Source organism: Nomascus leucogenys, chromosome 4 (assembly GCF_006542625.1).
Source record: "Nomascus leucogenys isolate Asia chromosome 4, Asia_NLE_v1, whole genome shotgun sequence".
NCBI lineage: Eukaryota > Metazoa > Chordata > Mammalia > Primates > Hylobatidae > Nomascus > Nomascus leucogenys.
The window spans coordinates 48,290,470-48,342,809 of NC_044384.1; the positions used below are offsets into that span (position 1 = coordinate 48,290,470).

Sequence of the window (52,340 nt, forward strand, 5' to 3'; positions counted from 1 at the left end):
TGGTTCCTGGTGCCAAAAGCATTGGGGACTGCTGTTTTATAATCATATTTCTTAATAACTATTAATATAGCAAGTAGTTCAGCTTTTATTTATAAATTTATTGCTGGTTTTATTATAACAACATTACACCGTTTATGGTTTAATACATATGGTTCAAAATGTATAATACATCAAGTAGTACAGTTTTAAAATTTTCTGCTTAAAACAAGTTTTGTGTAAAAAATGCAGATACATTTTACATGGCAAATCAATTTTTAAGTCATCCTAAAGATTGATTTTTTTTGAAATTTAAAAACACATTTAATTTTAATTTCTCTCTTATATAACGTTTATTACTATAGCATGGTTTCCTCTACAGTTTAACAATGCAGCAAAATTCCCATTTCATGGTAAATTGGGTTTTAAGCAGCAAGGTTAAAATGCTTTGAAGATCCTGAATACACCTTTGAACTTTGAATGAGGGCTATGGTTGTTAATTTAACTCTCATGCATAAGCAGAGGCACAAGTTAGCTGCACGTGCTCTAGACCCCAGAGCGAGCCACTGTTGAGAAGCAAAGGACAGCAGCAGGAAGAGCAATGGAACCTCCTCAGGACTTATGAAGCTGCTGCGCAGGATCTAGCTTCTCCCACCTAAGATGGGCACATTGAAAGCCTTGTTGCAGCAGCACCCCCGTATGTGGAAGCACACAGCTGCCTGCACTTTTCCAGCTGCTCTAGCACCTGCCTTCCTGGTAGTCAGGGTGCCAGGGAGAGGGAGGAGCACCAGGGTGGGGGATATGTAGGGGACCTCTTTCCTTCAGGACCACACCTTTCTAGGTGAAAGCATAAACACTTGATTACTTTGCATTCCATCTGCAAAAACAAATTTAGGTTTTGAATATGGCAAAAAAAGAAGAAAGGAAAATATAAAACTCTGTTTATATATACAATAAGGAATAATGGAGGTTGATAATGATCTTGTGATCAGCTAAGACAATGTCAGTAAGCAGGCGAGGTAGGGTGCTTTCTATGGGCAAAAGGGCGAATATCTTGAATGACCAGAAATGACTCGAAGAGCTGCATTACTATCATGGTAGCATGCATGAAATAATACATCTAAACCTTTGCTAACCTAACATTATTACTCTCAAGCTTTATTACCCTCAAGCCTTAAATGGCTGTAGCTGTTTAATTTTAAAGTAAGGCTTAAAAAAATAGTGGTTACTCATAATTCCCTTTCCATATCCCTTTTTGACTTGAAAATTATTTCACGAACTACTTTTCTGGAATGCTGCTTATAATACATATTCACAGATTGCCCCATGTGTTATTCTAGTCATTGGCCCGTTTTGCTTATAAAAAAGGCCATGTTTTGTATTCTACAAAATCTGCAGACATTGTTAACATAATACACGTCATTATACATCATATGTATGCTACATCTACTCACTGACATTTAAAAAATGAGCTATTTTCAAAGACTAACACAGGATCTGTTACTGAGACGTGTGTAGGAAGGAGCTCAGTGTAAAATATTTTCTTTGGATAGATCCTTTCAAAGTGATTAAAACACACGAAATATTATTTATACTAAACTTTCTTAAATGTTCTATGATATTTCTATTTTAGAATTCTCTTATTGCGAGAATATGTGAAATATAGATGCAGCAAATTTAACACATAAGCTTATACCCCTTAGCTTGAGCAAAAGACGCATGTATGGCCTCCCAGCACCAAGAAGATGGAAGAAACGCTACAGCAACTACTTCCCTTTTACCAAGCAGCTCAAAATGCTTTAGCAAATACCTTGTGATTCTTACATCATTATCAATGATATAAGAAAAGGCAACGGAGACAAGAACCAGCGCTCCTGCTTAATCCACTAAACCACATTGCATTTTAAAATGATAAACACCTTCCTCTGGCAGTGGAAAAATAGAAGCTTATGAATGTTTAGGAACATTTCCTGGCGAATATGATCTTAAGGATTTTGAAAAACTTTAAGATTTACTACCATTTGAATAGTACTTAAGAATTAGGAGTGACAACATATCACTTTTGGGGTATGAACCCAAACACTTAATTTATAATCGTGATCAGTTTATGAGAGAAGCTAATGAGTGCCAAATTATTAGCCCAATACAGTGAGCTTTGCTATGCCATTTTGAGTATTTTAGTCCAAAGATCCAGATTTGGTCAGTGTGCTATTCCAGCTCATTCTGGTCATATTAGACGGGAGCAAGGATCCTCTGTACAGAGCATAGTGTGTGACCCTCGTAGCTGCGTTGGGCCAGCTAGGTTGCCAGGAACACTGGAAATGGGACAGATCACCCTTTCTGTCACTATCACATTTTGTGTGAGAAGTGGATCAAAGCCTGCAGTGGAAGGTTGCAGGACGGAACCAGAAGCCGAGTAAGTCTCCGTTACCAAATAGTTACCGTGCTGCAGAGGGTCAGGGATGGAAACAGCTGGCTGGACAGACCCAGAGGCGGAAAAAGCAGAAGCTCCTTGACTTCCTGACAAAGTCTGGCACTTAACAAATCCTGGCTGCTGGACTTCTGTGAGACGGCCGCAGGATTCAATCCCATAACCGCTGTCTTTAGAGGGTGGCTGAACTTGTTTGCCTTCACCATCAACACCAAGGCTTATCTCTGCAAGTTTTTTAAATTTGGGGCCAAGTGAATCCAAGAAGCTGTCATCCAGGTCATCAGCAATAAAACTGCAACAACCCACGGAGCCCACAGGAGAACCAGTGGCATCTGCGCCTTCATTATCATAGATCAACAAGCAGTCATTTGCCTCCTGGCCATCGTCTTCCTCCGCACAGGCAAATGCTTTCTAAGATGGAGAAAAAGTGGGAAAAAATGAATTTTAAGAAAGAGTCAATTGAACAATATAATACTGTTTGTAGAACTCATTTGGATTATGAATGCCCAAGCTAGGTATTCCATAGAAGTAAAGGGCACTGTCTATTAACAATCTTGTTCAAAAAATTATCTGGTGTTTGGACAACAGTATGGTTAACATTACCTCAAAATTGAGCTAGAACCTTTGTCTAGATTCTACGAATCTTGTGGGAGCCTGACCTGTGACTGTAACACACATCCCACCTAGAAATATCCCAAGAGTCCTCATCTCAAACAACCCCTCCCTTTCTCCCCTGCCCTGCAGTCTTTCTTCAAACACAATATCACTCTTTGTTTGCTTGGATAGTAGGTCAGACCTTGGCACTTACCAGTATCGATAACAAAACTCAGTGTGAGATCCATTCTAACCATGCCTCTCTGTCCACTAATCTTTGGTTATCAAATGAGAGGCAAGCATCCTACTTTTCAAAGTCTTCTTTGTTTTCGTACCCATGTTCCTTTTCTGTTCTATGCTTCCTGACATGTCATTCCTCCCATCACTGATCTTCCCTCCTATTCTTTTTGCCTCCCCTTTTTTGGGGGTCATTAATTCAGTGGTTCTTCAACTTTTTTAGACAGAGACTCCTTTGATAATGTGAATACTATACCCCTCTCTCAGGAAAATATACACACATGTATTTGGATATCCTTTATGATATAGGAAATACAAAATGAACTGCTTTGTATTCTTAAAGAAGATGCTAGAAATTCTCACATAAAACAGATTTGCCCTCAATTGTTTGTTCAGTTGGAGGAATGAGATGCTACTTGCTATATGGTCTCATGTTGTGGTTATCCACTCATTCTTCTTTTATTATTAATTTGTTTATTTTAGAGACGAGGTCTCACTCTGTCACCCAGGCTGGAGTGCAGTGGTGCCATCATAGCTCACTGCAGCTTCTACCTCCTCGGTGCAAGCAATCCTCCCACCTCAGCCTCCCGAGTAGCTGGGACTGCAGGCATGTACCACTATGCCCGGCTCCCATTCTTCTTTTGATCAGTGACCCAATTTTGACAGCTACCTTAGGTTATCTGTATTATTTTGGCAAAAAACAAACAAACCATTTTTTTCTTGCATTTTAACAAGCTGTAAATGAAAAGAACTGCAAAACTAAAGTATATAATCAAATAAAAAGATCTCTAAGGTAAATAAGATAACCAAGCCACAAAGTTTTTCACCAAATTACCTGAGAAAAGTAGGAGTCCAGAAAATTCATGCTTATTGCCCCATCAGCGTAGTCCTTATTGGTTCCTCCAGTGGAATGCCTTGTTCTCATGGTTCCAGACTGCCCTGAGGAACAGATGCCAACTCCAGTGGCTGCTCCGAATCCCGAAGCAGCTCCTGACACTGTCCCTGTCGCAAAGCCTGCAGCACCTCCGGATTCAGTAGCTGCTCCAAGCTTAGTGGTCATTTCCATTCCTGAAGTGCCTTCCACCGCTGTCCCTCTGGCATACGTATTTGTACAAACTTCTAAAAACAAGGGGGAACATTCTGTAGTATCTTACGCTGTTATTTGTTGCATTTTATAAAACGGGTCTTGAGTGTCTATAAGCAGTCACCATGTAAAGCAAGTAAGTGGGAGAGAATACAATTATATGACCAGAGGTGATAATATCCCACAGTGTGTTATGTGAGAGTCATAAAGGAGGGCATATAAACGGGTGAAAAAGCTCTAAAAATATACTAATTTTAAAAGTGTACAAAGAAATAAGATTTTCAGTGACAACAGCCAGAAATAGAAAAGACAGGATATTTAGTACACAGCTATGGGAAGCTTCTAATGCAATGCTTGTTTGTTTTCATGAAAAAACATTATAATTAAGCGGTCATATGAGCTCAGTATGGAAACCAAAGAGGAAACATACATAATGTAATCATGCAAATTAGCATGTCTTGGTACCTAAAGAGAATTTAACAAATCACGACTATTCAGCCTGTTACCTTTACATTAGGCTTTCATGGAAATTTACTTTTTTCTAGATAATTCTTTACATAGCTCTTGCTATGTAATTCTAATGAGAAAAGCAGGTGAGGATTGGAGCATCTGATAAAGGAAGACAGTTACATATTTGGGGAAATCTCACGCGGATTGTGCAGGATGGACACTTGAAAACAATCTATGGAATTAAGCAAAACTTTAATATCAGGCATTAAGTATTATTGTTCTTTTAGTTCACTGAGTAGTTGTGGCACTCAGAAAATATTAATGAAATAGCCACTTGGTAAAACCAAAGAAATAAACAAATTCACCTGTATGACCTGTACGACAACATAAGTGATCATGTCCTATTATGTCTGAATCCAGGAATTAGTAATTGAACTGAAATCAGGATGCTGTTAGTTCTGGGGAAGAAAGAAGGGGAACAGGATCGAGGATGTGCACAAGAGAGTTTAACTGAAAATATGACCAATGTTTGGAACAGACAAAGTTGGGTGGTGGATACATAGATGTTTGTTATATTTTCCCTTACATTTTTCTATATGTGTGAGGTCTTTCCTAATTAAAAAATTAGTAATTGATTGCCTGAGAACTACACATCACTGAAGTTTGGAAAAAGTATAACAAATCTTTAGATATTGACAATGGTGGCATCAATGGATAAATTAACTTATTGAAGCCAGACGTGTCAGGGAATTGAATAATATAAAAATACTAAAACAGCTTTTCTCCATTTCAGTGGTAACAGCTCCTGACATGTGCACACAGATGCAAATTATTAAGAAGATAATTTAAACACTTCTTATTTTTTAATATTTCCCACTGAATTCACCATTGCTTTCAAACATTTTATGTCCACTTACCCGAACTTTCCATGAAATCAGCTCCATTGGCTGTTACAGGAGGCACACAAATATTTGTGATTTCCTGCAAACCATGTGAAAAATAAATTCATTTAAAAGTGAACCAGATTTCACAGCAATATAGTGACATGTGGCTCTTTGCAAATTTGCAAATGATAACATTACAAGAAGTGCAAATTCTTGCAGGGATAACCATTTCTATGATTTGACATCTGAAGAGCTAAAATCCTAAAAGCCTCCATCTATTCAGCACTGACTCTCAAACTGAAGGTCAAGAAATCTCTTTTTAATGTCCCTTTGCCTCTTTTCCTATCTCAATGTAAATCAAACATTTTCTCTATGTAATTGAAATACATGATTTATGAACTGGATGCTTACCTTGTCTTCAGGATGGGCTCCTTCAATTCCCCACTGATGAATTGTTCCTTCTGAGCCATCAGGAACTGGGATAAAACCACCTGTCACTCCCCCAGTGGAACCTGCCCCACAGTCACAGGTCAACAGCAGAAGGGGGGCCACTAGTGAAAAACAAAACAAGACTTCAGAACACTTGACTAATTTAGGAACTGTTTAATGTGATAATTGTCAGAAACGTTACAAAGAAAATACAGTGTCTCAAATATTTGTAGACAATTCCTAATGAAAATCAAAATTAGTTTCTACAAATGAAACTTGGTACAGTAAGCACACTAAAATTTCATGTGATAATGAAATTGAAGGAGACAGATCAGATCATTTCTTGTTGGTCTTTTTGGTATATTGTCTTAAAATAGGCACTGATGTATGATGAAAGTAGCTGTTTGGTCCCTCAATCCTTTTCCTTAATATATTTTTATGATTATTGCATTTATTTGCACATGTTGGGGCTATGTATATTGTGTCAGGTGAATACACAGATAAATATATGACCAGAATGGTCCAGATTTTAGGTGGGCACGATGGTGTTTTGGTAATCTAGCCTCTAATTATCGCTCAGTAAACAGTAATTAACCAGAAGACTCCCTGAGTAACTAGGGTGATAGCCTAATAAATGGCTATCAATGCATTCTTCATTGTAATTTAAGAATTTCTTAGCTGTGGCTTGAGCTTGGAGGGCTCTTCTGGCAGTGTAAATATCTTTCTGTGCACATCCTTGGCAATAAAGGTTAATGTCATTTTCATGTTAACTGACCAAGAGTGAAATACTTATTCTTGAAAGCAGGTGTTTCCCACACTTTGTTGTCAGTGGCCCCACTGCCACCTCTGCCCTGCCAAGGCCACCTGAATCCTAATGTTTCAACTCTCTTCACTTAGAGGCAGCTTAGTGAGGGGTTTAAGCATGCAGCCTCTGAAGTCAGATTCTAGGGTTTAAATTTTGGCTGTACCACTTAACAGCTATGTAATGTTGGGCATGTGATATCAACCTTCTTTGCTCAGTTAACTCATCCATAAAATGGGGGAATAAATAGTATCTACATCATAGGTTGTTGTGAGGATTGAATTAATATAGGCAAAGGCACAACTCCTTAATACTATTTTATTAGGGTTTAAGTTTCAACATATGAATTTTTCTGGGGGGACACACACATTCAGACCATAACAATTCATCTCCCAATCCTCTCCAGGGGCCACTGTAATGCACTGCACACTTGTCCTTTCTTTTCCAGTCTCATGTCACAGCTCTAAATCTGAACTTCATCATCTCTCTTGAACTCTTACAATGACCTCTTAAGTGTTCTTTCCTTTCTAATTTACAGTACATACTGTGGCCAAGGGTGTCTTTCTAAAATACAAATATGATCATGTTAGTCTTTTATTTAAATGCTTTTAGCAGCTCCTCTTTCTCATAGGATAAAGTACAAACACCACAGCATGTCTATGTAGCCCTTTCAAATTAGTCCTAATGCATTCTCTGTTTCTCCTTCACTTTCCACAATTTCCCCACACTTTAGCCTTCCAAGGCTGTGTGATTCCTAAAACAGAAAATATTGAGTGTTTTCTGGCCTTGGCTGATGCTGTCAAGTTTTGGAAATGCCTTTTCCATTTTTTTATACTGAGTATATCCTAATCATTCTTCAAGGCTCAATTGAATGATTCCTCTATTTCGTGAAATCTTCTGTAATTACCCATTTGTAGTGATTTCTATTATAGCTTTATCATGGTATTTTTTCCCCTATAGTTAGACATGCATGAAAACCAAAATCAAATTTCCTTTTCAGCTAGAAGCTAGCATAGTGATTCACATAGAGGTACTTAAAAATTTTTGGTTCTTGAACTTGATTAATACGATATCGAAAAACCAAACCTCTGAGTGTCAATTTCAGCTCTTAAACTAAATGGTGTATAGTAACTTTAGAATAGTAAATGCTTTTGGAGAATAAGGAAGGGAAAAATATAGCATGTGTGGCAATTAGCTGTATCTATAGCAATTTATTTCTTTTTAAAAAAAAAGACCTGAAAAAATATTGCAAAACATTCATATCTGTTCAGTTGAAGTGATGGTTGTATGTGTAGTTGCCTACACATTTTCTCTACTTTTTGTGGTTTTAAAATTAATAATCATAAAATTAATTTTAACTCTAAAACTCTGTGATTTTTATAATAAATTAAGAAAGTGTGCATTTAGCAAGGATTTCTCTTGTTTATACAAGAATTAGTCAGGAAGTTCTTTTAAATAGAGACCTCTTACAATCAAAATACTATTTGATTTACAAGATTTTGATTCAAATACAACTTTTCAGAAACCTATTGATAAATTTTACCTTTATTGAAAAAGGATACTTATGCATAGTTTTCTAAATGTGTTTAATAAACTTAGTCATGTTAAATGTGAAGGTCTTAAAGGGGATGCATATTCAGATGGTAATCTATTTTGAGGAAATGCTAGATGAAGCAATAACTTCTCAGAACCTATGCTATCTTAATAGCATATGATATTAATATTAATATCATATGCTATTAATTAATATTAGTGAGGGGTTAATATAATATGCTATTAATTAATATTAGTGAGAGGTTAATTAATTAATTAATATAATAGCATATGATATCTTAATAGCCTATGATACCCTAGTTGTATTTCCCTAAGTTTATTTGACTAGTGTTCTCTTTTTATCTTAGAATCTCATGAGATGTCATCAATATAGAGAAAACATCTTAGAAAGCACCACACTCATGGATAAAGCCATAATTTTGACCACGAACATTACTAACAGTGTGTAGAAAGTCTTCATGATTTGCTTTTCTCTTGATTATGTTGTGCTGTCTTCTAAATGTCTGACATATATAACTTGTGTTGCTATATTAATATAGACTGTTAGCAAGTGACACGTTACACATTTCAGATTCTTTCTGAAAATGCCATTTCCCCCTAGCTTTACCTATAAAACATCAGAGAATATTCTTTCCCCATTGCACAGATGAGCAGGGCAGCATGGAGGCCTTTGCAAATGAGGACACCCAGTTCAACAGAGAATGAAACATTGGCTACTCACACAGCAGCAGCAGGAGACCAAGGAGCAGCAGGCCGATGGCGGCAGGCCCCAGCCTACCTGAGGGCAGCCTGCCATCCCTGGTCCCAGGGCCTGTGGTTGGGTAAGAAGTTCCACAGACATCCCTGTTGTCGCACTGGCAGACTTCCAGTGTCAAGCTGCCTGGAATCTCACACCGATTGTTCTGACTGTCTGTAAGTACCAGGGAGATGTGGTACACTCCAGGAGCTATCTGTTCCTGGGCTCTGAGGAGGGCCGAGGTAGCTGTAGAGAAAGAATCATGCAAATCAACAGCAGGATGAGGTGTCTTTTCAGTCTGTTTTGTGTTGCTATAACAGAATATCACAGACTGGATAATTCATAAAGAAAACACATTTATTTCTCACAGTTCTGAAGGTTGGGAAGCTCAATATCAAGGTGTCAGAATCTGACAAAGGCCTTTGGACTTCATCAGCCCATAGTGGAAGGTGGAAGGACAAGAGAGCATGAGAGCAAGTGGGGGCTGAACTCACCCTTATAACAACTCACTCTTACGGTAATGAACCCACTCCCACGGTAACGCCATTAATCCATGCATGAGGACAGAGCCCTCATGACCTCATTACCTCTTACAGGTCTCACCTCTCAACACTGTTGCAGTGGGGATTAAGTTTTCAACGCATGAGCTTTGGAAGACCTATTCCAATCATAGCAGTGTCTTACACTCTTACTACTTATTTTCATTAGCAGAGTTAGTTGCCACAAACAGTAGGGTCGATAACAGAGTGAGGTTTGAGCAGTGATGAGGGCTATAACGGGTTCAAGTGGGTAAATCTGTCTACACCTGCCTCCTTGTCCTCTCTGTTTCAGGTAGGCCCATTATTCTCTCCCAAGAAACTCGGTTCTACTCTGCTTTTCCCACTAAAGAAGATGGGCGACATCATTTAGAGTCAGGCACTCCTCTTCTGGGGCTTAACCACTCTCTTGTATGTCTGCACCAATCCTTGGACTTGTGTGGCCCTCTGAGTGTATGTGTTCCTGACTCTGTGTTCTTGTACTTATCAAGACTTTCAACTTTGGCTGCTACTACCTCAACTGCTCTTCCCAGTTCTCATCCCGTGAGCTGCAGGTCTATGATATGGGATTTCCTTGTGGTGATGGCCTATTGCCTATCTGAGTCCTGAGCATAGACTGTTTTCTTTCTCCCACTGCTATGTTGCCTTTTTTAAGCGGATCCCACAATAGTTCTTATAAGGTTCAGCATTGCATTTGTTGCATCTTTTTGATCCCACCATACCCTTTGACATTGTGCCTTGCCCACCTAGTCCAATCACTGTTGCCTTGCCCAGCCACACCTGGGCAGGTATGTCTTGTGACACATCCTGGCCCTCTCTGATCTTTCTTTGGCAGCCTCTTCGTTGGTCGCGTATCCAGTAAACTCATTTGGAGCAAAATGCTGCATGCACAGTTTGGAGATAGATCTTTATGCCGGAAGTGTGAGGGCCCAAGGGAAGATGACCATCGAGATCAAGATCCCTTTGGTAACTCTGGCAGTGGCTGCTACTTAGGACTGAAGGACATGCTTTAACAGCATGTACATTCATGAAAGGAAGCAAGGCTGGTTCAGAAAGGAGCTAGGGAAAAGTGAGTTTACTAAGGATTTGAAGTAGTCTCGTCATTATAAAATCCAGAAAGGACGGAGACTTTTAGGAAGTGTAGTCTATTTCTATGACACTTCTGGAAAGCACAGACAATGTACAATGAGTATGATAAAGGTTAGGAAAGAGAAAGGATGAATTAGCTCCTCCCTGTTGGATAATGGGTTTGCAAATTTCAGTCCACTATGCCCTCAAGGTTCCTGACTAGTGACAGTGTAAGCGGCACTCCCTGCGGCCTTGGGCAGACTGACTTCTTCATGCTACATGTCTGCTCATAGACTACTCCATCAGAACAAGTTTATGTATTTAGTATTTAGAAATCTAAACAGCTCTGTGATAAATAGATATCTGACTTTATTTTTTTAGACTGAGGTTTTACTCTTGTTGCCCAGGCTGGAGTGCAGTGGCACGATCTCGGCTCACTGCAACCTCTGCCTCCTGGGTTCAAGTGATTCTCCTGCCTCAGTCTCCTGAGTAGCTGGGATTATAGGCATGCGCCAGCACACCTAGCTACTTTTTGTATTTTTAGTAGAAATGGGGTTTCACTATGTTGGCCAGGCTGGTCTCGAACTCCTGACCTCAGATGATCCTCCTGCCCCGGCCTCCCAAAGTACTGGGATTACAGGCATGAGCCACCATGCCCCACCTAGATGACTGACTCTAATTTTTTTTGGGTGCACTATGGAAGTAGAAATAAACAGATTTAAAGTGTTAAAATATTGAATGAACCCTAAAAAGGATTCAAAATAAAATATTAAATGGTGCTAACAGTATATCATTCCTTTTCTCTTCTGAAAAGAGAAGTAATTCACAAGGCTACAACCACATCTTCATTGCAAAGAATTTTTCCAGTTACTTTTGGAAGGACCTGCTCTTAAATGATCTTCCTTATCCTTCTGGAAATATAAAGGAGCAGTTTGCATTTATAGAAGCAACTTTACTGTTACCATTGAGGGTTGTGATACTCCATACGGCAGGCAACTTTACAGGCTGATCTTCCAGTGCAAATGTATAGGGGCCAGTGTATCTATTATTCAGTGTTCTAGCGGAGACAACCACGGAAGGTGAAGAACTGCAAATTGCATCTTTTTCGAGGACAGCTGTTGGACAATTGTCATTGAAACTGGGTACTCTAACATATACCGTGCCCGTAGAAGTTTTACCCGTGTATTCTGTAAGAACAACGTTTTAGAGTTAAAGAAATGTATAGAATAAAGTTGTACAAAAAAGGAGAATCTTTTACATTTCTCTTTTCTGTAGCCAACTTAGTGTGTCTTCTCATGAAATACTATATTATCCTTAGAAGTAAAAATAGTCATCCTATTTCTGCATCTTGTAAAAAGCAAATTTAAATTTACCAAATAGGCTGATGTCTTTAATTATAATTAATTGAAAATTAATTTAATATGCTCAAACCCAAGACCGGTAAGATGATGAATTCACCAATTTCAACTGAAATCAGCACAAAAATAATAACTTTCTTAAATGTGTTGATTTCACTTGTAATCAACGTGTGAAAGGTTTTTGCTTCTAAAGCACACATTTTTTATTCAGAATAAAAAATTGTGTATTTTTATTACTCAAAACGTTAAAGTTTATTAAGGAAAAATTTTAAATGCTGAAAATAAAAAATAATGAAATAAAAATCTCTCTGTGGGGGCATTATGAGTCATTTCTGTTGTTACCCTTACTACTTTTTTTTGTTTGTTTTCCCAAATGGCAATCTTTTTGATACTTATTTTTTTGGGGGGGGGTTATGTTTTTTATTACCTTCAACATAAATTAATTTTATACTTGGGGAAACACATACCCTCAATGAATATTATTTTAAAACATTGCAGAAGAGGAAATTGCATTGTTCAATGATAAAAGTACATGAGGTCTCTATAGGTACCTCACAAAAGCACCTCACATTCAAGCTGAGCTTCCCTGGTGGGCTTTGTCTATGAATCCTTATCCGTTCCCTCAAACCCAGGGATTTCTGTCGGTCAAAAAATTTCTGCTTCAACCACAGCAAACTAGAGGGACCTAACACAGAATTCGCTGGTTCAAACTCCACTGAGAAGTTGGAACTCTTAGTTTTCTCTCCTGGATTCAGCTGCCTCAAACTTGAGGCCCAACATTCCTAAGATAATTCTCTCTCTCTAGTGGTAAAGATAATATGTTGAATAATCATAATAATCTATGCATAAAGAAACATCAATTACAATAACATTTCTCTAAAATGATTCAAATATTTTTCTTACCATCTATGGCCAGAACCTCAGCTGTGATTGTTTTGTTAACTATGAAAGTAGAATCTCGGTCCATATTTTTGGCAAATTTGATTTCAGCAGTTTTCGAATCAATCATTAGGTATCCACCATCGTTACGTCCCATGACATATCTGTTTCATAATATTAAAAAAAATAGTTTTCTTTCAAATGTGGAATGTTACATATTTAATGAAAATGACTCATCTTATATTTAGTATATTCATGTTTAATATATGTTGACATTGAAATATGCTTTTATAAAAAGCAACAGAAAATTAACACAGCATGGATGAGCCATATTTCATAATTCTTTTTTTTTTTTTTTTGAAATGGCGTTTCGCTCTTGTTACCCAGGCTGGAGTGCAATGGTGCCATCTCAGCTCACCACAACCTCTGCCTCCTGGGTTCAAGCGATTCTCCTGCCTCAGCCTCCCAAGTAGCTGGGATTACAGGTGTGCACCACCACCGCTAATTTTGTATTTTTAGTAGCGATGGGGTTTCTTCATGTTGGTCAGGCTGGTCTCGAACTCCCAACCTCAAGTGATCCGTCTGCCTCGGCCTCCCAAAGTGCTGGGATTACAGGTGTGAGCCACTGTGCCGGACAATATTTCATAATTCTTAAGCATATATTAGCTTAGTTTTCCAATTCTGCTGTGCACAATAAAATAAAATACCTGTGTTCTTGCTGTGTATAATATAGCAATTATTTTGTATGGTGCCATTATATTTTAGGCATATATGTCTTTGTATGTGCTGTTTTATATGATAAAAACATGTTCTCGTGGTGCACTTCTACTCCTTTGTAAGACTCAACTGTAAGTTTCCATGAGACATGTTCCCAATTTCTGTTGATAGGCTAAGGCATTCTTCCCTTGGTTTCCACTGTAACTTATGCTTATTATCTTTGCTTCTAGTATAGTTAGATGATCACCTAATGATTTAGCTAAATGTTACTTTTTGAGTTACCCAGTTTCTTGTTGTTATCAATGTCATATCTCTATTCTTGGCACATAATAGTTTATGTGTTATGTTGTGATAGCTTATAGATTAAAACCTCATCAAGAAATAGGATATAAATAAAAATAGTCTTACTTGACATTTGAGGCAGCTTTGTTAGTGTCCTCATCGATGGCTTGGTATGTTCCCAGGATATAACCCACCAATTTTTTGCTACTTATGCCTTTTTGCACAGTAAATATCTTGGAAGCAGGACGAAATGCAATTCCTTCTCTTACATTTATTACTTGAATTGTGACTGGGGTTGACTGAACTCGGTATCGAGAGATTACTGATTGGTGAAATTCAGCTTTGTTTTTGACAGCAATACTAAGTTTCACGCTTTGTAGTTGTTCATAATCTAGAGCCTGGAGAAAAAATAAAATTAGAAGGCAGTTTCACAAAAATATACTCCCGCAAACCCAGTAGATGATGACAGCACACTATGCAAGATGCTGTGAATGAATTCTTTTGTTTTTAAATAGCAAAACAGCTTCAGAAATTATTGTAATGTTGAGATACAGAAAGCTTTAGGATTCTTAACTCATGAGACCTCAGTTTGGTCCTAATAAAGGTACCTCTTTCAGACTAGCAAGACATCATCATAGTCTCTTTAGGCTATGAGGTGCAGTGGAAAAAACCCCAAGTTGGCTATGGTGACATGGTTTGAATCTTGGTTCTGCTGCTTAATAGCTGTGTGACTCAGGGAACAATGTCTGTTTTCTCTGATCCTCAGCTCTCCACTTCTGAAAAAAAAAGCCTTACCTCATCAGGGTGTAGTGAGGACTGAACAAATCAAGCCCCTAAATACGTTCTTATAACTGGCAGTTATGGTCATTTGCAGAATCTTCATTGGATTTACGTGCAATGGTATCTTTCCTGACTTAAAAAATTCCTAGGTGGGAAAGGCAAACTATCTTCACAATCTTGGTTGGCAAATAGGCCCCTGCAAAGCAGTGAGCGGGTGGCCCAGCAACTCTTTGTAGACTCATTTTCAGAAGGTCTTGCATGATAGCCATTTGTTTGATCCCGTTATTGAGGTGGCCCAAATCAAGGCCTGAGGAATCCCAGGATAACTTTTCTTCGTTCACTAGTAAATTTTTTTGAGTGATGAGATAAGAAAATGCTTATATTGGTTACAACTGTATATCACTAAAAATGATTCAAGTAAGAGATCTGGATTTAAGTTTTAACTTTGCAATGACTGGCTTTGTGTGCTCAAGCATTTTCCAGTGAAGTGGAGGAGAAAGATGTCTAAACAGGGAACTATAATACAAGGGGTAAGAGGCAAAAGAGATGATAGGGTCTGTGTGTGAAAGCAAAGGAATAATTCTACTTAGGAGAGCTATGAAGGGTTCTGAGAGGTATTCATCTAAGCTGAGTGTTGAACGATGCCGGGAAATTATCCAGGCATAGGTGAAAGCAGTTGCAGGCTGAATACAGATGGCAAATCGCCTTGTGAATTTCATCTTAAAGGGCTAGCAGCTAGCAACCCTGGCTGACTGTAGGAGTCACCTGAGGAGCCTTAAGGACCCACTGCTGCCTGGGTTTCTCCAATAGTTCCTACACGCTTACTGTCAAGGATAAGTTGCAGGTGACTTGAGTTGGTAATTAGGGTTGAGGGCCAACTTCACAGCCAGTGTAGAGCCAGGGATGGTTTTAAAGAGAAGAGTAAGGGATCCAAATTATTTTTAAGAAAAATATGGTGGTGCACTGGTAAGAATGAGGAGAACAAAGTCCATGGAGACAAGAGGTAGGGATATCTATTAGGAGGGACTGCGATCGTCTAACAGAAGAGAGGAAAAGCCAGGCCAGGGTACAGGCAGTAAGAAGGTAGAAGAGGGTCAGACTTCAGAGACAATTTCTAAGGCTCTATGTTGTGAGCAAATGTCACGATTCAGGGTAAGGCCCACATTTCTAGTTTGGGAGACTGAATGACACCAATACACAAGATAGAGAATAGCTCACTCCCAGGCATTGGTGGGAGTTTATAGCAAAACCCTTAAAAGTGGGGATGGCTGTAGCACTTGTCCTGAAGAGCACAGTTACAAAGGACTGCATGTACAGCTTTCAGCAGCCCCCTTGTTAAAGGATTATATGGTCTGTCACTCAACTGGATTTAAGGTTTAAATATGAATGCTTCCATGGAATCCAAAATGCTGTACCAAGGGCCAGATGCGATGGCTCATGCCTGTAATCCCAGTACTTTGGGAAGCCAAGGCGGGTGGATCACTTGAGGTCAGGAGTTCGAGACTAGCCTGGTCAATATGGTGAAACCTTATTTCTACTAAAACTATAAAAATTAGCCGGGCATGGCGTCACACAATGTGGACCCAGCTACTCAGGAGGCTGAGGTGGGAGGATCACTGGGGCCTGGGAGGTGAAGGCTGCAGTGAGCCAAAATCACACCACTGCACTCTTGCCTAGATGACAGAATGAGACTTTGTCTCAAAAAAAACCAACCAAACAAAAAACACCACAACCACAACCACAACAACAAAAACCAAAAACCAACCAACCAAACAAAAAACCAAAGTGCTGTACCAAGGAAGGGGCCCAGATCACACTCTCAGATAAGGAGTCTGTCATAGCCAAGCATATTAGAAGTTTACTCAATTATTTATCCTTTATTTTGCAGATTTTGTTCATAAATTCCCATTTAGTAGGAAGAGTTGCAATTTATTCTGTATTGACGGTAGCTAATCCATTTAAAACCGATTGACAAATGGGCAAGACATGATTCCATCTATTCTTATCTCGTCCTAACTTCAATCTGATTGTTGCGAATGAGATTAAGTCAAGAAATGTGTTTTGCTTTCTTGTGCTTAAAGTATGGACACCCATAATATATTACCATGTGCTTAAAGTATACATCATCACTCCCATAGCATGTTAGTGTGTTTGTGTTTACTATAGAAAGTTCAATAGCTTGGAACGAGTTCAAGATGTTAAGAGAGGTTGTCCTCAGGTAATGTGGCTCTATGGGGATTACAAACAATTCAATCTACTTTTATGTGTTTTCTGTAATAAAGTGCTATTAACAAATAAATACATTTTATCTGTAGAAATGATCATTTTGGTTAATACAGAATTTTTTTTACCAGTGAAGGGAAATCAGACCTTACCTTCACCACTTTCAGGATGCCTTCATTAGTTCTAGGATCAGTTTGTATTTCAAACCAATTTCCTTCATTCCCAGAGGTAAAGAAATATACTGCAAGCCAATTATCTGTGTACTCTTCATCCAAATCTGTTACTTGAAATCGAAGTAATTCAGAACTTAAAATATTTTCTTCAATACGTGCTGAATACTGAAAAGGTGAGAAGCAGAATTAAAGACCCAATGACAGGTTTTACATGGAGGGATTATGTTTCTTCTAAATGGTAATCCTTATTTCTCAAATTATGTATTTCCTTCTTCTGATTACTGAATTCTTATATATTTTTATTTATTTATTTATTTATTTATTTATTTTCCTTTTTTTATTAATTTTTTTAAAAAAGCATATTTCTTTAAAGATAAATGCATATTTCTTTAAAGATAAGTGCAGAGAACTTAAATAAAAGCCAACAAACAGGCAAGTCTTGAATTAGGATTTCAAAGTATTAAATATATATCTAAATGATTCTTTAAGGAACAATAGGTGTACCTGAGAGTCTCTAAACATTGGGAAGTTATCGTTGACATCTTTCACTTTAATATTACATTCACATTGAGTTGATAGTCCTTCTCCATCTTTGTCTGCACCACTCACAACCAGACGATAGCTGCTAGCTTGCTAATTTTGGATAAGAAATAAAGAAGAATAATTAATCTCAAAGAATTATAAATGGAAACTACTTGATTCCTATGGGTAAGGAGGTAGAAATATTCAAGTTTATGTAGAAGACATTTGTGGGGCTCTGGATGGTTGGGTGGAGGTCTTTAAGGGGCTAGGGCAGGTTTTCTGTTTTGTGAGCTTCTTATGGCAGGACTGTACTGTATCCTTAGAGCAAAAATGGGCAATCAGTAGGGTGGGAATAATAATCTCACTTATGGAGCTTCTCTGTTAGTCTATTGGGAAAGCCATTTGTACAAAAATAATATGGAGTCTGATAGGGTAGCCTGTGGTAATGGAGATAGAAAGTGGTGGTAGGTAATGAGGGGGATTGGAGAACGAGATTCTTTAGTGCTCTGGAAGCAGGGATAAAATTAAAAGAAGTCAGGAGAAAAAGTGTGATATAAAAGAAGGCTTTATTCCAGACAGAAATTTCTCCCTTCATCTAAGACACTTGCTTCTCCTCCATCAAATGAGGAGTTAGCTGCAGTTCAATCTTTGTCCATGTATGTCTATGTCAATGCCTTCTTTCATTGCCCCTATTTAACTTCCACTGGTATGTTCAGGGTACAATTGATTCTGCAGGTGCCCGGTACACATCTCGCCTCACCAGGATCACACTTAAAAATGCAAACAATTTCCCTAGATTAGCCAAGTTAAGTACTGAGAACCTCTTTTCTTTTTTTATTTTCGGGTAAAATGGAGTCACCTCTCTTGGTTTTCTTATAATCAAACCCTTTATTTTTGAATGTTCCGCCAAGTGCTTTGCTGTACCTCTCGGTCAAGAGAATTGGTCAAAGTACGGACTTCCCCAGTGTTTCTGCTTAGGAGGAACATGGGTGTGCCTGCTGGTTCCTGAGAGACAATTTTGAAGGCAATTTTAGAATTCAAGTGGTTTGGTTCATCTGCATCTGTGGCATTTAGTATCATCACCAGTGAGTCTAGGAATACAGGAAAATGTTTATTAAAGAATATGTAACAATTAACATTATGTTTATTTTAAATATTCCAAACAAGTTCACATTGATGCTAATTTTTAAATATCCTAAAATAATCTATACGTTCAAAAAATTGCATATCACTTGTGATACCTCTTTCTGTCTCTCCGAACCAGGTAGAACTGTGCTTCCTTCCATACAAACTCTTCAGTTCTCTCTAAGCCTTACCCTTGCTGAGATTGAGGCCATATTCTATCTCCATTTTCTCCCTTGATAGATTGTCATAATTCTCCCCTTTCCACAAATTATCCAAGTAATGTGAGTGTGTCTCTGTCTCTTCTAACCTAAAAGAGCCCAGCTGATGCATCCAGGCTACCGAAGGCTGCCTGTTTAGCTCTGTGACTGCCAAATGCTTATACAAATTGTATATACAGAATAAGATACTATTGACCCGATAACCAGACTATAACCTAGAAACACAATGATAGTAAATAATAGGCTCAAATACACATTTTAGAAAGGAAGACCCAGATTTATCTTAATGAATTTTACTTTTCAAAACAACGGATTTAACTAAGAGCATAAATTAGTTTATAAGAATGACATATTGTAGTGGGACTCATATTTGAAAGTAGATAAATTGAAAGTGGTAAGTACTGTAAAAGACTTACTTGAGGCACTATTTTCTTCAATTTCACCCATGAAAATTTGTTGTGAAAATACTGGAGGATTATCATTAATATCCAAAATTTTAACTGTTAGTATAAGTGGCTTCTCTACATCTAGTCCTTGGGCGTTTAGAGCCCGACATGTAATCTAGGAACAGAGGGAAAATGTGGATTATTACGCTGCAATCTTAGTTTTCATACTATTAAAACTTGTAGAAATAAGGCCTCTGTTGGCATGTACATAACTTTTGTGCAAAGAAGAAATGTTTCCCCAAAGGGTAGACAAAGTGGAAAAAGGTGCCTGCTCTGGACAGACCAATTGGGCAAGTTGCCCCTTCTGCCAGGCTAATGCTGTGTCATGGCAAACTGAAGCACTTGGCATGCTAGGTATCAGCCCTCACTCATGCACCCTCTGCTGTGTTCCCTCAGGCGAGGCTCTGTGGAGGGACTAATATTGTTATTTGCTGGTGGACTGATTCATGTACTGAACTCTCCTCTAAATTTACCAGTAGAAAAGTGTCACTTTCTAAAGTGATGGTATACAAGGAGAAGGGTAGCCTAATGTTGGGGACCCAAACTTACCAGGAAGCTTGGAGTTTCCTCTCGGTCAACTATAGCTGTTATGTTAATATCGCCAGTGTTTTTGTCAACAACAAAGATTCCAAAAGGCGGCTGATCAATTCCCACTCCAGAGATTCGGTAGGTAATTTTCTGGGTTGCTTGGTAATCTGAAGTAATCTACAGCCCCAAATACCCAAAATGTTGAGGTGACCATCACTCAAGGCTTTCCCTCTCCACCCCTACTTCCATAGTCTAAAGTCATCTGTTCATTCGATTCACTCTTTTTGACATTGTGCCATTTACTTTTTGCCTTGATAGATATTAGGAATATGAAATAAAGTCAAACTGTTGTTTTTGACAACCAGCCTGAACCAATGTGTGCTAATCATTTTGGTGTTAGAATATTTGCTCAGACTGTGGCCACATGATAGTGTTAAAATGTTAAAAGAAAGTCAAAGACATTTAATATTGACAAGGCTACTCCTGAAGGCTTCTTCTTTACCTGAAAACATTTAAAAACAAAAGATATTTATTTAGTTTAAATAGGGGGAAGTGGAGAGACAAAAAGGGAAAGAGATCATATGGTAGGGTTAAAATATGTATTAAAATAATTTACTTTTTATTATTGTAATTTTAAAGCTTTTTAACATGAAAAATGTGAAATATATACAAAGTTAGAATAGTATAACAGGCTGGGTGTGGTGGCTCACGCCTGTAACCCAAGCACTTTGGGAGGCTGAGGCGGGCAGATCATGAGATCAGAAGTTCGAGATCAGCCTGGCCAATACGGTGAAACCCTGTCTCTACTAAAAATACAAAAACAATTAGCTGGGCATGGTGGCGCACGCCTGTAATCCCAGCTACTCAGGAGGCTGAGGCAGGAGAATTGCTTGAACCTGGGAGGAAGAGGTTGCAGTGAGCCAAGATCATGCTGCCACTGCACTCCAGCCTAGGCGGCAGAGTGACTCCATCTCAGAAAAAGAAAGAAAGAAAAAAAGAATAGTATAATAAGCCTGATACATCCTATCACTGAGCTTCAACAATTATCAACACATGGCCAATCCAAATTTTGCTCCCAACCATTTCTCTGCCTTATACATGCATTATTTTTCCTATTTGTTTGCTAGGCTCTGTATCCAAGTAAGCCTTCTACATTAAAATTGGTCAATATGTCTCAATTCTTTTTCATAACCCTAGAAGCTACCTTCCTTTCTCTCTTTCTCTCATTATTATTATTATTGTACTATTTTGTGGAGGATACCAGTTCACTTGTTCTGTGGACTCCCCAGTCTCCATTTTGTTATTTGGAATTGCCATATTATTTTAATTTACACCTTATACATTTATTCTAAAAACTCATACTGCCCTTGTCGCTATAACTTACCTTGGCAATTGGGTTTCTTTTTGAGTTATCTTCTCCTTCTCTGCAGGGTTTGGCAAATTTCACCCATTCACGTTTTTGCCTTCTTTTAGCTTGTTGCATAGCCATCTCTTCTTCTTCATATTGACCTTTGGTCTTATGTAAAAAGGGATTCTATTTGTTATGCAAATTAATGGCAATTTTTGCTTAGAATATTGATTACAGACACCTAGTTGAGGAACCCCCTGTGTTTCAAGATCTCTAAGACTGTTAGGTATCTAATTAGCTCTACCTGATACTTTGTCAAGCAAGTAATAAATGTTAAATAACTAAAATAATTACAAAGCTATATGATTTTTAATATTAGCATTTAGTCATATTTTATATTTTCTTTTTATACTCCACAGTATCTTACTGGGCCCATAGGGTTTGACCAGCTGATTTGTTTAAGGTAAGAAGAAAAGAATGCATGAAATAAATTATAATAATGACATTTATGGATGACTAGTTTTTAAATATTGTTTTCAGTTACTAGAATTTTAATTTTATATAATTTCACAATTAAATTATTGAATAATTTTAGAAATTAAATATTCATTTCTACTAAACACAATTTAATTTTTTAAACTAAACTATTATTTTAAGTACAAAAACCTTTTTCATACTTTACCTCTATTCGCAATTCTCCATGAACCAATATGACCACCTGCAGACATTTAAACAAAGTCGAATTAAATGTGAATTCTTCAAATAAGGAATTATATACAATGAATAATCCTGATTATTATATTCCATTGTTCATATTGTGATTTGTTTCTATTTCAAAAGAAATAAGTTTCAAGAAGCAATAATCAAAGGGTGAGTTCCTACTAGGAAAAATAATATTACTGTCAATATAAACACATTCCACCAGCTTTTTAATTGACTACAGAATTTTGATGATATAAAGAAGAACCTATTGGACTTTGCAAAAACTATGCCTAATAGTCAGTTGCAGCAACCACACAATTCTTATCTGGCTGCTTTATACACAGTTCCTGGAAGCTATGAAAGTCATCGCTTTGGGAAACATTGGTAAGCACCATTGTGAAATACTTCAGAAAGGGGCCACAGCGGATTACTAAAAACCATCAGCCACCTAACTGATTCGTAGGAGGGCGATCCTGTATTAGTCCTCTACAATTACAGAACATCTTCTTTAATTGTACAAGTGAAAAGAATGTAATGGAACCAGTCTGGTTTAGAGAACAAAACTTAAAAGATGAGGATATGCTATTCCAATCACAAACCCTGTTTGCAGTGAGACATGGATCTGTTCATCTCTGCTCTATTACTTCAATTTAAATATTGAAATTAATCTTCAGGGTGGTCGAAAAAATTAAATGAGAGTAAAATGAAGCCATGTAGGCTAGAGTCTTCACCTTCTCAAGAGCATATGAGATGTTCATCTTTGTCATTTTTCATCTTCTGTTCTGCCTGGCATGCATTACCTCTTTCTACTCCACCCACTTAAATATTGCTCATCCTTTCAGATCCATCAAGTTCCAACAACTTCCATGAAACTGTCTTTACTGATGTCTCTTTTTCTGAGTTTGTACAACACATATTCTGTACCATGAAATTTAGCCCATGATGGTTTACCACAGTTTATTATTTCTTGTTTTATATGCATGAAAGAATTTCTGTGCTAAGCCAGGAGTGTTGTAAACTTTCCAATTCAGTGCTATTAGGTTATTTTTTTTTCTTGTAACCCTCATAGGTGCTTAACAAGTATTCGCTAATCCACTGATTATCTGATGAATCTGGTAGAAAAATAATGGTGGAAAATAAGTCAGAAGAAGAAAAAACTAGAAGAGTAATAACAGTAGCTAATGTTTATTGTGTAGTTTCAGTATCAGCTGCTACTCCTAGAGCTTTATACTTATTGTCCCATGTAATATTTACAGCAGGCACCTGAAGGAAATTCTAGTATTATAATCCCTAGTATACGGATGAAGAATTGGAGATGTGAGGGAATGAATACTTTGCCCTAGCTAATGGCCATAATAGGATAGCGACCGCAGCAGCCTAACTCCAGAGCAGGTACCTCACTACTAAATTCTTTTTTTTTTTTTTTTTTTTTTTGAGATGGAGTTTGGCTCTTTTTGCCCTGACTGGAGTGCAATTGTGCGATCTCGACTCACTGTAACCTTCGTCTCCTGGGTTCAAGGGATTCTCTTGCCTTAGCCTCCCGAGTAACAGGGATTACAGGCGTGGGCACACCACCACACCCGGCTAATTTTGTATCTTTATTAGAGACGGAGTTTCACCACGTTGGCTAGGCTGGTCTTGAACTCCTGACCTCAGGTGATCCACACACCTTGGCCTCCCAAAGTGCTGGGATTACAGGTGTGAGCCAACTACTGCTAAATTCTAACCAAAGTTGTCATAAAGAGAAAAAAAAAAACAACTAATGGTCCAAAGAAAATTATATGACAGTCAATTTAGATTTCTATTTGGCAAAAGACTATGGTTGCCCCTGAAACAATGTAGATTTATTACATTGTTTATTTTCTAGGGTTATAATGAATAGACTAGTCCAAGTCTGAACCAAATGAGTAATTATGTCAGACATAAGATGTCAGGACTCTTCCCTTCTAGACATTCCAGGTGAAACCTTGATTCCAAGAAGTGTGTGTTCAAATTTGTCATGGAAAAGAACCATTACTTGTGGTTATAACATGTCTCAAAATTATTTTCCAACATTGTTGCTCTTTTTAAAGCAATACCTTCAGTTACTTGGTAGAAAAGACCAGAGCAATGTAGTAACTGCACAATTCCTTTCTCAGAGCATAAGAACGACTCAGCTACACGTGAGAGGAGGGATGGGCCAGGCAGGCTCCTCTTTACAGGAAAACTGGAGAGTCATCCCGAAAATATGAATCATGCTTGGACTAGCCCTACAGAGAATGATTCTTCTAATACACAATAGGTACAATTTCTGTTCTCCCGGGAAGTAGGTGATAGGAAACATTTCTGAATATTGCAATGATCTTTAGATTTTTAGAGGACATCACAGCCTTACATTATTTAGAATAGTATTTTTTAAAAAAAAGTTATTTTAGTTGATTAATATTTATATAATGGCTACTTGTTTTAGTTAATTTGCTAATATAATAATTTTGGATATTTTAAAAACAATTTGTATGTTTTTATTTGTAAATCTATTTTCATTAACAAAATTGTATATATTTATCATGTACATGTTGTTTTGAGATATTTGTAAACTGTGGAATGACTAAATCAAGCTAATAAATATTTACATAGTTTTCTGACGATTTGAATGAACTAAGTTGTCTCTTTTGGTGGCCTGGATTGGAAATACCAATGTGGGGAAAACCTCCCTTATCCTGAGAATTACTGTACTTTTCTTTCTTTTTGTTTTCTGGTTATTTTGTAAATTTTAATTATATGATTTTTAAAGCATTGATATAGCCTTAACGCCTTGGTATAGATATGAATTACAAATATTATCAAAAGCAAATCTAATTATTAAATTTAAAAAATATATGAAATAAAGCAATTTGATATCCATATGCTCTATTTGTTAATAAAAATGTATATGGTTGTATCATTAAGGTTCCTATTGAATATGGTATGTACACAATAAATATAATCCGAGGATATGGGTAGCTAGATTAAACAAAAAGCAAGTATAATAGCACCTGCTCTTTACTTTGGTTTGGCCGAGATCTTGTTTGGGGTTACCTCATACTTTAATGTGGCAGGGGACAGAACATAAGACTATGGATTAGATGCAGGTAGCTCATCCCAGCCAGGCCAAGGGCCTGACTACACTTCTGATTTCTAGAATGGGGATGCTTGGGGAAATTTGTAGAATGAATGAGATAATTCAAACAAATCAGTCCAAATTTTAAACATGATTTTGTATTTATTAAATTTTTTTGGGAAAAATACCATGAAATATACACAGGTAAGTAGTATCATTCATATTAGCATCTTTCATAATATCTCACAGCTTTCTATATATATTGAAGTTTAAAATTTAAAAACTCTGAAACATTGTGATAAACTTTGTATTTATCAAAGCAAATTCCTTAATTGAACAAAGTTGATATATGTCTAATTACTAGGAAATTATTTAATTGTGAAGAATTCAATTTCCAATAACTGATTTTTAGAGTAAACTCAATTAATTTAGAAAGTTAAGCCTTGTATCATGACAGAATGCTAAGAAAAATAAATATCCTTGGATATTCTTAAATGCTTATTTGAAATGCTGTGTAGGCTGCAGTCAAGTATGATAATATAAAATTGGATACTGGATTCTGAATCACTGAATTTAAATCCAACTCCCAACCATGTACTAGCATATAACTTGGGAACATTCCTTAATCTTTCAGTTTCTTCATCTGTCCAATAGGAATAATAATTAATTTTACTTACCTTATAGGTTTGTTGTGAGGATTAAATTAATAGGTGTAAAGCACATAGGTGAGCCCTAGCCCAAAGTAAGTTAGTTTTATTAAATTGACATTTAATAAAATGTTAACCAATTCTGTCACCAAACTTCAAAAGAGGTATAAAAGTGCATTTTTTTTTTTTTTTTTTGAGACAGAGTCTCGCTCTGTCACAAGGCTGAAGTGCAGTGGTGCCATCTTGGCTCACTGCAACCTCTGCCTCCCGGGTTCAAGCGATTCTCCTTCCTCAGCCTCCCGAGTAGCTGGGACTACAGGTGCGGACCACCAAGCCCAGCTAATTTTTGTATTTTCGGTAGAGATGAGGCTTCACCACGTTGGCCAGGATGGTCTCAATCTCTTGACCTCGTGATCTGCCTGCCTTGGCCTCCCAAAGTGCTGGGATTACAGGCATGAGCCACTGCACCCAGCCTAAAAGAGCCGTTTCTATATGAAGTGACCTGTTATTATTCACTGTCAAGGTGCATAAGAATGTTCTCTTTCTTGACCATGAGAAAGAGAAAAGAAATAGTACTCCACTGTACAATTGTCTAGGTTGCTCCTTGAATAATGCCAGGGCACTGCTCATGCTGTAGTTTATGTGAATGCACCTCCCGGAGTTGTGCAGTGTACAACCTAGCCAGCTGCACAGCAGCTCTCCAAGAAAAAGGTGTGTGTTAGACAGATTCCATTATTCATCTTGTGATTATGGGTAGTAACCAATCGTCTATGTAATTTTCTTATGGTGAACTACCCAAAGCAAGGCCTCCCCTTAGGCTACCAGCTTGACTCTTAACTGGACAGAAAGAGCCAAAGGCTAAAAGGTTTGTGAGAAACCTCATGAGCACTGAGTGTTCTAGCTCCAGATGAAAACCGGTTTCAGGTATGAAGCAAGAGGGAGTGCTAATTGGTAGAAGTAATTACATCCTTCCTGACTTCTACCCAAGTAGGCAGGGCTGGAAGAACCACTCGGCAAGGTTTTTCTGATTTTAGAATATTAACTTTTTGGGAGGTTCAGTAGGACATTTATTTTTATACATATTAGCAGTGCTGGAAACTGGGTCAATCAGGAGAAGAAGAGATACCTTAGAGATTTTTCAATTTGTTAAACATTTGGGCCATTTAGCCTAGAATTCTTTTTCTAAAGATTTTCTTTTTAGATGTTTTATAGAAAACAAAGCGGTTGAAGATAGTTGTGCTGTATTTAGAACACTTGCTAACTCAAACTTGGTGTTTAAACTACTTCTCTCTTTTTTTTCCTACCACCAACTTCTTTAAAAAAATTGTACTCTAAAAATCTTTAGATTTCAAACATCTCTATTAATTTTTAGTGAGGAAAGCTTTACCTAATATAGTAACATAAAGGTATATAGCAAATTGTCCAAATGCTCATAGCAGTGTTGGATGACAAACTGTTTTGGATTTGGTGGACTACAAAACACAATGGTTTCCTCTGAAGATAAATTTTTTTTCAAAAGATTAAATCTCTGAAGATAAGCATTTTCAACCATGAGTCCTTTCCTCAAAAACGTTTATTTTACGTTGCATAAAATGGATCAAACAAGCACAAGAAACTGATAAATATTACACTTTTTTCAATAGTAGACAGTTACTCCCCATGCCTTCTCCTCCCAAATATAGCTTTTATTTTTTCCTGTCAATTTAAAAATTGATACGACACCTGTTTTTGATATACTTTTTAGCTCAAGACAAATGTAGGCCCTTTCCTGACTTACTAATACTGGTATCCATGGTTATTTAAGATAGTAAGACACAATATTAAGAAGTTATCAAGAATTACCCCATTACTAAAAATAGTACAAGTGATAAAAATTAGAGGGTTTACAAATCACTTCATCTTTCTCACAGCACTTTTTAATTGTTTTGCATGCATTGCTGCTTTATTCTCACTACGACCGTTTTCATTAGGCAGGGGGTGGGGTATGATTCTTATTTGACAGCTGAGGAAACAAAGCCTGTAGTGAGTCAGTGGCATAGCCAGAGATTTAAGTCTATGACTTTGCTATTATTTCTCACTGTTCTGGGCAACCCATGTATGGTCACTGGATGGTGGATTATTACAAAACCTTCAAACACATCTGCCAACTTTCAGACCCCACCCTGCAACAACAAAAGATGAGCATTCCCACTTGAGAATGCTTTAGAAAACATTGCTTTTTCCCCCCATAACCACATTATTTCAAAACTCTGGGTGGCTCCCCACTTATAAAAGGTTTCCATGAGCCTTCACAAAATGCACTTTTCAATCTGACCCTCAGCTGCCTTTCCAATTCATGTCCAGATTCTCCAAAGCAAACTGTCTTTCTAGTCAAACCGGTGTGTCCATTTCCCCTAGGCAAATCCTAACTGTGCCTGCCTTTGATTATACTCTTCTGACAACCCAAGAGATCTCCTTTTGGCCTGCCCATCTATACTTATACCAAATCACCTCAAATTTCATTGAATCCATAAAGACTTGATTGTCTCACTCCTGACTGACACTGCCTTTTATCAATAGCATTAATAGTAGACCAGTACTGTCCAATAGAAAGATAAAAACCACAAATGCGAGCCACACATAATTAAAAAATTTAGTCACATTTAAAACGTTTTTAAAAGGTGAAATGCATTTTAACAATATGTTTAACTTAATCTAATACATCCAAAATGCTATCATTTCAACATGTAATCAACATAAAAAATTATTAATGACATATTTTACATTCTTTTGTTCATTCAAAGTCTTCCTCAAATTATGATGTGTATTTTATATTAAATAGCACACCTTAACTCAGACCAACCACATTTCAAGTGGCTTAAAACCACATGTGGCTAGTGGCTACCATATTGGACAGAATAGGTCTAGACCACTCAGTTGAACAATTATGTATGAAGTTATATTGTTGTTTAAACAGCATGTGTATGTAAAATTTTCCTGAGTGGAACCAAATATATGTCATTTCATAGTTTCCTTTATGACTAGAATTATAGGGACATTGTGTGGGGGTTTTATAGTTTAGAGAAGGCTCATTAAATCATTCATTTATTCATTCTTCAAACAATTGCATGTCCACTCTAAGATAGATATAATAAGCATTGGGAATATAAAAATAAAAATTAGCCTCAATGTAAGGATGTCACAGTCACTCCAGAATCAGAGGGGTAATTGAGAGTGGCCTATATGTCAAAGCAGAAAAAAGGAGCCCCCCCTTAGCTTGTGGTGGCCCAATCCTATGTCCCCATGGCAATACTATCCCGACAGCCCATGCCGCATGGCCCCTAACTTCCTGAGCTTTGTCACTGGCTTGGACATAGGGGTTATCAGACTACCTGGAGTTCAGCCCAGACATTTCCCATCTGGAAAGGTGGGAAAGTCATACAACCGTCACATTTCTCTTTAACAACATCCTCCTTTCAAATAAACTCATCAGGTACTGAGCACAGTTACATTGTCGTAATAGAAATAGAATCCTAGAGGCTGGGTGCAGTGGCTCACACCTGCAATCCCAGCATTGTGGGAGGCCGAGGTGGATGGATCCATTGAGGCTAGGAGTTTGAGACTAGACTGGTCAACATGGAAAAACCCCATCTCTACTAAAAATACAAAAAAATTAGCTGGCTGTGGTGGTGCACGCCTGTAATCTCAGCTACTCAGGAGGCTGAGGCACGAGAATCACTTGAACCCCAGAGGTGGAAGTTGGAGATCGCACCGCTGGATTCCAGCCTGGGCGACAGAGCCAGACCTTGTCTCAAAAACAAAAACAAAAACAAAAACAAACAAAAAAAATCTTAGGGAGAGCTAAGAAAGTCCTTTCTTGAGATCTGTCTCCCTGTGACTTCTTGAAGTCCATTTATCTCAATTTTTTAGATGAAAAAATGAGGTAAATTGACGTCTAGGCCAACCCAGCTTATCGTGGAAACCATATGAATTCGCATTAGGAATTGTTTTGACATTCATTTTTAAGGTATATTTAACTATTTTGATATCTCCCTATAACAGATAATATTGTGACTTTTTTTTTTTTTTTTTTTTTTTTTTTGCTGTAAGAATACAGTTAAGGAATGAGTTAGTCTGTAACATCCAGGTTTTAAACAGTCTGTAACATTCCGTTTCTCTTTTAGATAATACTATGTACAACTTTCTCAATCAACAGAAGTATTACTTTTCTGGAAAAATGGCTTTAAAATGTTGTATGTCTTTCCCCCCACCCCCAAAGGCTGACATTTTCTTTTGGCACATAATAGCTAAACGTAAATACTTACTTAATAATCCTCCCAACTTCTCTAGAGTCAAACACTGCTTTGATTTTAGCTCTGCGATTTTTTACTTTTAAAAGCATGTCAGGTATCAAGCCCAGGCGTGTAGAGTTCTCAGCTATATGCTAAGAGAGATGTAATCTTGGAAAATAGAAGTGGCTCCTGTGTTCTTGTTTGTGGGTTAGAAAAACTAGTAAAAGCATAACTTTAAAGAAAGTGAAAATGTTGTGGAAAATATAACCTGTGATTACGATTACTTAATTCATTAACTAAAAAAAAATTCTAAATGGTTTTAAAAACTCATTTCTTTCTGGTTTACTTTTCTATGTGAAATACACATAAACAAAAAACAACAAAAGAAGGAAATTGGTAATCTTCACAATTTCATTTTAAAGTGTTGATTTCCACTGCACTCCTTTTAGAATTTATAATAAAGATTGAGCAATCAAATATAATATTCTTTAACAAGGGAGGAAGCAGGGAAGTTTGTGATTATTAGGAAAATACAGGACTTACCATGAAGATGGCCAGAGCCCCTGTAGTTCTGGGGAAGAGCCCCATCATTGTCTCTGATTTCACTGGTGAACAAGTCCAAGTGAGCCGCTGCTTCTATCCTGCCAGCCGTCTGCAGATGATGTCTAAGAAAAGCCCTCTGCAGCGTCTCTGCTGCCTTCTGAAGGAGTCTACAGATGGTCTGTTATGCGGTCCCTCCCCACCCTAAACCAAGGGTAGGTCTCACCAGAAACGCTTGCATCACCTTTGCTCCCAGGTAAAAACTTAGCCACACCTCAATTCCTAAAGCAATGAAATCCTTTGTTGGAAGCTGAAAGAAAAGTTCACAGGCTAAAGACAAAGTTTAATAGGAAGGTACCAGATGAATAATAAATTAATCATGATGTGGAAGTGCAAAAGCTAGTCCGGACTACACTTGGTCAGTGTTGATGTCTTATGGCTGCATCTAGTTGACTATGGTTACAATGAAAACCGAAAAGCAAAGCAAAACAAAACATACAAAATCCCCCAAAATCTAACTTGTAAAAGAGCATTTATTTTCAGCCTGAGTATGTGTGGGTAGATCTAAAGTTAAGCAAAATGTAGATGCTAAGCAATGATATATTTTATTGAAAGGCACTAAAAATATGAAGAAGAAAAACATCCCATTAAGCAACTATGAATGTAGGCTTTGAATAAAAAAAAAAAGAAATAAAATTGAACAGTTACATGGTGCCTTGAATATTTGAAATATACAAATAATGTGTTGCAAAATTACTCTGATGATAATCAAATGACATCTTTCATACTGTATTTCTTTTCGTTTATAACTTTCAAAAAAGCCTAGATTGCCTAATAAGGTAGATTATCTTAGTGTTCTTTTCATTACTCAAGACATTTTCCCCAGTGTGGTGAACCTGCTTGCTGTTACATACTCGGAGGTGCTTAAATATTTCGACTCTAACCCAAGATAAAGCAGAGGGGAAAAATTACCAGCCCCATTTTAGCTACTTTGCTTATAACATTAGAATTTAAAGTACTTTTTACGTTTCAGAAATATTGAAAGAAAGGTTTGGTAGAAGAGCAATTTTATCTTTGCAAGTATTACACATTAGGTTTTAGAAACCACTTAATCACAGTTTTTTTTTGAATCGGGGTCTCGCTCTGTCTCTCAGACTAGAGAGCAGTGGCGCGATCTCGGCTCACTGCAACCTCTGCCTCCGGGTTCAAGCAATTCTCCTGAATTGAGGAGGCTGTCTCCTGCCTCAGTTTCCTGAGTAGTACATAAAATGGAATATTAATTGGCCGGGCGCAGTGGCTCACACCTGTAATCCCAGCACTTTGGGAGGCCGAGGCAGGCGGATCACAAGGTCAGGAGATCGAGATTATCCTGGCTAACACGGTGAAACCCCGTCTCTACTAAAAATGTAAAAAATTAACTGGGCATGGTGGCGGGCGCCTGTAGTCCCAGCTACTCGGGAGGCTGAGGCAGGAGAACGGCGTGAACCCGGGAGGCAGAATTTGCAGTGAGTCGAGATCGCGCCACTGCACTCCAGCCTGGGCCATAGAGTTAGACTCTGCCTCAAAAAAAAAAAAAAAGAAAGAAAGAAAGAAAGAAAGAAAATGGAATATTATTCTTATTTATTTATTTATTTATTTGAGACGGCGTCTTGCTATGTTTCCCAGGCTGGGGTGCAATGGAGCGATCTCGGCTCACTGCAAGCTCCACCTTCCGGGTTCAAGTGATTCTTCCGCCTCAGCTTCCCGAGTAGCTGAGATTATAGGCGCCAGCCAACTCACCCGGCTAATTTTTGTAGTTTTAGTAGAGACGGGGTTTCACTGTGTTAGTCAGGATGGTCTCGATCTCCTGACCTCGTGATCCTCCCGCCTCAGCTCCCAAAGTGCTGGGATTACAGGCGTGAGCCACCGCGCCCGGCCAATCACAGAGTATTTGAAGCAGAAAGGATTGTGTAGTCTAGGAGTTAGAAAAAACATCTTGTGAAGAAAATTTTGTTTTTGTTTCTTTTTAAATTGTGGTAAAATATACATAACATAAAATCTATCATTTTAACTATTTTTAAGTGTACAAATCAGTGGCATTAAATATATTCACATTGTTGTGCAATCATGACCATTACCACCCTTCATTTCCAGAAAAGTCTTGTTTTTGAAATAAAGACTTTGTAAATAAAGTTTTATTGGAACACAGCTATGCCCATTTGTTCATGCATTGTGAATGGCTGCTTTTGTGTTGTAACAACAGAGTTGATATGGATAAAGTCAAAAATATTTTCTTGTTCTTTACAGAAAAAAAAGAAAAATTGCTCATCCCTGAGTGATACCATATATCTTAAATGGTATTTGTGACAAATCTGACGAGTGTTGATGCTAATAGAGAAATAATTAGGGAACCCTTAAAATCTGCTTCCACTAGGAAAGAAAATTTCAAAAGATCAGATTTGGTGTTCTTTGTAGAGTTCCCGCTAAATTCTATATATCATATTTTATGCACTTTTTGACTAAAATAAAAAAGTGAACTACTACTGAATCCTTTCCAACATGGGAAAACTGAGACACAGGACAAGGTCTTTTCTGAGTTAGGAGGTGATTTCTCTGTGACTAGACTAGTTAACAAATAAATGTGATAAAATCTGAGCTGAGTACTATTGAATTTGTTAGTGATTTATATAATGCGGAATTCAGTGACCAAAATGTTGGTTACCTTTCTGAATTTAGTGTTTGAGTTTGTTTAACAGTGGTGAGAGTTTGGGTTCATGTGGATGTATATGGGTGCTTTTTTCTTATAATATAATGTGAGGAAATATATAAGCATGGACAAACCCCATAATATACTGGAACTTATTTTCTGAATGAGGGGATTATAGATGTATTTTTATTTTTTCTTCATTGCATCTTTATATATTATATTTTCTGATTTTGTTTTTTTAATGAGGATACATTGTTTTTATAATTAAAAAGAAAGTTATTTGAAAAATAATGTGAAGAAAGCTAGACTTTATGAATAATAGCATTCTAAACTTCGAGGCAGGGAAGAAGAGACAAACAATACACTTTTGGTTTTTTCTTTCCCATCATTTAATATATTGCAACTCTTCAGAGTGTTATTGTGATGAAGGCAAAGGAGATTTTTAAAAATGATAGCCAGTGAATTATATTTGTAAGCACACCTATTAAGTTGCGTTGTGGACCAAATTCTAGATATGATTCACTTTGTTATGATTTGCATTTTCTAAAACTCCAGTTTGTTAACAATTTTAATTAATGAGTGCTTAAAAAGGTAATGATCATTCCACTGTTAGCTTACCTGAACACAGGTTAAGGATTTCACTGGTAATTCACTTCTGTATTTTGAAATACCATCTAGGGATTCTTGGTCAGGTAGTACATTAAGAGCAAATGCAGCCTTGATAGGAGCGTCATATGGCACATTGGTCTGATGCAGGCTGGTTCCATTTCTTGTCCCTGTACAGGATGATTGTAGAAAGCAATGGCAAATCTCATCGTGCTGTCCATAGGCATTTGGGGATCTCTCATCTTTCCAAGTGCCCTTGACAGCACTCTGTTAAGCCAACACTTCCTTTCCTTTGGAAGATTGGGGACCTCAGTATGGTAATAAAGCACCCTTGTATTGGGGCTACATTTACACGGTGTTGGGAAGGTAATCTGCAGGTTAGTCCTGCTGGGATGTGCATTTGTGTAGAGCCTCTGGACTTAGCAGTTCTTTCGCTTTTTTTCTCATTTATGTTTGGAAAAGGAAGGAAGGAAGAATTTTCCTGTGTTTTCTAGTGAGTGGTTATGTTATTTATTCTCTAGATAATGTCTTTGGAAACCGAAGCCCAACCTTAAACTGGATCTTACTCAAGAGGTTGAGATAAAGATAAGAATTATAACACTATCATAATCACTAAAAGGGATCTTCACTGGGTGTGTAGATTGTGCTTCAATTAATGTGCCATGTTGAAAGTGTATGAGTTGGAAAGTGGGTACAACACATCACAGGTTGAAAAAGCTAAAGAAACCATTTTTCTCTTTGGTGGAAATTGTACCATGTTATATTGTCACATAAGGAGTGAAGCAATAAAAATGAATATTTATTCCAACGGGCAGTACCTTCAGAGGTTTCCACAATGTTTCTAGAACTCATTATCTACAGAACTTTCATTACCTATTAAGTAGAGAATGTTAATTAACTTTGCTTTCACTGGCAAGCCTTCACTGGCTTTAGTTTGTTTTGACGGGAAACATGTAATATATCTTATATCTCAGACGTTACTACTTTTTGGTATTTAATTACTCTTGAATATCCAGAAATTCATGAATTGAGATCATAGTTCCACATATCATGCATTAACAAAATTATATACACATCTTGGGCCGGGCATGGTGGCTCATGCTTGTAATCCCAGCACTTTGGGAGTCTGAGGCAGGTGGATAACCTGAGGTCAGGAGTTTGAGACCAGCCTGGCCAACGTGGTGAAACCCCATCTCTACTAAAAATACAAAAAAATTAGCCGGGCGTGGTGGCTCGAGCCTGTAATCCCAGGAGGGTAATCTTGGAAGGCTGAGGCAGGAGAATCTCTTGAACCCTGGAAGCGGAGGTTGCAGTGAGCCGACAAAGTGCCACTGCACTCCAGCCTGGGTGACAGAGCAAGACTGCTTCAAAAAACAAAATGAAACAAAACAAAAAAACCCAAAGTTATACATACATCTTGAAATGGCTTGCAAAAATAATGATCTATCACTTTTTGTTACTCAAAGTAATGGAAATCGTATACCTCTTCCCTTAGGATCATCATATGAAAATATCCAGAAATGTAACAAAATGCAATAATTGTGCATCTGTGGAGAACAGTCTGTACTTGAATAATTAGTAAAAGGAGCTGTTAACCCAATTTCCTTTCAGATGGTCTGTAACGTGATTCACCATGCTTCTGTGATCCCTGGAATTATTTCTTTAAAAAGATTTGGAAAATTTTTATCATATGCTGATTTAAACCCAGACTTCAGAAGGGTAAATGTAGATGAACGTAACTTTCTAAAAGTTTTACTTATGCTGTGGCCCACAGTCAACCTCTTTTTGCTCTGAATTAGTCTGGTCAGGTAATTGCATATTTGTGGTAGTATATTTGTAAGGTCATAAAAAGTGTGACGAAGGAGTTTTCCAAATTAACCTAGTGCTCAATTTAACAAAATGTTTCTTTTAGGAAAATCTCTTCCTCAGTTCTTATTTGTCAGAGATACAACTGACAAGGTTTGATTTACTTGCAAAATGTATTTTGAATCCACTTTAGTTCTCTTCTCTGAGCTTCCTCATTAGCAAAATTTTTAACGTCTCTCATGTAGCCTGGGCGGTGGGCTTATAACTGAGCTTTTGCTTTTTTCTCATCTCTTGTCCAGTTTTTCCCTCACTTAGGACACTGAGTGCTATTTCTAAAAAGATCACGGCTTCCATTGTGCTTGGAACAGAATAGAAACTGCCTGTCATGTCGTATAGGGAACTGCCTGACCCATTCCCCATTATCCTCTCCCGGCATATTGCACACTCCTTTTCTCTCACAGGCACATTTTTAATTCTTCCAAAGCCCTAAGCTCTTTCTGCCTCAAGTCTTCACTCAGAACCTCCCCACCATTAAGTGGTAGCTAATGAGACCTTCTCAGAGATGTCTTTATTCTCAACACTTGAGCACTCTCATCCTCATTTAAAAAAATCATTTATCCCAATGTGTTTCCTGTATAGTGCTTAGTATACATGGCATAGTTTATTTCTTAGTTGGATTGCTTGTATTGCATTTCTCTACCACATATAGTCCAAATGTTTCATAGATTGTCATCCATAAGACTATACCAATTTATGTTCCCACCGACAATGTAAGAGAATGCATGTCCCTCCTCCTTGTCTGTCTCCCTCCCATAAAGTTTATTGGTAAATCTTTTCTGCTTCTTTTATGAGAAAAATAGCACTCATGAAAAAACATACTTTAGCTCTATTTAGAAATTTAAATGTTGTTTAAATAGTCTAATAATTTATTAGAACATAAGAAATTAAAATAAGGTAAAGTATATCAATAGTATATCAATCTAAGACACCAGACTTAGAACTTAGAAAGTTCTGGATCTTGATTAGACCCAGGGAACCTGGCATCCCTCCTGGACCTAACATTGTCCTAACTCTTCCATCATCTCAGGTGATAGGATGATATGATATGAAAAGATGAGAACCAGCTATGCAAAGTCAGATATTAATTTACTACGCTCTTTGGTTCTGCTATGTCCCCTTCATTTGTATACTTTACATCTTCCTTTTGATGATAAAGAGCACAATTCTCAGATGTCCTCAAGTATTTTTAAGTAACATGGGAGAGTTGGCTTCTGTTTTTCTAGTAATCAAATTGTATTGGTCTTATTGTGGTAATTTCTGAGGAGGGAGATTTTCTTGTTTATGGGTGTTTTAATTTAGATCTCCACCCATGGGAAGAAATAATATGTAGACAACTCTACCAGCTTCTGAAACCACATGCCTGGAGCCCTGCCTGCTAATGGAAATGTATGAAGCAGCATCTGTGTTTCTTGCTATGCCGCAGATGCCAGTCTGTAGAAGAATGGAGTTTGAAAACAGCATGGAACATTAAGGAAAAATGACCTCCAAGGATTTCAGGAATGACTGCAGTTGAGAACTACTAGCTCTACCATGATGAGGAATGGAAATGCTTCTAAAAGAGGAGGCTGTCATTCTTTATTCTTCAGAGTCAGTACATTTTTCTACCAAAGACTCATGTATTACTGGCTTTTTACCTAGTGGGGCATCATAGACTGATACTTTTATAATTAGTAAGTTCCAAGTTCGTTTGTCAAACCTGTAAAACTTGCACAACTTATTGTACTCTGTGTTTTAGTATTGGTGTTTTAAGAAGGAACTACAAAATCTCCTGAAAGATTAATTTAGAGCGAACAGACATTTCAAGGGTCTTATTTCCTTTTTTTCCTGCATTTTTCGGGTGACAGAATAATGCTTTCATCTCAAGTGGATCTGTAGTGCTCAGGAAAGTACCAAACTTTTAGTTTACACACACGAATATTTTCTCTGCAGTTTTGGACATGTTTAACTGGCCTTCCTTTGAATAAACACAATATTCTATTCACTGACATTAAGAAGATGATTAGAATCATTACTTACCTGAATTGTTAATAAATCTGTCTCATACATTAAAATGAGACTGCAGTCACGCCCTACTCTCCCCTTTGAGCTATGTATTCATCTCCCGAAACTGCTTGCTATTGCCACAGGCAGCTGTAAATTAACTTAATAATGCTGCACCGGACACAATAACCTATAACCTACAGTAAGGGTGTCTAATCTTTTGGTTTCCCTGGGTCACATTGGAAGAAGTATTGTCTTGGGCTACATGTAAAATACACTAATACTAATAATAGCTGATGAACTAAAAAAAAAATCTCATAATGTTTTAAGAAAGTTTACGAATTTGTGTTGGGCTGCATTCAAAGCTGTCTTGGCCCACATGTGGCCCACGGGCCGCAAGTTGGACAAACTTATCCTATAGCTTAACAATGTATAGCCAATCATGAATCAATATTATTTCTTTAAACCAGTGAGAATTTCTGGCAAACAACTTTGTAGCAGCCCATTCCTGGTCCCCATTTTGTGCCTTTACAAATCCACTTGTTGCTAACTGGAGTATATACTCAGGGCAACTTGAATCTATGCTCCTGGGTTGCAATCCTCTAGCTTAACTCAAATAAACTATCTACTTAAATAAAAAAAAAATCTGTCTTATAGAAAAATGCATTATTAGCCTATAGTTTTTTTCTTTATTATTTCATATTAACATTTAACATTATTTCAATTCCTTTATTGAAACTTAAGATTCCTATGGATTCATTCAGTCTGAATTCTAGTGTGTTTCTCAAAGCACAATCTTTGCAGCATAAATTGATGTTTTTGATCTGAGGCTGGCACAGCTGCAACATATCTGGCCTTTCTTCTGGAAGGTACGCCTACAAGAGATTAAAGGTAGAGAAAACTCCACCTCTGCTCTTCTTCATTAGCACAGCATGTCCATGAGTCAGCTTAGGCTTCCTTTTTGATGCATTAGACACTAGGCCAATTTTATGGATGTTTGTGCATGTTGCTCAACTTGTGCAACATGGTGGCTTAATGTCAATCTTCGATGTGAAGTCAGGATGGACAGATTCTCAGAATACCTCTTTATTTCTTTAGACTCTGAGGTGATGCAATTTCTGCTAAATTGGGTTGGTCAGCTTTCATTTGAAGGAAGTGCTTTGAGCTTACGAAATTTTATCTCCAGTTACTAAGTTTTGCTACACTGAAGCTCCTCAATATTCTTTATTTATTATTGTTTTTTGAGACAGGGTCTCACTCCTGTTGCCTAGGCTGGAGTGCAGTGGCATGATCATGGCTCACTGCAGCCTAGACTTTTCGGGCTCAGGTGATTCACCCACCTTAGCCTCCCAAGTAGCTGAAAGTACAAGTGCACGCCACCACACCTGGCTAATTTTTTGTATTTTTATTTATTTATTTATTTTTAGTAAAGATGGCATTTTGGCATGTTGCCCAGGCTGGTCTTGAACTCCTGGGCTCAGGTTATCCACCTGTCTTGACCTCACAAAGTGCTGGGATTACAGGTGTGAGCTACTGCGCTAGGCTGCTCCTCAATATTCAATTGATCTATTAAGGTTTTCCTTTTTGGGGGCTACATTTTGATAATTTACATTTTGTAGGAAATTATTTATATCTCCCAGTGTTTTCAAATTTATTATTACACATGTGCACTTAGTACTTTTCTTAGAAATTTTAAAGTAAATTTTTATAGAATAAATATATAAATGAATCACTTTTCTTTATCCTAGTAATAAGGATCTAGAGAGTGAACTGAAAAAAAGAATCTATTCGCAATCTCAGTTAAAAATTGTAAAATTCTTGAAAGTTACTTTCCTAAGAATCCACAGAAGAATATTAATGAAGGACATAAAATAGGATCAAAGAAAATAGAAAGACATTATTAGATTTCTGGATGAAAAGAATTACTATTATGAAATATCAATTCCTAAAAAAATGTTTAATGCAATTCTCAGACTTGACCCATAGTATAAGTGGGGAATAGAGGTGGGAGAGAATACAAAAAATCTGGAAGTCTATATGAAAGAAAATATGCACCAAAAAGCTAATCAAAGAATAATTATGAAGAATATTGAAGGGTTTTGTCTTATCAGATATCAAACTTTACTATAAGGATACTATTATTCAAAAACCAACTGTTAGATATAATTATTGTTTCTGAACTCACATTTGTATGTGGGAGGCTTCAGCTACAGGAAAACTGACCTTGCTCCCCATCCCTCCTTTGCTCCTGTTTTTGGATGCAGGAAGAAATCATCTCATGGGTGAGCTTGGGAGAAGAAACTGAACTTGCTTGGTTCAGCCCATTGTCCCCTTGCCGCCATGAATCCTCACCTAGGGTTTTCTCTCTTTTGAAGCCAACCCGTTGACAAGACACATCTTGTGCTTATGCTAGCTATAAGCTCAAAAAGCACCCTCCATCTTTCTGCCATGGTCGTGGGGGTTGTCTGTGACTGGGTGAGTAAATTGAATTCTGAGATGAGTATTAGGATGCTCATTGTGACTGCCCATCTCAACCACATCACCCACACCTATTACGTTACAAATTATAAAGCTTATATATATATTTTTGTCTCTTTTCTATACATTATTTCTCATTTGCATCAAATATGTTGGTTCCCTAACATTTAACAGATATGTCATTATGCTAGGAATAGATACATAGAATACATAAAGTATAATATTTTGCAGGTGATAAAAATAATTAATTAGAGATATACCAGGTGATTTAGAGGTATATGTACTGGGTATTGTTGAGTGAGAAGAGCAAGATGTAGAATAGTGTACATAGTATTGTGTGTGTGTGTGTGTGTGTATTATAGATGACCGTAAATGATTATTTAAACATAGAAAAAAACTGAAGGATCAAGACAGGCTATTAGAGTGGGTTTTTTATGCAAGAAAACACTACTATGATGTGTTTAGCTGAGGGGAGAGGTAACTAAGCTATAAAGGAAATTGAAATTCCACTGAGAACTCTGGAATACGTATTCTAACACCACATTTATTCATCTATGTCAAATTAAATACAGATTTAAAACATTAAAATTAAAAATAATGTTGTCATTGATATGCTTAATATATTTCCTTTCAAAGTATTAACTATCAAGATAAAAGAAAATTTACTATTTGATGTTTAAAACTATCTCGAAAAAGATGAACTTTACTATTTGATGTTTAAAACTATTTAGAAAAAGTGTTATATATATATACATACGTAATTATTATTTTAGGGCTTTGTCTAGTAACAAAAATAGCATAAAAATACTGAGCTATTGGATTTCTCTGAGTCACGTGTTTTGCGCTAAATAAGAACAATGTGGTCTGAAAACACATGCATCAGCTCTGCTCGTGCTGCTGAAGGTATTGACAGAGTGATCAACTGTGTTCATTTATTTTTCATATGACTGGTAGAGATGTGCATTTGAATTAAAAGAGACAGGGGCAAAAATAGGGAAGAGCCTTATTTTTACCAGCAGTTTGAAATGAAATCCCCAAAGAGCATCATTCACTACTTTGGAAATAACATTCTTATTGCTGAAGATAGAGGGAGAGAATTGCTGTCCTGGCAATGGGTGTCAATAAAAAAGTGACATTACTAGGGGCACTGTGATTCACTAGCAATTTCTAGGAGCACAAAAAGTTTTAAAAAGTGATCCCAGCTGTACCACTGGAAACCCTGGCCCATAGCAGGTGGGTAGCTCCCAGCAGGTGAGCGTGGAGGCTAGTTGTCCTCATCTCCAAGCCTAAGCCAATGATCTGGGAGAGTCTTGTCAGCTGTGAGCCAGCATCTCTCTCCAATGGGTCTAATTCAAAAGGCTAACCGGGACAGGAAGTGGGGTCGCTAGGCAGTGACTTCAGGTGTGTGGCTGGATCATAAATCAAAGCAATCCTGAATTCACGCAAGCGATGCAGGAAAAAGCATGCAGCCCAAAAGAGTAGGTCTCCTTTGGAAGGAGTAGACTGCAAGCTCTCAGAGGGCAGGGGTTAGGGCGTTGGTCATTTGCCACTTCTCACCTGGTCCACTACTTGGCTCTCAACAGCTGCTTGTTGAGTAAATAAGTGGAAGGATGAATCATTGGATGTGGGAGTAGAGATGAAGGGAACTGAATTGTGATCCTTAGCTGGGCTCCAGATAGAGCTAGTCAAATAAAAGCTAGAAGCCAGGGGCCCCCATAATCCCCTTGAGGCTATAGTCTAAAGATCATTGAACTCCCAAACACACTTTTATTTCAAGTGAGCAAGAGAGATGATGTTTACTGAATACGCTTTACATACTTAATTGTGGTGCTAAGTATTTTTAAAAATATTATTTATTTAATTATTTAATTTCCCAAATACCCTGTAAGGAATAGATTATTAACTCACTTTACAGACAAGGCAACAAACATTCAGAAATGGTGAACCCAGTAATTTATTCAAAAATCACCATACTGGTAAGTGGTGTAGGTAAATATTTGAATCAGATCTGTCTGACTTCAAAGTTTATACTTTTCCCACAACACCATGACTCTGAAAGGAAGGACATAACTACATATAACTACATAAGAGAACATTTCATAATGTGGCAGAGGTTTTAAGTTTTAGTTTTTAGTCTTCATGTCTCCTTATTTGCAGACTGAAAACAAAGTAGTCTTATCTTCTATGACTGGTTTTTAAAAATTATGGTATTTATTGGAATTTCACATAACTACAGATTTGTATGTATATCAAAAAGGGGTGTGGGTTTATAAAGGTTAAAAAATACTGTACTTGTGTGTTTGGTGTTCCTTCTCTTCTTAAACTATTTCAATCATTATTTTTGAAGTTGTATTAAAAAAATCAAGGAATTAAAATATCTTAATATTTAGCCATAAGTTACTTTTTTTTTCAAAAAAAATTAAAGACAAATTTTTAAGAGAAGTTTTTAGATTCGCAGTGAAAATGAGAGGAAGGCACAGAAGATTTCCCCTGTACTCCCTACCCCCCACACATATATAGCCTCCCTGATGATCGACATCCCCCACCAGATTGGTATATTTGTTACAGTAATGAATCCACACAGACACATCACAATCACCATAGTCCATTGTTTCCATTAGGGAACACTTGGTATTACACATTTGGTGGATTTGGACAAATGTGTAATGACACATATACACCATTATAGTATCATACAGAGTATTTTCACTGCCATAAAAATGCTCTGTGCTCTGCCAATTTATTCCTCTCCCTCCGTAACCCCTCGCAGCCACTGATCTTTACTGTCTCCATAGTTTTGTCTTTTCCATAATGCCACATAGTTAGAATCATACAGAATGTAGCCTTTTCAGATTGGCTTCTTTCACTTAGTAATATGTGTTTATAGTGCTTAGATGTCTTTTTACGGCTCGATAGTGCACTTCCTTTTAGTGATAAATAATATTCCATTGTCTGTCTGTACCAGTTAACTTATCATTCACCTACTGAAGAATATTTTGATTGCTTCTCAGTTGTTTTGCAATTATGAATTAAGCTGCCATAAACATCTATGTGCTGGTTTTCATGTGGACATAAGTTTTCAACTTCTTTGAGTAGATACTAAGGAGTATGATTGTTGGATCGTATGGTAAGAGTATGTTTAGTTTTTTAAGAAACTGCCAATTGTCTTCCAAAGAAATTGTACCATTTTACATTCGCATCAGAAATGAGTAAGAGTTTCTGTTGTTCCACATCTTTGACAGCACTTGGTGTTGTCAGCATTTTGACTATTTTAATTGATACGTAGTATTATCTCACTGTTGTTTTAATTTGCATCGCCCTGATGACATATCATGTGAAGCGTACCTATTTGCTATTTATGTATCTTCTTTGGTGAGCTATCTATTAAGGTCTTTGGCTGTTTTTTAAATCAAGTTGTTTGTTTTCTTATTGCTAAATTTTAAGAGTTCTTTCTATATTTTAGATAACAGTCTTTTATCAAGATTTGTCTTTTACAAATATTTTCTTCCAGTCTGTGGTTTGTCTCCTCATTCTCTTGACATTGTCTTCACAGAGCAGACATTTTTAATTTTAATGAAATCTAGCTTACCAATTATTTCCTTTATGGATCATGCCTTTTGTGATCTAAAACATCATTGCCATATTCAAGGTCATCTAGGTTTTCTCCTATGCTATCTTCTGGAAGTTTCGTAGTTTTGCATTTTACATTTTAGATCTATGATCCATTTCAGTTAATTTTGTGAAAGGTATAACATTTGGGTCTAGCAATAGCAAAGACTTGGAACCAATCCAAATGTCCATCAATGATAGACTGGATTAAGAAAATGTGGCACATATACACCATGGAATACAATGCAGCCATAAAAAAGGATGAGTTCACGTCCTTTGTAGGGACATGGATGAAGTTAGAGACCATCATTCTGAGCAAACTGTTGCAAGGACAGAAAACCAAACACCGCATGTTCTCACTCATAGGTGGGAATTGAATAATGAGAACACTTGGAGACAGGGTGGGGAACATCACACACCTGGGCCTGTTGTGGGGTGGGGAGAAGGGGGAGGGATAGCATTAGGAGATATACCTAATGTAAATGACGAGTTAACGGGTGCAGCACAACAACATGGCACATGTATACATATGTAACAAACCTGCAGTTGTGCACATGTATCCTAGAACTTAAAGTATATATATATAAAAAAAGATTTGTGTCTAGATTCACCTCTCTGCATGTGGATGTCCAGTTCCAGCACTAGTTGATGAAAAGACTATCATTTCTCCATTGCATTGTTGTTGCTCTTTTGTCAAAGATCAGTTGACTATATTTACGTGGGTCTATTTCTGGGCTCTCTATTCTGTTCCACTGATTTAATTGGCTAGTCTTTAGCCAATATCACACTGTCTTGATTACTGAAGGTTCATAGCAAGTCCTGAAGTCAGGTAGTGCCAGTCCTCCAACTTTTTGCTTCTCTAATATTGTACTGGCTATTCTAGATCTTTTGCCTTTCTGCATAAACTTTATTTTGTTTGTTTGTATTTTTTTTTTCGGAGATGTAGTCTCACTCTGTTGCCCAGGCTGGAGTGCAATGGCACAATCTCGGCTCACTGTAACCTCTGCCTCCTGGGTTCTAGTGATTCTCCTGCCTTAGCCTCCCAAGTAGTTGGAATTAGAGGCATGCACCACCACACCCAGCTAATTTTTTTTTTTTTTTTTTTTTTTTTTTTGAGTAGAGAGGGAGTTTTGCCATGTTGGTCAGGCTGGTCTTGAACTCCTGGCCTCAAGTGATCTGCCCACCTCAGCCTCCCAAAGTGCTGGGATTACATGTGTGCGCCACCCTGCCCAGGCCTTTCTACATAAGCTTTCAAACCAGCTTGCTGATATCAACAAAATAACTTTCTGGGATTTTGATTGGGACTGCATTAAGTCTATAGGACATGTTGGGAAGAACTGACATCTTGACAATATTGAGCCTTCCTATCCATGGACTTGGAATAGCTGTCCATTTTATTTAGTTCTTATTTGATTTCTTCCAAAGTTTTGTAGTATTCCTCATATATATCTTAAACATATTTTGTTAAATTTATACTTAAGTTCTGAATTTTGGAGGATGATGATATAAATGATATTGTGTTTTAAACCCCAAATTGTACTTGTTCATTGCTAGTATATGGGAAAGCAATTGAGTTTTTTATTTTAACTTGTATCCTGCAACCTTCCTGTAATTGCTTATTAGTTCCAGAAATTTTTTGGTTGATTCTTTCAGATTCTTTACATAGACAAAACAGTTTTATTTTTTTCTTCTCAATCTATATTCCTTTTATGTCATTGTCTTGTCTTATTGCATTAACTAGTGCAATATGATATTAAAAAGGAGTGGCAAGAGGAAACATTCTTGCCTTTTTTTCTGATCTTACTGAGAAAATCTTAGAGTTTCTTATTAAGTACGATGTTAGCTGTAGGTTTTTTGTAGACATTCTTTATCAAGTTGAGACAGTTTCCCTCTATTTTTAGTTTGCTGAGATTTTTTTTTAAATCATGAATGTGTGTTGGATTCTTTTTTTTAGCCTGTTGATGTGATGGATTACATTAATTGACTTCTAAAGGTTGAACCAGTTTTGCATACTGGGATAAATCCCATTTGGTTTTGGTGTATATTTTTAAAAAATATGTTGATGGATTTTATTTGCTAATTTTTTTTGAGGATTTTTGTATCTATGTTCATGAGAGAGATACTGGTCTGTAGTTTTTTTTTTTTTTTTGGTAATATTTTTGTCCAGTTTTGGTATAGGATAATGCTGGCCTCATAGAATGAGTTAGGAAGTATTCCTTCAGCTTCTCTCTTCTGATAGAGACTTTAGAGAATTGGTATAATTTATTCCTTAAATATTGATAGAATTCATCGGTGAACCCATCTGGGCCTGTTGCTTTCTGTTTGGAAAGGTTATCAATTATTTATTCAATTTCTTTAACAGATATAGGCCTATTCAGACAGTCTATTTCTTCTTGTGTTAGTTTTGGCAGATCGTGCCTTTCAAAGAATAGGTTTGTTTCACCTAGACTATCTAATTTGTGGGCATAGAGTCATTCATATTATTTCTTTTTTTTTTTTTTTTTTTTGAGACAGAGTCTCGCTGTCACCCAGGCTGGAGTGCAGTGGCGTGATCTTGGCTCACTGCAAGCTCTGCCTCCTGGGTTCACGCCATTCTCCTGCCTCAGCCTCTCCGAGTAGCTGGGACTACAGGTGCCCACCACCACGCCTGGCTAATTTTTTTGTGTTTTTAGTAGAGACGGGGTTTCACCGTGGTCACAATCTCCTGACCTCGTGATCCGCCCCCCTCGGCCTCCCAAAGTGCTGGGATTACAAGCGTGAGCCACCGTGCCCGGCCCCGTATTATTTCTTGACTATGCATTTAATGTCCATGGGATCTGTAGGATGTCCCTTTTTCATTTCTGATATTAGTAATTTGTATCATCTCTCTTTTTTTCTTACTCAGCCTAGCTAGAATTTTATTGATTTTTTAATCTTTTCAAAGCACCACCTTTTGGTTTCATTGATTTTTCTCTGTTGTTTTCTTTGGTTTCAGTTTCATTGATTTCTGCTCTAAGTTTTGTTATTTCTTTCCTTCTCTTTACTTTGAATTTAATTTGCTTTTTTTTTGTAGTTTCCAATGGTGGAAACTTAAATGATTGATTTTAGATTTTTATTTTTTCTAGTGTATACATTTAATGCTATACATTTTCCTCTAACCACTGCTTTCTCTGCATCCCACAAATTTGATAAGTTGTGTTTTCATTTTTGTGTAGTTTAAAACATTTCAAAATTATCTTGAGATTTCTTCTTTGACCCATGTATTATTTAGGAGTGTCTTCATAATTAAAAAAAACCCCTTTTTAGTATTACAAAAGTAGTAAATATGCATTGCAGAAAGTTAGAACACCCAGTCCAAAAAGAAATTAAAGTCACCAAATTCTGACCACCAGAGAGTATTTTTATAAAAACTTTAAAGTACATGTCTTGTTTGTAAAATGGGGTAAATTGCATCTTCTTTGCAAGAAGTGTTTGGGAGAATTAAATAATTAAACAAGTGATGTTAAAAAACATACTCAGCATAACATTTAAGTACATACAGGGTGCTTAATAGATATTAGTTCCCTTTCCTGATTGAAATTCTTCCAGTTACTTTTCTATTCACATTTATTTGTCTTTTTATACCAAGATAAGATTCTACCGTAAATGCTATTTTGTTACTTGCTTTTTGCGTGAATGAGCTCTACCTTTTAGAGCTCACTAAATATTCATCTTCTCTAATACTCAGTCCATATTCAAATTTCCTCAAATAAACAAAACATGATTTTTATAGTTCATTTGTCTAAATCAGGATCTGACTCAGAAACACAACTTTTTTCCGCAAATTTCTTTTACTTTAGCAGTGTCCTTTTATTTAATTATTATTTTTAATATCAACTTGTTGAAAAAAACTGAAGCAGTTATCCAACAAAATGTTGCACTTTTGTATTGGTCTTGAGATGTTGTTTAACTTGTTCCTCTATCCTTGGATTTCTAATCCCTTGTGTTTTACTCTTAAATTTAAAGGTTCGTCAAATTCTAATTAAATATTTTTGTCCAGAATGCATCCTAAACACTTCATATTGCATGTTATCAGAAGGCATCATAATATACGATTAACCCACTTGCTCCTTTTTTTTTTTTTTTGAAATAAGGTTGGATGGGGTCTTGCTATGTTGCCCAGGCTAATCTCAAACTCCTTGGCTCAAGCTTTCCTCCTGCCTTGGCCTCTTAAAGTGCTGGGATTTCAGGCATGAGCTACCATACCTGGCCTTTTTTTTTTTTTTTGTCTGAATGCTGCTAATTAATTCAGGTTAAAATGGGAGTGAAGACCCCAAGGGAGATTCTAGTGCTCTGAAGTGATGGTCTATTTAACATGTGAAACAAGTTCCAAAATATTTCAGCAGTTGCAAAAATAGACCAAATATTAAAGATATTAAACTAGCTCATTGGTAATAGCCTTCAAGGTCCAAAGACAAAGTAGCTTATCTGGGCAGCTGCCTTCAGTGGTACCCAATAGGTCCAGACTGTTACGGGTCTAGACGGGCTGAGAAATAAAGAACTGAAAGCCGGACCAGCCCAATTTCCTCTTTTCGTCTAAACTTACTCTCCACAAATAATGAGAGTAAGTTTAAGTAAGGGAAATTTAAGTAAGGGAAACATATGTTCAGGTTTGCATTTCAGATGTGCCTTTTCGGTGCCAGCACCAAACAGGCACTAAAAATACATAACTGAAATGCAAACCTGAACATATATTTCGCTTACCTAAGTTTTTTCAACGTCTTCCCAAATACCGTAAGATAAACTTCCAGCTATTTTGAGTGACGCGTGGTTTTCCAGTGCTTGGTCAATGACATTTTCGGTCTAATTTCCTGTCCTTCCCTGGCGTGACTTTATGTTCTTTATGTGTGTGACATACCAGACTGCTGGTGGTTGTCCCCCCACCACCGCTGGAACAGGACTCCCCCACCCCTTTCCTAGCTGCTTCCCTAGCACTAAGCTCAAGATCCGTCTTCTCCGGGTACCCAGCTCTGAGCTCACGTACTAGCCTGTGCTCTGTGTCTGCATGCCCACAGCACCTGGGTAGAGTTTTCTTAAAGGTTATACTGAAATGTTTGCTTAAAAGTTGATCTCTCTTGTTAGCCTATGATTCCCCCAAGGGTGGGATTCTCTTTGTACCCCCAGTGCCTAGTCTGTTCATAGCAGATACTGCATAAATATTTGTTGAGTTGAAGTGAACTCAGTGGATTAAAAGCCTGAGCAAAATATGAGCTAGAAATCAATCCTCTGAGGGTTACATGGAAGAATAGAGCTGGGGGGGTCCTGGGAGGAAATCTAAGATCAGGGTCAGTGACAAAAATTCAGACAGTAGGATACGGGCAAGTTTCAGTGTCTGAAGCTTAAGGAATCAGAAGAGGCAGCTATTTAGTGCACCCAACTCCAAACCAGGAAATGACTGTATTCTAGAAGGCGGACTCTCCCTCTGCTCTGCCTTGGGCTGGGTGGGAGGGGCTGGCTTCTAATCACCTTTCAGGGTGTGCCCTTCTTCCTGTCTTTCTGGACCCAGCCTACTCTTTCCGGGCTTTCTACTGTCTCTTGTTCCCTCATTCTTCCTTTCTGCTGTTTCATTTTTTTTCCCTCTCTGCCTATCTATTCTTCTCTTTCTGTGTTTTTTCTATTACTTTCCTCCTTTGTCAGTTCACTCTTCCTCATTACCTCTGGGCAGAATGAGGATCTGAAGCTTATATCATCTTTTTATCAGAGGAAAATTTTGTGTTTTGTATTTTCACTTAAAAATGTAAATGTCCCCAAATAACTTTTTCTCACTCTTAAAAAAATCAACTAATTAAATTGCTTGATGTTCATTTAGATTTAATTCAAATCTTCTGTGCACGAGCTTGAAGAAAAGCAAACAACTGTGTGTTGGGGGGAAATGTGACCCCCACCTTTACTGGGGTCAGGTTCAGGCATCCATCCTCCTGGTCCATCTATCATCCCCCTGATCCATCTATCATCCCCCGATCCATCTATCATCTATCATCATCCATCGATCAGGGGGATGGATGTCCTGACAAAGATGTGAGCATCCCCTTCTCTTTCAGCCCATCAAGAAGGGCAGCACAGGGAAAGAGGTGAGGTTAACACAAAATCCCAAAGAATTCTGGAGTTCCTTTTAGAAAAGTTGTCCCTCAGGGAACAATTCTTCATTGCTCTCCAAGGGGCTTTGTCCAGTTTTCTCAATTGACTATAAAATATTCTGGGGATTGCATACCTGTGGCTTTACTCACAAAGAGGATCCTTTAGGACTGATTTCTTCTTGAAAAAAATGCCTGGAATCCTCAGGTCCCTCTCATTTAGGAAAGATATTTTATCCAACAGGGATTATCTTGCTAAATAGGAATAGGTGACAACTGGGCAATTTAACACCCAGAGATTATGTTGCCCAAGAAACTCACTTTTTGAAGGTGATGACCATGAAGCCCAGAGGGGTAAGGGACTGGTCTACCCTTGCGCAGCCTGCCAGTGTTGAGGACAAAGTGCTAGAAGATAAGGGGCACATGTATCAACATCTACAAGATGTCGTCTAGTTTTATATTTCAAAAGTTGAAAATCAAAGCAAAGACAGTCAAAAGTGGGGTTTTCTAGGCTTCATTTAAATGAATGAAGAAATATAATGCACCTACAACCACAGACTTCTTTCATGTAGATAAACTGCCTCTCCTTAGTAACGATTACAATGGGCCTAGAGTAGGTGAGGACCATTGAGTACTCATTTTTACAAATTCCTGTCTTGCAATCTAAGGATTTAATGACTTTCTTATTTTCCCAGTGCTTTTCTGGAAGAGGTTTTCTGTAGAAAGGACCTACCCAGTGCTTACCTTCCTGTGATGTGTATAATATCGAGGGTACTGATGGTATCTCTCACATGCACAGCATTTTTTCTGCTCCAGGGGATACTGCCTTGTGTCTATTGCTCTAGTTTCCCTCTTCCTAGCACTAAAAAACCCTTCCCATATCTCTCGCAACATACTCATAGAATTCAAGCGTTTGGGAGCCTGAGGAAACTTAACATGAACTAGTCCAGTGGCTTTCAAATTTCTTTTAACCACAACTCATGGTCAAAAACATAGTTATGCCACCAACCAGTACACACACATACACACAGACACATGTACAGAAACGAAACAAAATTTTTAAGGCAATACTTACTCTTACTTTGTGTGATGTATTCTGATTTTTTAAATGTTTTATTTAATTTCATTAAAAATGTCCAGATAGGCATACTAAATTGACTTTATGACCCATCATTGGAGGTGTGACTAACAGTTTGAAAAACACGATCTGGTCAAATTCTTTAATTTTATAAATAAGAAAAGAAGTGAGAACAGATTTTATGTGTCTTATCCCAGAATTGGACCCAAGTATGAATAGAATTCTCAATCCAGTCATGCAAACTGCAAGCCTTGGTTGCAAGAAGCTGAAGCATCTAATATTTTACCCCTGAAAGGTTAATAACACATCTCTTTATAATTTCTTTTTTTAAAAGATAGATTTTTTTCCTGTAATCTACAGCTAATAGAAGAGGTGATTTTGGTAAAAGTGTTAAGAAGTGACTGAAGAAGGATAACTCAACAAATATTCATTTTACAGGCATGTATTAGTGCCTAACACGTACTGAGCAGAGTCTGACCTAGAGACATAAAGATAAATGAGATAATGGTATAATTTTGGATCAGGGTGTGCCAACAGGCATAGAAAGAAAGGAACTAATTCGACTCATGCTGTGAAGGATTATACATGACTGATTGGTTATGCAAAATTGACAAATATTTAACGAATGCCCATTATGGTGATTGTATTTTCTAAAACTCAATTTGATGTAACAAGAATGTATAATAAGAGGACAATAGGTAGATGATTTTAAGTTAAGCCTGACAGGGGTGGTGATAATAATTATGAACCTGCCCTGAAAATTCAGGAGGTATGGTTGCTATTAATCACGCACCCAACCCTTAGAGTCACCAATTGTTTCAAATTTCAGGACTCATGAGAAAGCATTTCCTTATTTTGACCAGATTTTCTTGTTGGCAAATTGATGGATGTTTTCTCTTTCAAGTAGTCACTGCTAATCTGTCTGCCTGTCATGGAGCTTAGTGGTTTCAACTTCAGATTTCATTTCTCAGCCTTTTTTCTTGTTAAGCTACATGCTTTTCTGTCTTAGCTGAGGATGCTTGACAAGTACTTTGCCAAAACATGCAGTGAAGTGAACACACCCTCATCTTCAGAGAAAGAACACTCCTTTTTATTCCATGGAAACCATAATTCCTAAGCCAGTGAGATTATCTGTGGTCTTTTCTCTTTATCTCCTCCTTTCACCCGTTAGGGGAGAGAAGAGTGTGGAGGGAGGAATCGGGGAAGCCCAGTGCCCTACTGATGCTCTGGATTTTGTTTTTGGAGGTAGCCTGTGATGCAGGGCAGAAAAGAGCTGATGCCTTGGAGAGAGACTGGGAGAGGCTGGAGTTAATAGAGGGTAGGTGT

At 37.4% G+C, this 52,340-nt stretch overlaps 1 protein-coding gene across 1 annotated transcript; it reads right to left on the reverse strand.

Annotated features, from left to right (window-relative positions):
* Positions 1-1,791: 1,791 nt before the first annotated feature.
* On the reverse strand, positions 1,792-30,779 carry DSG3 (desmoglein 3). Its single transcript, XM_003261966.4, has 16 exons — positions 30,623-30,779; positions 22,063-22,098; positions 21,417-21,548; positions 20,054-20,209; positions 19,475-19,619; positions 18,640-18,806; positions 17,698-17,826; positions 17,173-17,358; positions 14,144-14,415; positions 13,043-13,182; positions 11,744-11,968; positions 9,163-9,423; positions 6,068-6,207; positions 5,690-5,753; positions 4,074-4,357; positions 1,792-2,818 (listed from the first exon to the last, which is right to left on the reverse strand). Exons 1-16 carry the CDS (start codon positions 30,668-30,670, stop codon positions 2,204-2,206), a joined length of 3,000 nt encoding a protein of 999 aa, XP_003262014.2. The 5' UTR covers positions 30,671-30,779; the 3' UTR covers positions 1,792-2,203.
* Between the last annotated feature and the right edge of the window lie 21,561 nt (positions 30,780-52,340).

Coding starts and splice junctions, on each gene's coding strand:
- DSG3 (XM_003261966.4), bottom strand. CDS start 30,670: ATGATGGGGCTCTTCCCCAGAACTACAGGGGCTCTGGCCATCTTCATG. Junction 14,416..17,172: donor GCATCCTGAAAGTGGTGAAG/GTAAGGTCTGAT, acceptor TTTTTTCTCCAG/GCTCTAGATTATGAACAACT. Junction 11,969..13,042: donor TGAGGTTCTGGCCATAGATG/GTAAGAAAAATA, acceptor TTGTTCTTACAG/AATACACGGGTAAAACTTCT.